Genomic DNA, 72089 nt, shown 5'->3' with positions numbered 1-72089 from the left:
ATAATTAAACCTTCTACTAAATTCATTGGCTACAACTAGTGGACAAGGTTGCTTGATTACTGTTGAACATGTCCCAAATTAAATTAAATTAGGGAGTACTAATCATGCTTAGTAGGCTTTAATAGCTATCAAATGCTGTCATTATGAAATGGACAAAGTAATAATTGGTTTAATTAATTTTTTTTTTTTTGAGGGAACTGGTTTAATTAGTTTAATTAGTATTTGCTTAAGTAATTGAAGTTTTGTTTCTGGAATTGAGAGGAGGGACCACTATATATGAAAAGCAGTTGTGATATCATGCAATTATTCAACGTATTAGAAATTGATTTGGATGTGACGCCAAGAACCTTCAAAGGGGGATATGATGATGTATTATTGACAATCTATGCACAATTGCATATAAATGTACAATTTCTTTTATATTAACTGTGGCAAGGCTCGCACTGCTGGGGGATGCATAATACTCGTATTTATTATTTAATAAGGGCTTGTTTTGTATCATTTTTAATGTTGATTTTAGTAAAAATTATTGTGCGGATCAATATGGTCCTTTCTAATCTCCTTTGCCCCTAATTAGACAATTCTTGTAAGTTGTAACCCTTGTTGCTTGTAGTGTTTTTCAAGACTAAGAAAATGTGTATTAGTGGCTCATTATAGTGATTGGAACTCCAGCTTAGTACAATGCAAGAGAATAGTTGCTTGTTTTCTAAACAACTTCAATTAATTAAATGTGATTACTATCTTGTAAAAGATGTGTATGAAAGCAAAGATTTAAGCTTGGGCAAGATGATGATGTTAGGAATAAACCTTTGAATATTCTCAAATTGTTTAAAAAGTTATATTTATCTCGTTGAATTGAGCAAAAAAACACATTGACAAAACAAGAGACAAATAGGTAGAGCACTTAAGTGTACTGATTCAATATTTTGGTTGTTATCTCATCCATCTTATCGGCTTTTGAGCCTTTTTATACATCCAAAAAACTTGCGCAATGTAAAAAAGCAATTGAATCATTTGTATGTACAAAAAAAATATCTTGATCATATATGAAGTGGGGAAGGTGATGTACATGTTGATTTGAAGTATGTGGTTGACGAATATTTTGACAAATTTGGTATAATTGCTAATTATAGAGATTAAGATAGTCTTTAGTCACTAATAATGATTCTAAATCATACTATAAAGTCTATGATTCTTGAATATTGGAAATTTGGATTGACGAATGACTGACTCTTGCTTATGCATTTTGAATACGCAAGTCTTAAAGAACTAGTGCTTGTATGAATATACTAAACACCTTGTTCTCTAGCACCTACTCCCTCCGTCCCTTTATATTTGCTCCATTGTCATTTTTGGAGTCAAACTTTGAAAACTTTGACCATAAATTACCGTTAATCTATAAAAGATAATTTAGTCATGAGTGGTCCTGTTAGATTCGTTTCATTGTATATTTTATTAACATCACGCTTTTAATTTTTATGTGTATGAAAATAAAGATATAGACGTTTTAATACACGTCTTGGAGACCGTGCACAGTCAAATAGGACAAAAAAATAGGAACAAAGGGATGTATTATAAAAGGTATGTGTTCACTAGGAACAAGGGATTTAGGTGGATGTAGGTAACTATGCAGATGAAGGTTGTGAATTATGAGCCATAAGTTTAATTTAATTAGAATTTAATACTCGTAATAATTACTTTTTGTATAAGATTAGATTGTCGTAATTTAATTTGTAAGCTTAAGTAGATGGTACAATGTTTATACAAGTCTAACGATATTTCATCTATTACTAATTGATACTAACATAAAACACTTCTAGACTTTATTATATGTGATGAGACTTATATGAACGACTTACAATTTTCGTAAGATTTTGATTTCCTTAAAATGGTAATTGTTACTTCAAAATTGTTGTCAAATATTGCCACTAATTTACTGATGCTACGATATCCGCTTCCCATTTTCATTCAATAAAAAAAGGCTCATCAAAATGGTCTTTTCGAAACAGGAAAAGTTAAACAAGCATTACAAATGGTTAAATATGAAGCAATAATAGTGGTTAAAATAAAGTGACCACTTGAAATTGAGGAATTGATTATTTGAGTCATTCTCCAAAGTCTAGACTAGTGCCATCATGCGATTTAGGTTTACCTTATTTATTTTAAATTAATTGAGGTTACTTAAAAATTAGTGGGATTAGAATTTTTTACCTTTAGGAGCGTCATCTGTTATGTGAACCACAATTTAGATTTATGTTTTTTGACAGAGAACCACAATTTAGATTATTAATCATAGCAATCAATCTTTTAACCACTAATTTAAGGTGATGATATCAGATTTACATATATTTATATAAATAACCAGATTGTAATAATAATAATTATATAGTGATACTAACCTCGTCACCTTGATTACACATAATCAAGTAGCGATTAAAGACACATTAGGTTAATTAACTATGTGATTAATTGTAACTATAATGGTTGCCACACAATAATTTGCGACCAAAAAACTCCGAGTAGGAAAGAAAATTGTCATATACGAAGTAATAAAGTGTTAAATTACCTAAAATTATTATACAAAGAAATTAAGTGTTAAAATTACCTAAAAAGAAAAATTCTTGTAAGAAGAGATGACTAGACTACAAGTAGCCCTATAGGTTTAAGACTGATTATTAAAAATTTCTTGTGAGAAGGAAAAATATCTCATAATCAAGACATTTGTTTCTTTAAGTTTACTTTTTTTTTAAATAAAATCTCATTTTTTTTTCTTACCGATTATGTTTTGGAATTTTTTGAGATATCTCAAGATACAGGTCTTCAATACATTTAAACGGCCGTAGACACCTGCAAAAGAACGAATATTCCACTATCGAAATATTCGCCTCCGAAGGTCAAGTTAGTAACCGGAAAACGAAGGAGTTTAGAGAGAGAAAATAGAGAGAAGTTAGAGCACTTGGTATGTGTAGGGAATTTTTAAAACTCAACCTTTTGAGCCCCACTGTGTTTATACTTTTAGGCATGGCAGTGCTCCAAGGGAAGGAAGCTAAAGATAGAAGAGTCGCCAACAAGTTTTAGGAACTTGCAAATCGTTCACGGGTGCGAAGGTTACACCCCATTCACAATCACGAAGATTGCTAACTCCATAGTGGTCCAGAACCATGATTGGATGTTCCGGGATGATGGTACGAATCCAACCTAAAAGAGATTGAACCCGCCCTAAATCGGCCTCTACTTAATTCTTATGATATTCATGTGCGCTTTCCGATCAACATACATACATCAAATTAACCCTAAGCATATTTAACCTACGTTGGTTGATTATTAATGCACAATCAAATGTATTATTGGTGATCACTTGAAATAAAGCCATATTAAGCCTAAATCAAATTAGTAATTATCTTATTAAGCGTGATTTTAAGTACAAATTCCCTTTAAACGCGCAAAAAGGGGCGTGATCAAGCAATACAATAAATCATGAATAATCCAGCAACATATGATTAATTTACACAACAATCATCATCATAATAATATCATCAAAATATCGTTAATAGTAATGTACGGAATTTTTCAAACTCAACTTTGAGCCCCACTGTAATCATGCCTTTAAGCATGGTGTTAGGTTTACAGTGATTTCAATAAGAAAACACTTAAAATATTTGTGGGAACAAAATCTAAATTATATGATTACAATATAAATTGTAAAATCAAATACAATACAAAGTATTACAATCAAGTATTAGGAATGTCAAAGAAATTACTGAAAATTTACAAAGACCACACTAGTGTGAAAATCAAACTTGCCTTTCCTCCAAGCCGACACCAACAAGTATGAACATGAGAATAATGATGTCCCGTAAGACTCAAACCTTGATACACTGTCAAAGGCGTGTATACACTTTCCTAAAAAGGTTTATTTCCCCCACACGGTGCTTGGGTTAAACCGGAAATCCTCTTTGAGATACAATTGGCAGCAAAATTCGTTCTTAGCACTAGAATCGAAATACGATGAACAATTCACAAAATTGGCTAAATATCAAGTGTTTTTCTCACAAAAGTTTGCAAGAAGATTGAGAGAAAAATTTGGAGAATACTTGGGAGAAAGAAAAACTGATAATCGTTTTCTTCTAAGTCCCCATCTTTCGTTCCTCTTAACAATATAAGACCGAAAGAAACCGCAACTGCCGAAGTGCCGCGGGCGCGGGTGCCTGGGTCGCGGGAGCGGCATCCCAACCCGCGGACGCGGACAGAGTGAATTACTATTTACTCAAAGATTCTGGAGATTGCTGGCCGCGGGCTTGGAGAGGGCGCGGCCCACCAAGTCGCGGGGGCGACCCCTGTTCTCCACATACACTCTAAATATCTAACACATGGTGGCGTCCAAAAAAAAGGAAGCTAGAGATAAAAGAGTTGCCAATAAGTTTTAGGAATTTGTAAACCGTTTATGGGTGTGAAGGTTACACCCCATTCACGATCACGGAGATCGCTAACTCCATAGTGGTCCGAAACCATGACTGGATATTCGGGAATGATGGTACGAATCCAACCTAAAAGTGATTAAACCCGCCCTAAATCGGTCTCTACTTAATTCTTATGATATTCATGTGCGCTTTCTGATCAACATACATAAAACAAATTATCCCTAAACCTGTTTAATCTACGTTGGTTGATTATTAATGCACAAATAAATCTATTAGCGGTCACTTGAATTAAAATCATATTAACCTAAATCAAATTATTAATTAACTTATTAGGCGTGATTTCAAGTACAAATTCCCTTTATACCTGCAAGAAGGGGCGTGATCAAGCAATAGCAATAAATCATGAATAATCAAGCAACATATGATTAACACAACAATTATCATCATAATAATATCATCATCAATACATGATTAATAGCAAGATCCTAGGCATGATACTAAACGGATTGATAATAAACCCTAGCATGTCACTAATAATAAAGATCAAAGATTTAGCCTAAACATGATACTAGAAAGCATGATATTAGAAATATTAATTAACACCCTAAACATGATACTAGGAATTTAAATCAACATCCTAACATGATACTAGGAATTAATATCAATATCCTAACATGATTTCTATCAAAAGAATAAATATTAGGGAGATCAAATTACTCACTTTGATGCCTCGTACTTATTTCTATCAAAACAATACACATGTTAGTAACTTCAACAAAGATTAAATCAAATAAGAATTGAAATAACTATTTGGGACCAAACCTTCAGAACTATTAACTTTTCACAACGAGGTTGAAGGCAACTTCGAGATTGGCTTGGAGTATTCAAAGCGCGTGAAGGAGGTATGGTGTTTGATTAGGGAAAAGTATCAAAGATGTGTGTTTAGGAGATGTTTAGGCTAAGGCTAGAAACATGAAGAAAGAAGAGAGAGAGAAAAGCTTTTAGCTTAGAGAGAGTATTAGATGATGATTGTTGGTGACTAAAAAGGGGGTGATACGACCTCTATTTATAGGGAAAAAAGAGGGTCGAAGGGTAAGAAAAAGAATCAGAATTCAAACCAAAGTAAAACAGATTCCATTGCGGCTCGACAGCCTTGTCGCGGCGCGATGGTGCTGTCGCTCAGTGATGGTTTTTGGAAAACTAAATCCGTACAAAATTCTATTCCCAATCTTGGGTTAACCAAATATCCGTACGTATTTTATTTTGACTGGGATTAGGATTATTGAAAAACAGATGTTTTATCCGATGTAAAACTCTTAAATCTTTATCTATTCAAAACAGGATAAATTAGAACCCTAGAAGCTAATAACAAATCCTAAGGGATTTAGGATCGAAAACAACCTTCTGGAGGATTCTAGAAGCTTGTAACAAATCCTAATTGATTAAGGAATGAATTTAAGGTTAATGGACCCTCCACATGGTCATCGGGTCGCAGGTAAGGCTCGATTCGGGCTCGGTTTAGTATTTTGGCCATAACTTCTTCGTTGTAAGCCGGATTAGGGATTATAATATATCGTTGGAAAGCTCTTTTCAAACCCTATCTAACTAAACAATAATTGGACCAGGATTATTAAACAAAACAAACTTTTTTGGACGTTTTAATAAAGAGGACACAAAATGAATAATTTTGGCTTTAAGGGCACGAAAAACATAAATGGTTAAGGCTAAAGGGAACTTCACGAGACTCTTCAACTCTTCACCTAGCTCGATAATCAAAGACGTGAAAGGTACTCGTCACCGGGTTTGGTTTTTGGGGAGACACAATCTGGTGTCTACAAGTAAGATCCTAGGCACGATAGTAAACAGATTAATAACAAATCCTAGCATGTCACTAATAATCAAGATCAAAGCTTTAACCTAAACATGATACTAGAAATCATAAAAAATTCCTAACGTGATACTAGAAATCATAAAAACATCCTAACATGATACTAAGAATTAAAATAATATTGTAAACATGATTTCTACTCCAAAATCAAGGATTAAGTAATTGACTTACTTTCATTGATGTTCCTCCCTTCTTGCTATTAAAACAGTACACACGTTAGTAACTTCAAGAAAGATTATATCAATAAAGTAAATAAATCAAATATGAATTGAAATATAGATTTGGGACCAAACCCTCAGAACTATCAACCTTTCACGTCAAGGTCGAAGGCAACGTCGAGTAGGGTAAGGAGTATTCGAATCTCGCAAAGGAGGTATGGTGTTTGATTGGGGAAAGTATCAAGGATGTGTTTAGGCTAGGCTAAGAATATGAAATCGAGAGAGAAAGAGAGAGAATATTAGAAAGGGTATTGATGATGATCGTTGGTGATTGAAAATGGGGTGATACGACCTCTATTTATAGGGGAAAAAAAAAGAGAATTGAAGGATCAGAAGAGAGTCAGAATTTGGAACGGAATAAAAAAGTTCCATCGCATGGCGAAAGGAGGATCGCGGAGCAATGGGGTCCATCGCGGCGCAATGGGACTATCACAGCGCGATGGTCCTGTCGTTCTGCGATGGTTTTCTAAAGATTAGAATCCGTACAGAGTTTAATTTCCAATCAGAGTAGGTTAATCAAATATCCGTACGTATTCTATTTTGACCGGGATTAGGATTATCAAAAAAGAGATGTTTTATTCAATATCAAATTCTTTAATATTTATCTTTTAGGGAAAAGGATAAATTAGAACCTTCTAGAGGATTCTAGAAGCTTGTAATAAATCCTATTCGACTTAGGATTGGGAATAAGGTATTGGACCCTCCACATGATCATTGGGTCGTAGGTAAGGTGGACCTATATCCGGTTTGGGCTTGGTTTAGTATTTTGGCCATAACTTACTCGTTTTAAATCGGATTTAGGCTTATAATATATCGTTGGAAGACTCTTTTCAAGCCCCATCCATCCAAACAATAATTGGACCAGGATTATGGACTAAAATAATCTTTTTTGGACGTTTTTATGAATTGGACATGAAATGAATGATTTTAAGGACACGAAATGAATGATTTTGGATTTAAGGGCGCAAAATGAATGATTTTGGTTTAAAATCATTTTAAGTAAGGTTAGGGACACGGTCAAGGCATATGGGAATTTCACGAGACTCTTCAACTCTTCACCGAACTCGTTAATCAAAGACGTGAAAGATACTCATCACTGGGTTTGGTTTTTGGGGAGACACAATCAGATGTCTAAAGTATGTCTTTTTATGATATTCTCAATCTATCTTTCCCATCATTAATTATTTGGGTACTTATAGGGGTGGGAAAGTATCCATTCTAGGGTTTGGTGCCCTGAAATAGGGAGCACTGATTGGCGGCATAATCAGGTGAGGACATGTGTCCTTTGGGGGCGTCGTTTTGGCGCTTTTCGCTGGAATTGGGCCTCCTGATGTAATGGAGGCCTTCTTTCTATTCAGGTGCTCTTGTGTTGCCACGTGTCATCTTCCTATGGCGGCCTACAGAGCAGAAGACGAAGAGGGAGGTCTGAGATGAGGGAGGAGAGAGGAGGGAGGTTTGAGATGAGAGAGGATGGAGGAGGGATATCTGAGATGAGAGAGGAGGGAGGAGGGAGGATTAGGGACTTAGGTCTTAGGGTTATCCGGATTTTTTTAAAAAGGTAAAAAAAAAGTATTTTTTTCGGAATCCGACTTTTTTTCGGAATTCCGAAATCGAAATTTTCGATATACGCCGATCCGATATCCGATATCCGAAATTTTCGGATCGGATGCGGATCGGATTTTCGGATTATCGGATAGTTTTGCTCAACCCTAGTCATAATATAAGCGACTATGTTGAAAAAAAAAAGATTAAAAATAAATACGGAGTAGTTTTGAAAGTAAAGTTAAACAAAATAATTATTGTTTTTTTCTTAAAATAAAATACTTATTGTTTTTGGACTTACTATACGTGTTTTGGGCCTCTAATTTAGAATCAAAGGGTTAATGTTAATATTGGACTTCAAATTTGTTGTAATAAATCCTATAGGTAGGAGTATTTCTACTACGTATTTTTTTTTTTTTTTTGAAACCAAGAGTATTTCTATTTAATAATTCTGTATTTCCCTTTTTTACCTTAAAAAAGAAAAAAAAAAAAGTTTTAAAATGCTTTTCTGTGTTAGAAACTTGGAGTAGGGCGCAAGGCAATTAGAGTTATATATACTCCGTAAGAGATTGTACAATCCAAACAGACGAATACTGATTAATTTCTATTGAATACATAACCCCTTTCCTCGTCTTGCTTTCGCGCTTCGAAATCCTCTGATCCAGGGATTTATCTTTAACTATAATCCGTTGCATTGTGAAAACCAGACATGGAAGACAAAGTAGTGTTGAAGTACAATGACACATTACGAGGACCGTGTTTCCTCAAATGACCAAATCATTGCATTATACTTCAGTTATCTTTGCTCTTTCCGCAAAACTGACGATATCCTGTTCGTCAAACCGGAGTGTATCTATCTGTCTAGCAGACTGCGAGGATGATAAATTCGTTGAAGATTTCACGAATTCCTCTAATCTGTCAAGCAAGAAGACTGGTTCTTTTCGCTGTTAATGACAACGATGAATCTGGTGGGAGTCATTGGAGCACCCTGGTGTATGACAGGATGAAGAATTTGTTTATGCATTATGACAGCATGCAGGAATTGAATAGCTTTCATGCCATGAAGCTGTATGATGCCGTCAAGGAATACATGGGACCGGATGGAAGTGAAGTTTCAAGGGCGCAAATCTCATCAACTTCATTAAAGAAACAGGAGAACAAGAAGAAGAAACGTGTGCAGTCTGAATTATCCAAACCTGTTGAAGAGGCGAAATCTGAATCAGTTGCTGCTACCGGACCTGCAGTTTTACCCAAGTACGTGGAATGCAAGACCCATCAGCAATCAAACGGATATGATTGCGGTCTATATGTGTTAGCTCTGTAGGTGGTGCTCAAATCAAAAGGGTGACATGATTTCAGCAATACAGAAGCAAGTTGACGATTCTGTGGAGGTGAATATGCAAAGCGAGGTGCTGCCTATCATACAGAAGTTGGCCGAGTACTGACTAACATCAGTTACAACTTTTGATTTTTTTTCAAGGGAAACATCAGTTTCAACTTGATGAAATAGTAATTTTGTAGACAAACTTAAGGCTAGAAATTTGAACATTTATTGATTTCTACAGAGTGTAATTCTATTAATAAAAAGTTAATTATAACTTCTGTGCAATATCTTTTAGAGTATATTTTTTTATTGTGCCCTATTTCCCTTGTAAGTAGGGTTTCCCAAGATTGTAGGCTAACACTACAATGAGAATCCAGCTAAACTTGGGTTGGACCGAAGAAATTGTTTCTGAAGATCCAGAAACTCCATGAACAGAAGAGTGACATAGTGAAGTGATTACACAGCGAAAAAGAGGCTGATTGCCTAATATCTACAGGTATATAGGATTCACCATCCAAACATACAATGTACATTCAAAAAAAAATCCAATAATACAATGTATATCTCGATCATAAGCAAAAGCCAATCAGCCATAGCATATTCGAGGCAACACTGGTCAGATCCTATATAATGCAGGATGACATATGAGGTTTTCATGCATTAAATTTACCAAAGCAATCCATAATCAGCTTTCTAGTGATAGTTCCAAATTTTTTGTTGGACAGTTGAGAAAAGAGGTCGAAATGAAATCCTAAGATACTACAGGTTAAGAGCAAAAGGAATCTGCATACACTAATCACAAATTTGCAACGCATTATGACAACTCAACTTCCGATGTGAGGAAAAGAACTAGTCATGCACAGTTGTTTCAGACCAAACAGATACACAACACCAAAGTAAAAGCAAGACAGGCAAAAAAGGCAGTCGTGAAACTAATCACTGCTTAAGAAGGGGTGGGTTTCATTAAAAGCCTCAAGCAACTCCAAAGGTAGCTGGAATAGCTCGCAAGGTAAAGATCAAGTATAGGAAAGTTCTAGGCCCTCTCCCTGCTTAATCTGTTTGATAGAAATTTATGATTCAGTAGTAGTTAGAATGCACTATAAAGCTTCCAATAACTCATCCCAATGATTCACAATAAACTTGCTTGTACATTCAACTAGCACCGGATAGACAGCATACATGTTAATCTTCTTTTAATTAGTACTCCGAAAGATTTAAATTCAAGTCTTAAACCCTGATACCTCATATAGTTTGTCAGGCTCAGAGTCAGCACTCAGCAGGACATGTTCATGGGTGGGCAAGCCCTAGTTGTATACATCATCCAAACCATGGATTAAGCCTATCTCAACCATAAGCAAAAGCCAATTAGGCATAACTTATGTCATGCAGACTTGTCAAAGCAGTTCATAGCCGAGTTTCTTCAACTAAGGCAATTTAAGGATCAAAAAAGAGTTCTGATCAATCAATCCTACAATGACAAGACAGTATACCTAGCAAGCAGATTCTAAGGATAGTAACAAAGAAGGCATCTACAATTTCTGCACCACTCTGCCACTCATTATTGGCATCATAACATGACCTACAAGAAGCCAATAAAGTATACAAAATTCAAAGGCAAAAACACAGGATTTGTAGTCATGTAGCCCCAACAACCTTAAGAACAAGTTTCAGAAGTAAAATTTAATACTCATTGGGATGAAGTTATGGCCTTCAAAGCCTTTTGCAACTTCAAGGAAGATACAGTTTCTTATGAGAGTGAAGAAGGCTGGTAGAAAAGAGAGAAGGGAGTTCAAGCTGCTGAATCTTACTGATAGATTTCTATCTAATAACAAATCAAGTTTCACAATATGATCCACCATCCAAGCTTCCGCTATAAGTCATTCTAATGATTCACAAGAAACTTAAGAATACATCCCACATTCCCACAATTTGCCCTTAATATGCAGTGCATACTGCACTCTAAAACCAAATACCAAAGTGCATTCTAAAACCAGAAATGCTGATTGGTATTACGCTGATGGTTGCATCTAAATGCACCCTACATTGCCTAACAACAGCAGCAAAATAAGAAAGTTTCATTGTTCCTATTTCAATTGCACATCATCTTTGATCAGTACTGTACAAGGAAAGGAAACCAGGTGGAAAATTTGAAACATCCTTTCAGACAATATACAATGACTTCGAGACGATACAAAAAAAAATCAGACAGTATGTATGATTAAACACAAACTATAGCCTCAGGCTTACGCCAGCCCAAGTTCTATGAAAAAAAATGAAAAATATCAAATCCCTAGAATATCAACTTCGCAATTCTATGAAATTGGTGTACAATCACATACAATATCATAATTCATTCAATACACCATCAACAATTTCATCATTAAAAGAAACCTTTAAATTCAAAAACTTGTCAAGAACAAAACTTTCTTCAACTTTATCAGTAACAAAATTTACATACTCGAATAATAGTTAATATTTGACACTTCCCACAAAAATCCAAGTATAACCCACCTCAAAAATTCAGCTAAATCGCCCAGTTTTGCATATACTATACTACAACTACCCACAAAAATCATATTAAACCCTAATAAGAAATTTTAAAACCTGTTAGAATTGAATGATTCCAGAAAAATTGATTAATCTTCGTCAGATTTCTTGGGCTTACGATAATTTTGCTCGATGAGACGACCCATGAACAAGGCGGTTGAAGCGAGCTTTTGAACATCAGGAACTTTATAATTCTGGGCGATATAAACGCCGCAAACAGTGCCCACCACGAATGAGAAGCAGCTCTTCACTATTCCCATTATTTCACCTTCGTTCTTCTTCTTCCCTCGAAAGATGATTTTCTGGGTGGACTCTTCCTCAAGTTTCTCCCTGATTTCTCTAGAAAGGTCTATTATTCATATTTGTTCAAGTTTCGAATTTTTTTTTTTTTTTTAATGAATAAAAAGGTTTTCATAGAGTTTCATACCTTATTCTGAGTTTATTCGATCGATCGGGAGTTATCGGTCGATTAAGGTCTTAAGGGTTACTCGGTTAAGAGTTATCTGGTCAGGGTTATTCTGTCGGTCAGGGGTTACTCAGTCAATAAGAATTACTCGGTTAGTGTTTTGGTGGGTGTCAACCGACTACATGGTGAAGCCAACCACACAAAAAACACATTGCTTTTTATTTACTTCGTATTTGTTTTTGGTAAAATTTTAGGTTAGAAATCCCTAAAAAAAAATTAAACAAAAGTGTAATACTAAATGTAGTGATTGAGAATTTACTACAAGAGTAAAAGGTAATACTCCGTAACTAGGAACAACAATATTGGGCTTAAAGTTTGATACGGAGTAAGTGAGGTTGAGATATAGAGTGTGAATGTAGCCGTTAACTAGTCTATGGATCAAAAACATAGTTTTATGATGAATGCCCTACCAAAAGGATACCGAACCACTAAATATGTGATTCAAATTGTTGAAATGAGCCAAAAATCTCGAGTAAAAAAAATCTAACTGTAGGTCATTTAGATAATTCATCATATAAGATTCTTAATTTAGCCATAATTTTTCGCCATTGCCTGTTTTAACAAGTTTCGTTGTTGTCATTTAAGATTTCATCCAACAATTAGGTCCTCCGATGAGAGCAAATTACCAGCTATACTGTTTGTTTTAATTTGGTTTGCAAAAGCTAGTGTTCCAAGTTCTGCTGGTCCACTTTGTTTTTAACTAATGCAAATAAAGCCGTTGTCAAAGAAAAAATTTAAAATACTAATAGAGAATTTCTAGAGCAATGTTAAGATGCAACAAAAAATCCATCTCAGCTTTTGAAAAGAAAAAATCATCAATTTGAAACCTGCTGATGACGAGCAATGGATAGAATCTTGACTTACAAAGTTGCAATTAGTTTGACCCTATAATCTATGTTCCTGTCTCAGTAATTCTAGGATCCTATAATCTACGTTCCTGTCTCAGTTTCTGTAAGGTTTGAGTTCCTCTTAATTTCGGGCACTTGGCAAAACAGAATACACTACAGTACAAGAACAGCTTTGAACCTCAAATTGTTTACGTACATTCAAACAACAACCCAAAATGGTTTCTGGCAATATTCATTAACCAGAGAGAACCAAAGCATCAAGAGAGAAATCAGGACTGAAGACAGGCACAGCAGCTTCTGGCAGAGTACAACTTAAAGGCGACCGATGACAGCCTCCACTTCAGATGGAGAATACAAGTGGTAGGTTGGGGAGACCTTTGCAATGTCGACATTGTTTGGAGTCACCTAACAAGGGGAAAAAATAAGATTGGAACACTAAATACATGCACTTGCCACAACTAAACAAAATATTGATCAGGAAAATAGCACTACCTTTTCCTCCATAACCTGCTTCAAGATGGAAAGCGCTATAGTCTCAGCTTCTTCAAAAGTTAAATCCTGCAATGGGAAGCAGAGGCATGTTTATGCTATGTAAGATTGAGACATAAAGAATAATCAAAATCATTAACACTAATGTGAACAGAGTTATTTAAAAACAAGACATCGTTTTCTCATTCTCTGGGTATCAGGGCGTTAAGAGTGGAAGTCCTCAGCTTACTGTGTATATCTTTCTATATAATTTACAAAAATCTGCCCATACTTTTCCATTTCCTTTAGCCTATTTTACCTTGAAAGCCAAGGCACGGAAGAAGGTTAAGGCCTTAGGCCAGCCAGTATGGGTAGGCTCAACACTGATGACAATCATCAGGGAATGTGGCCTAAATAATGTTCGGTTATGAACAACCATCTCTATTCTCTAGCTGCATTCTGAGACAGCACCTTTTCCATGGATCAATTGTTTTTATAATAACAATGGTTCAGTCTGCTTATTAATTTTCTATTATGGCGCATTTGCAGTTACCTAATTATGTTGTGGAAAGGTAAAAGGGAGGAAGTTCCTTCGAGAAATGCTTGCCTAGCTTTTATAAGGGTTTTGTGGCCACAGAAGATTAATTATTCCAAACTAGATGTACTGAATATGGAATAGCGTAGAAAGGGGTGGTTTGCCTTGCTCCTTTTGATGCCACTCAAGACCTAGTAAGCCAACCCAGGAAGGAGTAATCATTAGTTCTTAAAAAAGGACTTCTGATCACACATTAAAGGAGGAGAAGTAACTTAGTAGATCCCTAAAGAATCACATACCCTTTGACATAAGAGTGATTCAAAGCCCCTTATTTTTTTTCCTGTAGTTAAGTAAGTAGAAGCTCAATAGTGAGAAGAAGCATTTAGGCAAGAAGAGATTTTTCTACACTCTACAAGTCTTCTACTCTTTGCTGCTTTAATTCCCTTCCTTGCTATACAGCTTCCCAATCAACCAACCTTCGGTGGCGTAAAGTTCCCAAAAGTCAATGGAAACAAAGTGACTCCCAGCTCAAGCCTTGGCATTTCTCATAAGTCAATCCTGACAGGGAAAAAGATTGGAAGGTTTTACAGTGGCATGGCTTTTCTGGTGGATCCGTGAACTGAAAGAAAGGAGAGAATTTCAAACAAGAATTCTTCTGATCATACTTACAAGATTCTCTCGTTTTCTATACTTTTGTTCAGGCTTTTTTAGTGATCTTACAGATTTACAGGATGATGCCTTCTTGTAACTTCAAAATTCTTCATAATTATAGTCACATTTTTCTCTTCAACGAATTTGGAAATGTATATCATGTTCTGTGAATATTCAATACTGGCAGACAAAGGATCAAAATAATCAAATCTGGCGTACATATAAACAGTAAAATATACCTTACGATATTGCTCCTGCAAGGAACTATCTGCACCTTCAGAACCAGAACCAATAGCCTTTGCACTGCATTGCCAGAATGTACCAGAAGGATCTGTGTGATACCTACAAACAGAGATGAGCAGTATGTTTAAGATCCAGATAGACAACCCCCTAAAGCCACCAGAACTATAGGCAAAGTGAAGTTCTATAAAACTGGCATTTAGAAAAAGGTTGGAGCTCATAATATTTCAACAAATTTTGACTTACAAGCTTGGTCCATTTTCATCATGACCTGCAATGAGGAGAGATACACCAAAAGGACGAGACTGCACAAACACACAATCCATTAGAAACAGATGAGTGACCATTAAATATTTAGGTAGTTGAAAACTCAACTCTTGATATGAGAACTTAAAAAATCAAACCACTACGAGAGGGTGGGAGCTATCTGCACTATACAGCAAGGAAAACATAGGTTTCATGTAAACATAGAGTTTTGCATGTTTTGAACTAGATCCTCCTGCTGATTTTACTTACAGAAAATAGAGTCTCCTTTAAAAAGAATAAACAAGAGGAATGAACAGCAATTGGGAATTCCAACCAAATGACTTACCATGGACTCTTCGTCTCCTTCCCCAAAACGAAGAGCTAAATCACATAAAGCCTGTGTAGTTGACTCAACAGTCATTGGTTCACCGTAAGAGAACCTATGATTCTGTTGCATATTGAGTTGACACAAGAACAACCAGAAATAAAGAAATCAGTCACCCCATGCAACACTAATATGCAAACCCAAATTATAGTAACAACATGATGCTTCAAAAGTACCTGGGTCTCCACTCGTGCATGCTCAACAAGTGTGCGAGCATCAGCAATCAATCCACTCATGGCACATCCTATATGGTCGTCAATTTCCATGATTTTTTCTACACTACTAGGCTCCTAAGAGAAAGAAGAAACAAACATTTGAGGTAATCGTTTGAGTACCATGCAAAAATACTGAATAGATTATAAAATATAGCATGTGTGAAGTTTACAACTACACTAGGTGATTCTGCCTCAAACGGTTGATGAAATTTAGCATCAGCATACACTTAGCTTTTTCATGAGCCAAGAAAAGTTTTCAAAAGAGTCAAGTTGAGATTCTTTACTCCACATGTGATGCAGAAATCATAAGAACAAATGCAGTTTCCTTGCAAAATTTGAAACAGGACAAAAATTAATGGGACCATAAGATAAGGTTGCTCGACTAGCTACCAGAATCAGAAGGCTAAAGGCCAGCCTTAAAATGTTTTTAATAATGAAACTCACATATTAAAATATCAGTTGACCAAATGTCTAAATTATTAAGAAATTAAAGCAGTGCAAGGGACTAGCTATCAAATGAAAAAAGAACAAGTTGACCATTTTTTGTATAAATTTAGACAGCTAGAAAAGGAAGAGGTGCTAATTTCAGAAGGAATAGATACCAGCAATGGAGATGTGATACGTTTTTCCACAACAAGCACAACACCTTCCTTGGTCTTTATCCCAATCGCAGTAGAACCCAGCTGGATTTTGGCAAGACAATGGAGTTTCCAAGTTAGCTCTTAAAATCCTCTATAACCACCTCCCCCCCCCCAACCCACCCACACACACACACACCAAAAAAAAAAAAAAAAAAAAAAAAAAAAAAAAAAAAAAAAAAAAAAAAAAACAGTAAAATAAAATATCTATCACACATAGCACGTAAGCTGTAAAAATGAACAGTATACCTTGATAGCCTCAATAGCATACTCAACCTGAAACAACCGACCTTCTGGTGAGAATGTATTGACTCCTCTGTCATACTCAGTCCTTAATTCAAAGCATGCAACAGAAAAGTGTCAGCATAATAGAAATTGTTCAAGGCATATAGTTGGTAATTTTTAACCATCCAAAAATAGATTTGTAGACAGAGATTGTTACCTGGTGAGAAACATCTTGATTAGGTGAAATCAACTATCTGAACCCAAGACGAAAGGGGGGATCAGTGCAAACGTTCAAAAGTTTTACAAATATAACAACCTTAATCTAAAATTCCATTCAATGTCAATAGTTAGCTATTAATCCATATTCCATTCAATGTCAATATTTGTATTCAAAGTTGCGAAATGTTTTGACTTTAATCTAATTTAACGTCTAATATGATCAAACAATAAGTACAGTTAGGGAATAGAAGTTGTATTCAATTATGCAATACGTATAATTAACACCCAATTCCAATTAAGTTTGGTACAATGCCATATATATTGACAAGCTCTGCTACTCCCAAACTCGTCCTCATAAAATCCTTCATTCATCCTTTTTTCAACTCCAAGCACCAACCATCAAAGACCAATTTACAACAACTCAAATCAATCAGAACATGCTATCAACTAAACAAACAAATCTGATGCAAAATAATCCCCAATTAACTTCTTCATCACCCCCTCTTGACGAAGAATACTCTCCACAAATAGCCCACCACAGCGTAAAGTTATCATGAATTCAATATAAAGCTATACCATCCATAAAAAATGCCAAATCACGACAATAATAACATTCTTCCATCCAATAAAGAATCTACAAAATAGTAAATGATCTTGGTAGCTCATATATAAGATATAACGTTAAACAAATACCAAAAATCTAACCCCTCCTTCCTCAAGTCCTCAACCATCTGTATCACAATATAAGCTAATCGAACCCTACATTCGAAAGGCTTAAGCTCGGGGTATTTTTCTTTTTCCCTTTCCAACTTCAGCTGTTATAAAAACTCAGGAGGCTATATTTTATATAATAGTCACTTCAAAACCAGATTTTGCACACACATTAAACCCTAATTTTTAATTAAAAATAGTTTAAATTTGTGCTCAAATTCAAACAACCCCAGACAAAAATTTAAAGTAATCAACAGAACACTAAGCAAAAGCCCTAATTTTGGGGATAGTTTCTGGATCAAAAACAGTGTATTGAAACCCCCTAACCTGCGAGAATCGAACTAAGCAAGCAAAATAAAAAACACAATTTCTAAGCAATTAAACCTTAAGAATTATTTAATCATCAAAGCATCGAATTGCGGGATTGAATACATGAAATATATGGAACAAAACAATCGACAGATTGGAAAATTACATTTTGATTTAGAAATTCGAAAATCTTAGGGAATTAAAAGTTGATATACAATCAAAAAAACAAACTTACCTTATTAGTAAGAGGGAAGCGATGAAATCGAGAGAGGTAGTGAGAGTGGAAAATTGATGAACACTGATTTACCGCTTTCTTGCGCTGCACTCTTAAATGAAAATCAAAATATAGAATAAAACATTTTCTTTTATTTTACTCGTATTTTACAACCTTAAAAAAAAAAATTATATTGTAGGTAGTAAAACACTAAAAACATTTTGACTAATTTTAGCGATTTATACTCCCTTCGTTTTATAATATTAGTCCATATATTATTTTGGCGTTTCAAAAAATCTATTGAATATGTTTTATTTTTTACTTAATTTTTTTAAAATTAATTGGTTGTGGATTGATGACATGGCTCTACGTAAGAAAATCTCTACCTTGAATAAGGTAAACTAATTATGAATAATTTTATACTTTAATGATAGATTCCAAATATTCCTTGCAATACCTCGTATTTTTGAGACGTATTTTCTAACTAATTAATATTTTCTAAAAACGGTATTTTAGTAATTTATTTTACTATTTGAATTTTGAATTTGAATATTGGCGCCAACAACATTTGAAATATCATTTTGGATTTTGGATAAGATTTATTATCCATTTATTATTTTAATAGAAACAAAATTGTATATATATTTCAGATACTTCATTAAACAAAATTGTACTTCCTAATTGTATTTTAAAAGGGCCGAAAATCCTATTTAATTAGCTAGTAATTTCGGATTTTCTAAGTGTAACAAATCTGATTTTTCTTGGTTAATTAAGTTAGTTTAAGTTGGTATTTTATAATTAATTATTTTCTACAAAATATATTATTTACACAATCATTTTTAATCCTTAAAATCTAGCAAGATATTTCCTAAAACCTATCTATGAGGTCCGAAAATATGAGCTTAGCAAGACTCAATATTTTCGGCCACTTCATGATAATTTTGGGTTAATTATTTTAGTAGTTTTCTATTTTAAGTATCTTCCTTAAATTCCTTTATTTCCTTAATTCCTTTTTCTCATCTCACAAAGATTTGATCATGGAATTTATTTGCCTTAAATCTTCTTTGATTATTCTCCAAGCAAGCTTACTTGCTATCTTCCATTTCATGATCAAGCTACTTACCTTAATTCTTTATTTCTTAATCACCATAAACTAAACCTTCCTTAATTCTTAAACTCTCTTTTCCAAGTAATTCCTTAAACCAAATTTACCATAATTCTTCCTACAAGATCTTACCTTAATTCTTTCATTCGTGAGCCTATAAATACCCCCTCATACCTCTCATATTCTTCTTCACACCAAAATCCAATTATCTTCTTCTCTCTTATTTTTCTTTTTTTCCCTAAACCTTTTCATTCTTTTCTTTCTACTCTTTTCATACATAATCGGCCCATATGCATTTGAAGCCAATTTTCAGGCACTTTTGATCAGTTTTGGGGTTTTTCTATTTCACGGAAAATTGTTCCTCCCAAAAAATCCTTGTAGTTAAGCTAAAAAATCACCCCATTCGTAGTTATATTGAAGGAGTTATGGCCTCTTCAAGTTCTGACTATTCTTGCCAATGCAAATCTAATTCTCTTTAATCCTATTCCTTTATTTTCTTCATGGTTAGTTTTCTAAAATATAAATTCCTATTTCAAAGCTATAATTTTATATTAAAGTATTATTTTAAAAGAGTTGTATAGTCCATACACATTAGATTTGGGTTTATGACTAAAGATGTTGTGATAACCTTATAATTATTGTAACACCTCCAAATCTCCCTCTACGGAAATACCAGTATAAATACGTATAATTATACCATATAGATAGATTTAGGCATATTACCACCACGTGATTACGCAAGGCTACTTAAACTACTAACCAAAACCAATACTTTGCAGCGTAAACTCAAACTCTTTCTTTATTAATAATAACTATAAATAAAAACCATTGTCATGAGTACTCATAATTAAACAAAAACCAACAACCTAATTCTAGGTGAAGAACATTCCCGGGACTCCCATATGCTCAATTATTGACTCCACCTGAAATTAGTCAACACTGCTTACCATTACGGTAAACAAGGCAAACCAAAACAAATAGGAAATACGGATTAACAAAATATGCTAAGTACGATAAGTGCAAAATAATTACATTCCATTTATTTGCAAACATGCTTTTAAAACCAATTCAAATAATATAATTCCAAAACTCATGATTCAAAACCAATTTCAATAATTCAATAATTCGATAAAACGATTTATAAAACCAATTCCTCTTTTGAAAACCAATTCCTCTTTTTGAAAACCAATTCTCAAAACAACTCCAATAACTCAATAACTCAATAATAATGATTAGTAAAATCAATTATTTTCGAAAACTCAATCTCCTCTCTAAGTGTGCACACCCCCCAAGCTAGTCTCCTACTATTTCAAGGCTATTCTTGAGAAAAGACTAGGTCATACAAAGTCCATAGACTTCAATGAATCCGCATGCATAGTGGGATTAATATAATAATTATGCTTGTAAAGTTTTTTTAATAAAATCCTCTTTAAATTCCTCTTTGAATAAAATCAAACTTTTCAAATACTCCTTTTGTATTTAATTCAACAAGCTTTTAAAAACAAACTTTTTTTTTTCAAAAACTCTTTTAAAATAATCCAACATACTTTTACAAAAACAAAAGTCCTTTAAACATAATGATTTCAAACCATTCAAAACATGATATAAAATCAATCCTCCAATTCATTTATCAAAACCAATTTTTTTTAAAACATGATTTATTTCATAAATCATAATTCAATTCAATTTAATTCAATCATCATAAAAATCATGTAAAACATGCTTATTCAATCCAATCAATTTCAAAGGTATCTAGCCACCTAAACGTACCCTTGATCCTTGCTAGCAATACAAAAAGAAACTTCAAGAACTTTGATTGAACACACCCTACAAATAAATATAACCTTAATTAATATAAGGTTAACAAGTAATCACACACAATTAAATTAAGAACCCCCAACTATATGTACATGAACCTTATAATTTATTTTTCATAAACATGAATAAAAATCTGATTTTATTTAATTAAAACTACTTAAAATAATTTTTATAAATCCCCCATAATAATAATAATTAATTAAATAAAAGAAGAGAAGAAGAAGAGGTAAAAAACCAAGGAAAAAGAGGAAGAAAGGTGGCGGCAAGGGCGGCAGCTTGCGGCTGTCGGTGGCTGTGGTCGACGGTGGTCGGCGGTGGTGGCCGGCGTTGGCGGCAGGTGGCAGCCGGTGGTGGGAGGTGGTGTTTGGTGGTGGTTGGCGCAAGAAAAGAAGAAGAATTAAAAGGAGAAGAGAATTAGAGAGAATTAATAGAATTTGGTGTGAGTGTTTAGCCATGAATCAATGGGTATTTATAGGCTAGCTCATGCATGAATTATGGTAGGAGAATGTAGGAAGAATTATGGTAAAAAGAATTAAGGAATTACTTGGGGAAGAGAGTTAAAGATTTATGGAAAGTTTAATATTAAGGTGACTAAGAATAATAAAATTAAGGAAAGTATGTTGTCATGAAAAATAATATGGCAAAAGGAGTTTGCTTGGGGAATAATCAAGGATGAAATAAGGTAGGGAAATAAGATGATCAAATATTTAGAAGGTGGGAAATAAAAATTAAGGAAAATAATAGATTTAAGGGAGATAATTAAAAATACAATTTACCAAAACAAATCACCCAAAATCCAACCATGGTGGCCGAAATTTTTGAGCTTCCATAGCTCAACATTAGTATAATTTAGGAAGTTATTTTGCTAGATTTAAGGGATTAAAAATAATTTTATAAATTAAATATTTTGTATAAAATAATTAATTAAGAGAATACCAATTATTCACTAAATAATTTAGCTAAGAAAATCAGATTTTCCACACTATGAAGATCCAAAAATCATAGCCAATCAATAGGAATTTCGGACCTCTCAATTAAATAATAAAATATAATTTTTGCTTAATTAAATTAGCCACAATATATATAAATAATTCAGTTTTTAAAAATAAAATAAAGCCAAAAATAATAATTAGGTTTTAAAATACTTTTGGCGCCAAAATTCAAATATATTTTGGCTCCAAAATTCAAACAGTAAAATAAATTACTAAAAATACCCTTTTTAGAAAATAATAATCAATAAATTAATTAGAAAATACGTTTCAAAAATACGGGGTATTACAGTTATGTTAATTGCAAGGTGTATCGTGATTGAATTTTGAAAGTGAGAAGTGTTGATTGAGATTCGAAATCAAGGTACGTTTAGGTGGCTAGATACCTTCGAAATTGTTGAATGAATAAGCATGTTTGTGTGATTTTAATTAAATTGTTTTGAATTATGACATATAAATTAACCTTGAGAATTCATGTTTTAATAAATATGTTTGAGAATGGATTTCTAACTTGTTTTGAATGGTTTGAAATTATTTATTATGTTTAAAGGAATTTGGTTTTTAAAAGTATGTTGGATTGATTTAAAGAGTTTTTTTTTTTAAAAAAAAAGGTTTGATTTTAAAAGCTTGTTGAATTAAATACAAAAGGAGTTTTTAAGTTATACTATTATAAAGTTTGATTTTATTCAAAAGAGTAATTTAAAGAGGATATATTGAATTATTTATCAAAAGATTTACAAGCATGATTATTATATTAATCCCACTATGCGGATTCATTGAAGACTATGAACTTTGTATGACCTAGTCTTTTCTCAAGAATAACCTTTCAATATAAAGATACTAGATTGGGGGTGTGCACACTTAGGAGAGGAATTGGGTTTATTAAAAGGAATTGGTTTTTATCACTTGAATTATTATTCAAATTATAATTGAGTTATTGGAATTGTTTTGAGAATTCAGAGAATTGGTTTTGAATTATGAGGTTTGAGTTATTGAATTAATTATTGGAATTTCATGATTGGTTTTAAAAGCATGTTTACTAATAAATTGAGTTTACTTATCTTGCACTTATCGTACTTAGCATATTTTGCTAATTCGTATTTCCTATTTGTTTTGGTTCGCCCTGTTTACCTTAATGGTAAGCAGTGTTGACTATTTTCAAGTGGAGTCATGGATGAGCATATGAGAGTCCCGGGATTTGCTTCACCTAGTTTAGGAGTGTTGGTCTTATCTTACTTTTGAGTGCTCATAACAATGTTAGTATTTTTATAAAGTATTAATAAAAGAAAGTTGAGTTTTCCGCTTCAACTTTTGTTTGAGTTAAGTATTTTAAGTAGCCTTGCGTAATCACACGGTGGTAATACACCTAAGTCTATATCTACGATATTATTATACTAATATTTCCGTAGAGGGATATTTGGGGGTGTTACATTCCTCTTTTCTTATTTTATGTGATTGATTCCATATGCAACTAACATTATGAAACGGAGGGAGTATCATTTATATACTTGAAATCGTATCAATTCATTTTCACTATTTTTTTTTTTATTTTGAAAGAAGTCCTAAAGGACACTATATAAATTAAAGTCATACGGCATCTACAATTGACAATTAACAATAAAAACAAGTCTAACAAAATCAAACAAGAATTGATCGGGGAGGGGCAAAGAATCCAAATACATAAATATAACAATTTAGCACATTCTCGATTTGTTGTCTTACACAACTTTTTAAGTGGATCCATCGCCGCTTCATAATTTTGTGAAAAATAAAATTCTTGGGCTGATTGTGTAACCCGAATCCGAGCAATAATCAATCGTAGCTCCGTACAACTGGAGACCAAATTAAACACAAATAACACCTTGGCTTTCGAAGGAGTTCGAAAAATCTTGTCTTTCAAAAGAGACCGAAAAAAACCTTGTCTTCGAAGGCGATAAACCCTTTCACTAATATTACTGATTTATTATACATGACAACTATTTGATAAATAAAGATACGTAGTATTACAATTGCTTACAATTTTAATACTCCAACTATTTCACTTAACTTTTTTTTTTATTTTTATTTTTTATATGTAAACCAATTAATTAAATTGCCTAAATTAAAACTAGGTGCAGATTAAAGTGTAACACTTAAAAAACACAGAGGGTGTATAAAGTATAGTTAATACAGATATACTTACAGAAAAGTTAGCAAGAACAACACAAACTATTATTTGTGTGCGCTCAATACTTCAACAACACGAACTTTAAGTAGAGCAATAAACAGCATGAACCTTAGGGGTTAGGTACGACAAATGAAATAAATTATTTTCGGTGCTAGAGATTCCACTAGATTTCGGCTATTTTATTAAAAAAAAAACACCCTTCCCTTCAAGTGACTACTATAGTCTTTGTAATTGGGATTTGTCCATAGTTAATCACACCAAACCCAAAATTTACTCATAAATCAATCAAAATTAATCATACAAAACGTGAAAACCCTAATATGTCTTCTTGTTTGTATTCTATAATTCATATTTTAGATCAAACAAGTACAAAAAACTTACTAAGTAAAGGAAACAATGGTTGAGTGTCGTTGTCTTCAACCTTCAATTTAGTTTTCAAGGAATATAGTGTTTGTCTTCTGTGGATGGTAATTTACAATCACCTATTTCATACCGTAAATAGAGTTGAACTAACCAATTATTATAGGTTAATGACTATAGAATTTACGTGAAGGAGAGGGTGGATTCACTACAAGAAAAAAGCTTATTTCCGACGGAATTTTTCCGTCGGAAAAACCGGAAAATCCGTCGAAAACTGCCTTTCCGACGGAATTCCGTCGGAAACATTCCGCCGGAAAATCCTTCGTCGGAAATTTGGGGTATTTCGAGGGAAATTCCGTCGGAAAAGTGTTTTCCGACGGAATTTCCAACGGAATAAATTCCGTCGTAGCAGAATTTGACTTTCAACGTAAGTCCGTCGGAATCTACTTCCTTCCGACGGAATTTTCCGTCGGAAATTTTATTAAAAAAAAAAAAAAACAGCCACCACCTACCGCACCTCAACCACTTGATTTCAACCCCCCTCCACCTAGTCCCCACCACCACAACCACCCCTTCCATTTTCGACCACCAGTACCCACCCCAACCCCACAACCCCACCACCACCAGCCACCACGAAACACCCCGAAACTACCACACAACCCTACCACCACCAGCCACCACGAAACACCCCGAAACCCACCCCTTATCCTTCCCAGACCCACCCCACCCTAACCAGACACACCCCACCCCACCCTAACCCCTAACCAAACAGAACCCACCCCACTACCAACCAAACCCACCCCACCCTAACCCACACCAAACAGAACCCATCCCACCACCAACCAAACCCACCCCACCCTAACCCACACCAAACAGAACCCATCCCACCACCAACCAAACCCACCCCACCCTAACCCACACCAAACAGAACCCACCCCACCACCAACCAAACCCACCCTACCCTAACCCACACCAAACCGAACCCACCCCACCACCAACCAAACCCACCCCACCCTAACCCACACCAAACCGAACCCACCCCACCACCAACCAAACCCACCCTACCCTAACCCACACCAAACCGAACCCACCCCACCAAACCCTAACCCTAACCAAACCGAACTCACCCCACCACCAACCAAACCCACCCCACCACCAACCAAACCCAACCACCACCAATCAAAACCAAATCGCAAAAAAAATCGTACAAAATCGTAAAAAAATCGCACAAAAATCGAAATCGAAACAAAATTGAAAAAATAATTAATAAAATTACATACAATCGTAAAATTAATAACTAATTAACATAACTAATCGTAAAATAATTATAAAATTACATACAAATTTACATTACATTACAAAATTGAAAAATAATTAATAAAACTGTTGTTGTTGTTCTTCACGTTGTTGTTGTTGTTGTTCACATTGTTGTCGTTGTTGTTGTTGAAGTTGTTGTTGTTGTTGATGAAAAGAGGAGGGAGAATGAAGGAGAAAGGAAGGAGAAAGGAAGGAACGAAGGAGGAAGGAGAAAGGGGCGAGGAAGGAGAAGGAAGAGAAGGAGGAGAGGAGGAAGGAACGAAGAAGAAGAAGAAGAAGAAGAAGAAGAAGGAGAAGGAAGGGAGAATGACGAAGAAGCAGAGAAGAGGAAAGAGGGGAGGAGAGAGAAAGAGAAAAGAGGCGGTGAAGGAGAGAGAGAAAAGTTAGGGTTTTTTTTTTATAATAATACATTCCGACGGAATATTCCGTCGGAAACCCCTAATATTCCAAAAAAATTTATTTTTTTTCTTTTATTTTCTCCGACGGAATTTTTTCCCTCGGAATTCACAGATCCGACGGAATATTCCGTCGGAAATTCCGTCAGAAGTTGTGAATTCCGATGGAAAAAAATCCGTCGGAATATTTCCGAGGGATTTTCCGACGGAATTTACCTTTTCCGACGAAAATTTCCGATAGACCAAAATTCCGTCGGAAATGTTGAAATTTCTGACGGAATTTATGTCCGTCGGAACGTTTCCGTCGAAAATTGGCCTATTTCTTGTAGTGATTAATTTTATATAAACAAAGGTAGTCGGAATCTGTGGGAATCTCCGGCATAGAAATCATTTATGTCATTTATCGCACTTAATCCCAAAGTTCGTGCTATTTATTGCTCTACTTAAATTTCGTGTTGTTGAGCGAGTCTAAGCAATAGTTATCAAAGAAAGAAATACATTAATAAAAAAAGTAGCGTAAGGGAGTTGATAGAAGAGAGAAATATTAAAATAGTACTCCATAGTGGGTCTTTACCAAAAAAAGAAGTGATTTTTATGAAACAGATGTAAAAGAAAATACTCCCTTTGTCCCTTATTTTTTGCCCTATTTGACTTTTCACGGTCTCTAAGACGTGTCTTCAAACGTATATAACTCCATTTCTATACACGTAAAAACTATAAATACTTGATATTAATAAAATATATAATAAGACGATTCTAACAAGATCCATTTGAATATATTATCACTTATAAATTAACGAGAATTCATGGTTAAAGTTTTAAAAGTTTGACCCATATATTTGCAATGGGGCAATAAATAAGGGACGGAGGGAGTATTGCAGAAACGGAGGAATACTGACAAGGAACATCTGCCACCTTATATATTAATAAAAGGGTATTTTCATTTTTACCACCTTCAAATAATGACTTTGTCGAATTTACCACCTCCAAAAAAAAAAACATTTACTTTACCACCTCATAAAAAAATTAAACATCAGTATTACCACCTCATCTGAGCTCAGGTGACGGAAAACGCATGTGGGGCCCAGTTAACTGTCACTTCCCTCCAATTTAATTCTTTTAAAATCGATTTCCCTCTGTCTCCTCCTTTTCTCACCTTCCACCTTCCATAATCAATGTCTCACCAAATTTCTCACTTCCTCATCAATTTTCGTCTCTCTCTCCTTTGATTTTTCTTGATTCTCACTGTAACTGCTTCTCTCTCCTTTGATTTTTCTCTTTCTCTCTGTAAAAACTGAAACCCTAGATCAATTTGGGTGGTTGAAATCGAGCTGGAACCACAAAATTGCAACACATCAGCTTCTCTTGTCATCTTCCACAGGGTGAGGGGACCAAAAGCTTGGTAATTTGCTGACAGAAATCGAGATTCCTGACTACAAGAGGTACTTTAAACCCTTTATTAGTACATTTCGTTGGATTTATGGTTGTCAATTGGGGTAAAGTATGCCTTTTTTGGGAATCTGTGAATTAAAGTATTATAAACCCTAATTATGCGAATATTTGACTGAATTAGAGTGTGCATTTGTTAAATAATTAGTTAATTAGATTTACTTGTTTACTGTTAATTTAGTGCATAGTCAATGTGAATTGCTTTTACTTGCTGTAATTGGTGAATTGGTTGTTGTTGTTTACTGTAATTACTGAAATTGGTTATTGTTGTGTGTGCTTTTGTTGGTGTTGTTACAGAATGGACACAGTGGACTTAAAAATTACAGTAGGGGGTGCCTTTATACCTTCTTTAGCTGGTAAAAATAGAAGGGTGTTAACTTGGGATGGTGGGTGGGTTTATTGGATGAGAAAAGTGGAAAAAAATAAGATAGATGTACACTTTTTGAGGCAAGCAGCTATACATGGGTTTGTGTATGTGAATGTGAAGGTTCCTAGGGGGTTTAGTTGCTGGTATAAACAAAAGGGCAAGTCTTGGGTGAATGGTAAAAGGGAGCTTGTTGATGGTGAGGTGAATGGTTTCCTAGAGTCTGTGAACAAAGAGGGGGCATGTGAGATGTATGTTACCAGTCATGAGCCAATTGAAGGGACTAACAAAACACCCTTCAAATGTATAGCTGGGAATGAGCTAACCCCTGCACAAAGGAAGGAACTGAAAAAGAGGTTTGGTGGGCCTAAAGTATATAAACCCAGCCCAGAACTTAGTAAGCCCACTGAAGAAGAGCCATTTAGGAGAAGCCCTAGGTTAAAAGGCATTGTTATACATGACAGAGAGGCTGAGGAGAGGCTTCCTAGGGCAGAGAAAGTGAATGCTAATACACATAAAGGGAAGGGTAAACTCACTGCTGCAGATAAGGGTAAGGCTAAGGTTGGGGATGAGACTGGAAATTTAGCTAATTTAGTGAGAAAAATAAAAGAAAGAGTGAGGAGCTTAAGGGATGACAGTGATGTGTTTAGTGATGAGGATGGTGATACAGAGTCTTCTGATTCTGAGTTGAGTGATTTTGAGTTAGAAGTTGATGAGGGAGAGGAGGACTTATACTCTGATGATGATGAACAGTGGTTGAAGAAAAATTTAGACCATATTAACAGTGAGGTGAAAGGCAGTTTGAGGGGAGTTAGTGAAGGAGGGGATCAAAGTGATGATGAGGACACAGGGTTTGACATAGAAAGAAATCTACAGAAAATTGAAGTGAGGGTTGAAGAGGAGGCAGCTTGTGATTCTGATGAGCTAAAGAGTGTGGAAGGTGATTCAGATGATGATCAGGGTAGTGTTACTTGGTTTAACCCTGAGACAGACTTTGAAAGGGCTATCAAATTTGTAGTTGGTCAAAGGTTCAGTGATGTGCAAACAATGAGAAAAGCTTTGAGACAACATGCAATTGAAAATAGGTATGAGTATTACCTTCTTCACAATGATTCAAAGAGGCTAACAGCATATTGCAAAAGGAAATGCAAGTGTGTGTATAACAAGAACAGTTGTAGGATAGTGAAGTGTACATGTAGTAAGGGTGTTAGGTGTAGGTTCAAGTTTTATGCAACAAGGCTTGTGAAATCAGAGGCTTGGCAAATTAAGACACTAAGGCTGAAGCATAGGTGTGTTAGGAGTAAAATGAACAACAAGGTGACAGCAGAGTTCCTTGCTGACAGGTACTTGGAGGAGTTCAGGGGCAACCCCAGATGGAAGATTAAACAGATTCAGGACAGGGCCTTGAATGACTTGGGGATCAAAATTACATACTCCAAGGCTTGGTTGGCTAGAAGCAGGGCAAAGCTTATAATATATGGCTCTTCATCAGAGCAATACTCAAAGGTTTGGGACTATGGGAAGGCACTGCTGAAATGGAACCCAGGGAGTGAGTGTAATGTGGTGGTGGATGATATTAATCAAATTGAAAGACCAATTTTTATGAGGATGTTTGTGTGCTTAGCTGCACTTAGGGATGGATTCATTTCTGGTTGCAGACCAGTAATTGGGGTGGATGGGTGCCATCTAAAAGGGGCATACCCTGGGCAGATCTTGGTTGCAGTTGGAAAAGATGGCAATAATTCCATCTTCCCAATTGCTTGGGCAACTGCAGAGATTGAGAACAAGGACAGCTGGTGCTGGTTTCTGGAGAGCTTGCTCAAGGCACTTTGTGTGTATGACCAAGGAGATGGCTTGACTTTTATGTCTGACAGACAGAAAGTAAGTGGGTTGTGTTTGTGTTTAAATTACTTTGCTTTTGAATTTTCTGTACACTAACTTGTTAGTTTTGCCTTGTGTGTAGGGTCTCATAGAAGCATTTGCAGATGTGGCCCCCAAAGCTGAGCTCAGATTTTGTGTGAGGCATATTTGGTCAAATTTCAAACTGAAATTTCATGGTGCAACTTTCAAGGAATTGTTCTGGGCTGCTGCTAGGGCAAGCACTCTGGTAAGCTTCTATTTAGGTTCTTTTATGTCAGTTTTATGGTGAACTATAATGTATGCTAGGAACATTTAGTTTTGCACATGGTTGTTGTTGTGTTGAATGGTTGTCATGTGTGTGGTTGTATCAGTTTGAGTTTGAAGTTGCTATGGAAAGTATCAATTTTTTGGATGAAGAAGCATACCAGTGGTTGTCAAACATTGACCCCCAGCACTGGTCAAGGCATGCTTTCTCTACAAACTGCAAGTCTAACATGTTGTTAAACAACATGTGTGAGACATTTAATGCAGTGATTAGAGATGCCAGAGACAAGCCTATTCTAACTCAAATGGAATGGCTTAGAAGATATATGATGAAGAGGAGTAATGACAAATGGGAGGCAGCAAAGTCTTGGGAAGGTTTACTAACCCCATTTGTCAACAAAGTCTTTGATGGGTTGGAGAAGTATGCCATGACATGTGAGGTTACAGCTTCAAGGGATGAAATTTATGAGGTGAAATACAAGGATGATCAGTGCATTGTGGATCTGCAAGAGAGAAAATGCACTTGTTATAGATGGGAGTTGACAGGAATACCTTGTGTCCATGCATTTGCTTGCATAATGGACAAAAGGGATGATCCTGAGTTGTATGTGCACCCACATTACTATAGGGTGACATACTTGGCTGCATATGAGAACCCAATACAGCCAATGCCTGGCCCTAAGAATTGGGAAAAGGTCAAGCTCAGACAGCCTTTGCCACCTATGCTGAAAGTGCAGCCAGGAAGACCTAAGGCAAATAAGAGAAAGCTTGAACCAGGGGAGGGCACTTCTGCAGCACCTGAGGGCAAGAAGCCAAAGGTGATGAAACAATGCAAGAATTGTGGTGGGTTTGGCCACTTTGCCAAAACATGCAAGGCTGAAGCAGCACCAGAACAGCCTAACCCACCTGCAACAAATCCAAAGGGTGGGAGGCCACAGATGCAGACTCCTTGGCTTAAGGAACAGAGAAAGAAAAGTGAAGAGAAAGCAGCAAGACAGGTATTTTGTGTATTTTGTGACTTGAGTGTATTTAGTGGCTTTGTTTCTGAGTCTTGTCATACTGTGATTGCAGGCTGCACTGAAGTTGCCACAATATCAGCCTCCAACAACAGCACAGGCTGGGTCAAGTAATGCTTCACCTGCAACTGCTGTGTCAAGCCAGCCTGCAACAAGAACAGAGCCTTTGCCAACTCAGCCTGTTACCAGGAGCAACAGGAGCCTGAGTCAGCCCACAAGAGTGCCAACAACTACTCCTCCCAAAGTCAAAATACAGACCAGGTCCAAGCTTCATGTAATGACAAGCAAGAAGGACAAGGATCTCAATCAACTGTGACCCTAGGTCTACTCATTAGTATTTTGTAATAGACAACCAAGTTTATTTGGTAGTTGAACAATGATAGTTGAACAATGATTTTGCACAAAGGTGCCTTAACTTTTGTCTCAGCCAATGTAAAACAATTTCAAACATTGTGTTGCAAGTACTAATACGAATTGTGATATGTTTCTACCAAAAAGTTCCATTTCTCATTGATGTTGTTAAAAGTAGTACAAGAAATGTCATCCCAACATCCACACATAATAATTCAACAAAACACAACATAAGTTGGGGATTTTTTTTGTTTCTAAGCATTCCTAAATGAACCTAAGATCTAAAATACATAGCCAGTACCAAACCAAAACAACAAAACACAACAATAGCATGTACTGTGAGCATTTTCTTTGTTGTTGCATTGCTGCCATGCACTTCCTTGATCATCTTCTTCCTGTCTGAGCTAAGAGCTTTGCATTTCATCTTCAAGCTGTCAATCTCATTGAGCAAGCACCTCCTTTGTCCACTAACATCATCAACTTCCCTCTTCATGTCATTCAGCTCTCCCTTCATTAGTTTCTTGTCCAGCAGCAAGTTGTTAATCACCTCTGTTTGCCAAGGTGTTCCATCTGGTTGATCCACCCACTCAAAAGCTTTACACCCCCTTGACTCAGTCACAGGATCATAGAATTTGCAGGTCCTAAACTTGCGTCCTGGGTTCTCCCTAGTCCAAGCACTCAGCCTAGACATTGGAACTCCACATTGGCATTTTTTCTCCTTTGAGGGTGACATGCTAACTGAAGACATTCCCTTCTGAAATTCAGTAAGAACAAGAATGAAATTAATTGTATTTGAACACAATCACCATAATATAACCCTAATTTCAGTAGCCAATTCACATAACAAAAACCCCCAATCTAATTTAATCTTACATGAACCCTAAGTATTTTAATTCAAATTGGGGTTTAATTGACCTCACAAAACGCCCAATTTCAATTACTCTTACCAAATGCAACATAATCACGCAACGAATTGCCAAAAAATTACAACAGAAATCACGAAAATTGCTAGAGAATTAACGACAATGGCTTACCTATTTGATGCTTGTTGTCGAGGAGTTCAATTGATTGTTTGATAATTAGAGGGTTTGGGATTGTTAAGGTTGCCCAAAAATACTGATTTGTGAAGAAAATCGCAAAAATTAATCTCCAATCTGCAAGAATTTGGTGTACAAATGAAGAACTAGGTTTAAATAAAAGGGAAATCGAGAGAAATTTGGGAAAAAATAAAAAACTAGCCGTTATGCTGGGCCCCACATGCGTTTTCCGTCACCTGAGCTCAGATGAGGTGGTAATACTGATGTTTAATTTTTTTATGAGGTGGTAAAGTAAATGTTTTTTTTTTTGGAGGTGGTAAATTCGACAAAGTCATTATTTGAAGGTGGTAAAAATGAAAATACCCTTAATAAAATGACAAAATTGCCCATCATTTATTAGGAAATGACAAAATGATCCATTTATCAGCTTAAATGGCCATACTACCCTTAATTTACAATTTTTTTTGTACATCAAACTCACAAATTTTTTAACACATCCTAGCCGTCCATCTCCCTCCTTCAATCTACCCACATACCCTAAAAGTTAAAACACACATAACCCTGTGACTGGGTTTAAGCAGCGTGCAATTAATTTACCCCTCTATCTCTCCTCCATTTAACCGTACTCTGAATTCTCCATTGAAGCACCTTCTGAGTTTGTTTCCATTGGAACAAATTTTCGATTTCCATGTATGATTTGATTGTTTTTCTACTTTATACTGACAAATTCATTAAATTACATACATAATTTATATGATTATAAATTTCTGTTCAGGGTTGATTAGAAGGTTGTAACTATGGTGCAGTATAATCTAAAGAAAATAACTGTGGTTCCGAATGCATAAGAGTTCTTGAAGCCAAGGCCAAGGAAGCAGCTGCGGAGAAAGAACAAAGAATAACTGAAAGGCAGTTTACAACCAAGAGAATGGGTAGGCAATCAACAAAACTGGACAGAGCTCGTAGCAAGTCACGGGGTCGGAAGAGGCAGAGGTCATCAGATACTGAGCAATCCAACAAGAAACTGCGCAAGGACTCCCTCCAGAAGCGCAAAGCTATTAAACTTCCCAGGAAATCTATCAACAAAAAGAACAAAGATGCTCGTAAGGGAGAAGGAGATAGAGTCATTCCTAATCTCAAACCTAAACATCTTTTCTCTGGGAAGCGCTCCATTGGTAAAACTGATCGGCGTTTGGTCTTTTCTAGTCCTTTACCAAGTCATTCCAAATTTTGTTTGTTAATAATTGGATTTCTGTTATTTGTGCTTCATTATTTATTCAATTTCATTATGTATGACAATTTGTTTAATTATACCCTTTTTGTTTAATCAACTCCTCTTCATTTGAATCATTCCCACACAAATTCTATAGTAGATGCACATTATAGTATACTACAGGTACAAACGGATGTATAATTATCTTCTCCGAATATATAATATGAAGTATGTGCTCAATTTCAAATACTTGTATATTATTAAAATATACTTAAATCGGGCTAAGATCGAGGTAAGAGTGATCTCATCAATCAACATCCATTTGAATCATGTTGTGGTCTTTATATTTGCTAGATCCAAGGATTGTTATGAATCCTCCATTTTGAAATCAAACATTGCAGCCAATTTGATCACAAGTACTGCCAAAAAGTGTTGGATTATATATCCGCTCTTGTGCAAGTGTGCAACCTTGCAAACCTATAGAGTAACGCGAGTTTTGTTGGATAGAAGAATTTAAGCTACTCTAATACAAGTGAGATTGAAATGTTTACTCGTAAATGAGTAAATAAAAACATTTAAATTGAGAGCATATGCTTGTTTTAAAATATTTTTAGAGGTCTTAGTTTGTTGACCGTAAGGTAAGGTCTATTTAGCCTGGGTTAGCGCCAAGTTGTCAACTGTTGGCATTTCTTGATTCAAGGCAATCTTTTCGAGTTTGCTACGGGTTGTTTTAAGCTGATTTAAAATGAAAACTAAGTATCGTATCACTATTTTTGGTTGAATCTTGCCATAATTAGTTCTTATTACCGAATAAAACATATTTTATCGTCATCATTACTGAATTAAGTGGCTAAAAAAAAAAAAATATATGCAAGGTTAGTTGGATAGTACTTCAAATCATATCAAATCCATCAAATTATAAAGACGTATTTAAGATTATAAGCGAAATAAAGTCAACTTTAACCAGATTCTAGATCAAATAAGCAAGGCAGGTATCAAACGACGATGTTTTAATCAGTCAACGGATTCATAGACTCCCATTATTTCAAAATATTAAATTAATAAAAATTAAAATTAAAAATAATTAAAATATCCTTTCACTTCGAACAACAAAATTTCACTTTTGCCTTTTTCCCCGAAAAGCTGTCCCCAATCTCTCTCATCTTTCTCTCTCATATCAATCCTTATTTTCTCTCTCCTAAATCAAGATTTTGGGCTTGACCTAGCCATTGGATCGAAGGTTTGTTCAATTTTTAGATCGATTGTTTCAATTTTATTGAACTGATTTTTTGTCGAATTTGGTTGATTGGATTGTAGATTGATTTGTATTGAATTGTGATATTGTTGACTCGATTTTCAGTTTTCTGTAGTTCTGACGAAAATTTGGGTAATGATTTTGTTTAATTTCATGCGAATTTGAACATCTGATTGCAATTTTTTTTTTTTTTTTTTTCAGAAAAGTGAAATTATGTTTTGTAGAAGTTACAGTTGCTTAAATTCTGTTGATGTGCATTTGTGCATGTTTGAATTCTTTAGCTGTTTATTTACATTTAGTGGTGAATTTGTGATTTTGAGCTGGATGAAAGAGAATGAATAAGCATACGGTAGAATTTAAAATGTCAGTGAAATTTAAAAGGATTATTAGCAGATTATACCCTAATCTCTTGTGTATTTGGCTCTCATTATGTGTTGCAGGATAATAGGATAGTCCTTTGCTGATTAAAATCGTCGAAATTGGAATCAACAAGTGTTATTGCTTGTTAGTATCAGTTTCTGTTAACAAAGACTTGGTGGATAATTAAGCAGAGTAAAGAGTTATGTTGATGTTGTTCTGATGAAATTGGGGGAGTTCTGTTATATTCAAGATAATAAAGTAATTGCTAGCAATGGGTGCTCGCTATCTAGCAATTTCGGCGGCATGTACTGTGGTCAGCATGATAGGTCTGCAGTGCTGGACAGAAATATCGCTCGAAAAATTCAAGGTGGATGGACTTATTGGCAGCGATACCCTTTACTCAGAGAATGCTAGTCATATAATCGAGCTCCTGTTGCGTTCTCATGCCACCATTACGTTGCTGGCACTATGTTTGATCAATGCATTTGTGCTATTTATTTTGAGTATTAAGGTAAACTAATCTCATTGCACTATATTTCTTTAGTTTTGTTTTGTGGGATTGACTGATTTATGGCATTTTGCATAATGTTGTCACATTTTGAAATGTGCACTTGTGATATCTCCTGATCTTGGAAGATTAAGGAACTGATTTGTGTTTTCTGCTGAAATTTTCTTAGTCAACCATAGCTTTTATAGTACAGTATATCTTTATGATTCATATTTTCGAAAGACACAATATGTATTACACCAATATTCTTAGATGTTGTCTAATGGAGTAACATATTGTATGGTTTAATGGTTCTATAATATACCAGTTAACTTATCAGAGAAGTTCGATTTGTATGGAGATGGGTTTGGGGGGATTATTTTTGCTCATTTAAGCATAGAAACTTGAATATTCATGGTTTTTGCTAAGTTAAGGGGGCGTTTGGCCTTTAACAAAGGGTAAGGGAATCAAATTGGCTCATCCCCTTACTTGTTGTTTGGTAGGACATTTCAATCATTCCCTTTACCCTCTTCATTCCCCTAATGTCTTCTACTTTGATCCCCCCTCTCCCCCACACACAAAAAAAAAAAAAGGTTTTTCTATTCCTTTTCCTCAAGCTTCCTACAGTACTATCAACACCACCATTACCAGTTTACCACCACCATCCTATACCGGACCCACCACAACTCTGACCACCACTTTCCATCCTAGATCGGATCCAACACCACCACCACCACCACCACCACCTAGGCCGAACCCACCACAGTCCAACATTCCTAGACTGAACTCACCACCACCACCACTACGTCCTAACTCTAACTATTCGAAATTCAACCCCTCACCCAGCGCAAAGCCACCCTAACCACCGCACACACCCGAAATTAGCCCCACCACCATGAAAAATGACTTCATCCACCCCGAAAAGTACCTATTCATCCTAAAAAACAACCCTAATTGTAAGAAGATTACCCAACCATCCAAAAACAACCACCAAGCAACTAGATCTAGAAGATTTTTCAAAAAGAAATAGAGAGAGAATAAAGGAGTAGCGGTGACGGCACTAGGGGGGTGCGCCGTCTGAGGCGGAAACTTCGGGAGGGAAGGGGCGCTGGCATTAGGATGTGGTTGAAAGGAAGGGAAATGGTTGTTAGTGACTTGTAGGATTTCCTTTTGTTATTTAAAACAAACAACTATGACAATGTAGGGATTTTTTTTTGTTTCTATTCACCTTGTTTCGCTTTCTTAAGCTCATTCCCTCTCCCTTTAATCCTTTATTGAACCAAAACCCCCCTAAATCTATCTTCTTTGTGAAATGGCATATCACAGATTCACAGCATCCACCACATGAAATAATTTGATTGGTTTTTTGATACTTGTAAACTGATGTACTGACTTGACCTTTGGAGGGGTATAATGTATAAGTACACATCTAGTTTGGTCTAAGATAGAGAATTATATTTTCCCTTTTATGACTAATTTCCCTTAACAAGACATGTAGATCAAAGGTGTGTGGTCAAATTTTTGGTGGCATACAAACTAAGGTTGTGACATGGTAATATTAAAATTTTGATTGACATGCTACAAATCTACACCACACTTAAAGGTTTACAAGCTATACAAATGTATTAACTATGTATGGTGAGAGTTGAGACATGGTGACATTAAATAGGATATGATGAAAATGAGGCAGCTTTTAAAGGAATATGGGGTGACTAAAGCCATTTTAATTTACTACCTGTCTCACTTGAAAATTTGCCAAGATATACGAAACACCTATTGTGATTATGAGAGAACTAGGACTCCAAGAGTCATTATTACCAATTTTATTTTCTGTATCGGAATGATCACTTTTGGTACATGTAGCCAACTCCAATTATGGAATTAAGGCTTTGATTGATTGATTTTGATTGAAGAATTACTTAAGAGCCTAGTATTTCTGAGCAAAAGCCATGATTTCTAAATTCATCTCTTATGGTGTCACATCTCTCGTGTCATCTTGTTTTTTTTGTCAAATCAATTTTCTAGATCTTATATTTAGCGAAACCTCTAGACCAAACAAATGACTAAATGAGACACATGTATTCATGCTGATAAACCCACCATTACTTGTGAAAATCACTTTGAGCAGAAGGTATCAAGCTATTTAAGTGACTAGATTAGATAGAGTGAATACATTGAGCATGTGCTTTTCTTACGACTAATGTAAAAACATACATTTGGATGTGCCTAGGGGGGTAAAAGATTGAAAGTGGCTCACCCAATGTAATATCCTTATATAGCATATTTGAGGCCATGCCACTATGCTGTCTGGTTAGATCTGGCTGATTATATAATGCTTTCATCATCCGTTGGATCTGGCTGATTATATAATGCTTTTTTCCATCTCTCTCTCTGCAGACTATATTTTTTGGAGAACTATATGCCCCTGAAACACGAAAGTTAGTGGAAAGGCTGGTCAATTATGTTATCTACAAGGTAATACTACAGTTGAGCTATTAGTTGAACTGTTCACTGTCACTATCAGCGATTTTAATTGCTATTTTAGCCTTTTGTGACAAAGGTTTGGGGGGTTGTTTAATGGAGGGAGACGAGTCAAAGAGTGTTCGTATATAATTCTGCTAAAAGAAAAATCTAAACAGCTAAAGTTTAGAGGAAAAGGCAAGTACAGATAATTTTGGAGTCATGGTCACTTTGCCACCAAGTCTAGTAATTTGTCAAGGGTCTTTAAGACTTGCCATGACCTTAAGGATGGCCTTGCATTTAATTTGACTTGGCGGCATTGTAATATATAGCTGCTGCTATGCTAAAGGCTTTAATATACTTAATAAAATTTATCTGGAAAGCTGAAATCCACTGAATCTGTAAAAACAAGTAGGGCACAAACAAGTCGTACTTGATTGGCTAATTGCTTTTCTGTAAGACTTTAAGTGTCTATGTCATATTTGTTATTTGTTCCTTTAGCTAAAAAAAATGTATCTCTTCTTGAAGAGTTGGTTACTTTGATTATCAGAGGTTTACATCCTTGTCATTGGTCAAAATTTTGTGTAGCATGAAAACATGGTTGGTGAAAGACCTTTTTCCAAACATCATTAATCCCACTGCTTCTTTTGAAGTACATTAATGGAATTTTTTTGTAGTAAAAAGAGCTATTGATCCTTGAATCTTTGCTGCCAATTCCCATTATTCCCTTGTGATTTATTTTTTTAATGATTCCAGGGAACATTTCTTCCATTAATCATTCCTCCAGCAATAATTCAAGCCACCCTGTGGATGACATGGTTGACCGTCCTTTGTTTCCTGAAGGTTTGTCAAATACTTTCATCAATCTATCTACTTTATCTGGGTGTTAATTGTTTCTTCTGATTGTATTTGACTTTCTTTGGCTCTTATGTAGATGTTTCAAGCTTTGGCAAGAGATCGTCTTGAACGTTTGAATGCATCTCCTTCTGCTACACTTTGGACATATTTCCGTGTATATTCAGCACTATTGCTAGTTTTGGCCTTTGACTGTCTATGGTACTTCTTGACTTTCTATCTCTAGCGTTGTGGATTCTGATATGCCCTATATCTTATTTTGTTGTTACTGAACTTTTGATATGGCGTTCTTTGCTTGACAAACTATTGAGAAAATAAGCGTACCTGGTGGTTCTCTCCCCACATGTTAAAACAAATATTTTCTTCATAAATAACTATTGCTTTGAGATGGAGCCACAATTATTGTCATTTATGTAGTCAATGTCAAGGTTATTTTACTTATATTTATAATTTTTTTTCTTTTTTTGGGGGTGGGGAGGGGGAGTTTATTTTATTTTATTTTTTTTTTGCCAATTTCATATGTCTTGTTATAGTTCATTTATATGTTATCTTCCTACGTTTGATGTTACTAATTATAAACGATAGCAATCCAAATCGTATCATGGAACTACTTACAGCTTTAAAAACTTGTTTAAAGTTTGCCTCATGAGCAGCCCTGAGATAAATAGGTTCATCTATTTGCCAAAGAAATTCCAGACCTTTTTAAGAGGTCATTCAGTTTGCAGCTTTTAAATGCATAGAGTTGTTACAGAACCATTTATAGTATTCAGTCATTGTTCTAAGTATTATTATACACTATTGAATTTTTTGGGATGAGAGGATGAAGTGGGGGGTAGTTTTATCCTGGGTCCAATGTGCAACCAACCTTCACCTTTCTTCTCTGTATAGGTTATCGAATAGCTTTTTTCTTTGTTGCAATGATTCTCTTTGACTAGAATTGTATTTTCCGAATCCTCTTAAGGTATACTATCCCCTGCACGCCTAAATTCATTTTTATATGGTGATGCTTTTGCTCATTCAAAAGCCGTCATTTTTCATAATAACGAGAAATCCCCTTTCTATGTTGATGCTTTCAGGGTCAATTAACGAGATTTGTCTAGTAGTTCTGTATGCATCTGGTGTGCATCTATTCAAGATAACATGATTCAGTGTCCTGAAAATTATATTATGGAGCTGATGACCACATGTCATCTGTAGTGTAGGCATAACTGCTGAATCCATGGGGTGTATTGTTTCAAAGACTATCATTATACTGTAATGTATATTAGTTTGCCATGTGATCTTTTCTGTAGAAATGATTATATCTTTAAATTTAGGAAAATCTTGTCTCTAAGTGTCATGTATGTTTTATAGGATATGGTTTTGTGCGGCTGTATCTGGACCTCTGGTTTCGTCCACTTATTGGTTGTTATTCTTTGAGCCCCTCAGCATAGCTTTTGAGACACTGCAGGTATGATGTTTCTGTAATTCAAATTTATCTATTTATTCAACTTTCATAAAGCATGACACTTATTCACAAGTTTGTGTTGCATGATATACATTTCTTCAGGCTATTGTGGTACATGGATTTCAGCTAATGGATATTTGGCTCCACCATTCTGCTGCAGAGACTTCTGATTCCCAAAGATCAAAGTTTTTTGATACAACTGCAGGTATTATTACTTCTTCCATAGAAGCCTCTACTGACAATATTTTTCATGTATGGTGTTGATCTGGGTGGTGAAAGGGTTAGTTTTTATATGTGTGGTTTGAAATATCTGATTTGATGAGAGAGTGGAAGAGCTAGTAGTAACGACAAATTGAAGAGAGACCATAAATAGAACAAGGAACTATTTTGTAGTATAGTGTGCACCACCTAAATCTACTATGTAATTGCAATTTGATATAAAGTAAATGGATAAATTAACTGTTGGAACTTGGAACGTTAAAATAGATTTAAAAAGATTAGGATCAATTTGCAACTAGAGTTTGTGTCTAAAAAATAGCCTTTTATATGCATGTGATTACATATTTTCAGTTTTTTATTTCTATATTATTTGTTTATATTTCTAATGTAAATTGAACAATACCTACTTTCTGATATATGCCTTAATGAATCAGATCCATTGGGTAAAATATTCTAAGGATTAAATTGTATATAAAAGATAAGGAAAATTGTAGAGTTCTTTACATAAAATAAAATTGAAATAATCAACATTATAAAGACTGATCATTAGGTTGTTATTTGTTTTAAAAGTAGGTGGACAAGTATTCACAAGACTTAATTACGTAGTATCAATCAATCATAATATTGAATTTGTCAAATTGTGCTTGGGCATGGCACAAATCTATTAGCTAGTCTATTTTTTGGAGGGTACCATATGTAAAGAGGTGTGGGTTTGCATGAATTATGTAAAGTGGAAGGAGTTTCGATTTTAGGGTCAACTTCTATCTCGGGACATCACTTAGCCAGACATAGATCTGGTCTTTTACTGGAAGTTGGATTAATCTCTGTTGTAAGATTTTGGAAATTGACTAAGCAGTGCTCTCACTACAAATACAAGTTGGTAAACTTTGGAAATATAGGTTTCTTTTTATTTTTTATTTATTTATTTAATATTATCTAGTTAAATCTTGGCTTTTAAGCAAGGTTTCTCTGTGGTATGTTGTATTCCATGATTTTTTGCGAAGTCATCATTGTATATTTGTAGCTTTGTTTTTATTTAAATGAGAGAACTCCTGCAGGTTCTTTGTGGGAATGGAAAAGCAATGTTGTTCGAAATATGGGGTTTTTCCTCGATATGATGACACTTTTAATGGCCCTTGGTCATTATGTGCTAATTTGGTGGCTCCATGGCATGACATTCCATCTTGTAGATGCAATCCTTTTCCTGAACATTCGTGTATGTGCTTGATCAGTCCTTGATGGCTCACTTTAAATTTTAGTGCATGACTCGTCATAATTTTTTTCTATGCTGCTTGCAGGCTTTACTAAGTGCAGTTGTAAAGCGTATTAAAGGATTTGTCAAATTAAAGATAGCTTTAGGTGCACTTCACGAGGCACTTCCTGATGCGACAACAAAGGAAATACAAGCATATGATGATGAATGTGCCATCTGTAGGGCAAGTGCCTCTTTCACTATATTTTCCCCCTTTTGCCTATTGAGTATCTCTCTCATTCATACTACATCTTCTTGTTTCACTTGTTTGTGACTTTATAGTTGTTTGAACTTCTTTATCGCTAGTGTTTAATGATATTATGGTCTTCGTTGGATATCAACAGGAACCAATGGCAAAGGCTAAAAGGCTTCCTTGCAATCACCTTTTCCATCTTGCTTGTTTGAGATCTTGGTATGTTTATTGCCAGGCTTGTAGACTCATTTTACTCTCCTTTTTAACGCCTAGTAAAGTTTGATGTTGGAGCTGAAAGTGATTCTTTTATACTAGGTTGGATCAAGGACTTAATGAGGTCTATTCATGTCCTACCTGTCGGAAACCCCTTTTTGTTGGAAGATCTGAAAGTGAGGCAAGCTCTCATACTAGAGTAGTTTCAAGTGATGAGCAGCTTGCTCGTCAACTAAGCTCAGGAGTTGATCTGGTGAATGCTGGAGGTGGAGGAGTTTTCCCTAACCAAAACCAAAATTCTCCGGAAGTTAATACTTGGAGGTTTGATTTTCACAGCTCTTTGTTTTGTTCTTTAATTTCTTTGCAATATGCATGACCTTTTAAGATTAACTTTAAGATTCTGTTAACATATTGTTGGATTCTATATCTCCATTTTTGGGAGCCATGTTTTTCTACGTAGTGGGTCTAATGTGCAATATACCTTGTTTTGTCGGCTAGAAGCTCCATGGTCGTAAGGCCGCCACATTTGCTCTGTAGCATGGATATGCATGAATGCAGCAAAAAATTGCATTGCAAGTAGTGCACATTTCTTTTCTTATTCTTGCTTTTTCATAATGTAACAATCTCTAACCTCTGGCCTCCTTACCTAAAAGAAAAATATAGATATAGAAGAAAATAGAAGAAGACTTTACCACTAGCATTGAAATCTTAAATCTCATCTAACAACTTTTATTACCACCATTTTTCTAAAAATATGTCTTCTTTTTGGTGTAGAGGAGCAGGAGCAGATTCAAGTTGGTTACAGCCTTGGCCAAGTCAGGGTCTTGATGGAGCTGGCCCATCAACTGCCATTAGGTCTGCTGGGTTGGGGAGGGTCCAGATGATGATGCGACACCTTGCTTCTGTTGGAGAAAACTATGCCCAGACTGCTCTTGAAGATACTTCGTGGAGCCTTTGGCCAACAAACTCTTCTCAAGCAACAACATCCAGTACAGCATTTCCCCCTGCTGCACACAGATACCCTGCAACAACTGTTACTGCACATAGGAGGACTGCCTCCCGTCCTGCTAACGACAGCATTGCAAACTTACTTGCCATGGCAGAAACTGTAAGGGAGGTGCTTCCTCACATCCCTGATGAAATGATTTTCCAGGTATAAACTCACTTAATGTATGTATGTACTATCATTATCTTTGCTAATACTTGTAAATCGAGACCTGGCAAAGCTGAAAGCTGATACAACCTGAGCCCACCCAAAATTTATGTTGTGTTGAACACTTTTTGACATGTAATACAGAAAACTGTTGTAGAAGTTGGACAACTGAAAAATGGTTTTGACCAAAAATTAAGCTGAAACTGACTTGCCTGAACATGAAATCATTGACCTAACCAATCCTTTTGACAATTCTGGTTGTAAATGCGGATCCTTTTATGGGTTACGCTTTGGGTAAGATTTCTTCAGTCATATCTGGCAGTTCAGTTTGCCTCTGTATATAATTTTTATCCCCTGTAGATAATAATACATGAATGCCCCAAGGATGCCATATCCATAAACAATTTTGAACAAGATAAATCCCTAGCTTTTTAATTAAATTTGAAAGCCTGCCACCTTACTAGTGCCCTACTATCATAATGAGATTGAATTCGCATTCTGTTTAAGATATTTTTTCAAAGAGAGGGGGGGGGGGGTTATAGAACCTAGGCAGCAGTGTGAACAGGACATGATCCTAGGTTTGGAAACTTTGGGTATAGTTGAAAGTTGATAATTGCTGATAAAATGTTAATCCCTTGCACAGTTGCACCAAGCTGGAGATTTCTTGTGTTTCTTACATTTTTGTTTAGTTATGACATTATGACTTTTGTGAGGTCAAAACACTGGCTTGTGGGCATCTAGTATATCTGTCAAATAATTATTTAAGCCAATGAACAGTATCACTCTGAAGGGCCAGAACCTTATTTCAGAATACGACCACCTATCTTCCTGTGTATTAAACAAACAAGGTGGGATTATGCTAGTAGCAAGACTCCTAGTGGAGATTTGCCTTGTGTGAATACACTGTCCTTAAAATAAGCTTAGCTGATAGGTGTTTCCTATCGCTATTTTAGTTAGCAGCTCTTGGATGTGAAATAATGTGTATGTAGGGGTAGATCACCTGAAAGCAGAAAGGATGTTTTTTGTTCTCAAGGGTAAGAGAAATTCAACCTAGTATAAATTTTCCAGTTGGTATAAACTACTAATTTTGTTGATAAAATAGTAATTATACAAATTACAAGGACCTCTTAAAATATGATTACTCATTTCCTTGAGTAATGTTTATTGTTGTAAAAAATTTATATAATGAATAGGAGAATTAGAATTTTTCATTTTTGTAAAGCCCTGCACAGTTAAGGAATCTTGGTTGTAATTACCCAAGTTGTGCCATTCTCATTCTCCCTCCATTGTAGGTGGGGTTATTTTGGGGAGCTCCAAATTCAATGATATTTGGCTACTATGTCAGGAAAGGATGAACTTTTTCTACCTTGCTGAAATCCAGTGATGGCAATTTAGGATACAGATGGAATTTGTTACTGGTTAGAAATTCCCTAGGGAGTAAATAAGGGACCTCTATCAATAGGGTTAATATAAATAATGATCTGGATTACTTCACAAGATTTGATTGTTTTTGTCTGTATACTTTTCCATGTGCTCATATCTGTCTCTCAGAGTCCTTTTCTTCATGAGTCCATGAAAATTTGGAAGATAAAGGGTACTTCCACCAAGACATTCTTGTAGTTTGGAAGCTGAAAAGGTCTTTTTGAAAATTTGTTTGTAATTTATAGGAATCTAATGTCTATATTTATAACAGGTTTAAGAAAATTATGTTACTATATCTGTGGTAAATTGTTTTAGGAGGGTAAAAATGATTCCAAATAGTAGACACGTTGATTAGGATACCAATCTGAAACACCAATGTTGGCTACAATCTGATCCACCCCTTTCCTAGCTCCCCATTAAAAGCCAGCTATAGGGTGGGGATCCAAGCTTGCACTGCTTCTATGTCATCACTTGACCGAAGTAGCCATGGACAGAAATTATAGGTCAATATTGCACACTTACTCTTTTGACAGTTGCCTAACCCTTTTGTAAATATGCCAGGACCTGCAACAAACAAACTCTGTCGCTGTGACTGTTAATAACCTTCTTCAGATGTGATATTGGATATTATTCTGCACAATAAGCCTTCCTGGTCCACAAATGTTTTGGGGACTGTGTGATGACACAAGGCAATGGAAACTCGAGACTTTTCTGAGTATGTTGAAACTGCTGTCTGTCCTGCCGGATTCTGTACATAGTGGCACATATTACCAATGACAATGTCACCTAGGAGTATTGGTAATGAGAACATTGTAAAAGCATCCTGTATATTCCCTTATAACAGTCTTTATTATCGCACATAAACCAAATAGAAAGTGATTTTGATTTTGGTCTCGCAACAAAGAGATTCCAGATGCATCTGTGGAACTGTGGCAGTTTTGTAATGAGTATGTATATTCTCATTGTAGTTGTACATGCAGAATTTCTCTTGAAGATGTAACAGGCTAGTTTTTTTATTCTTAATATATACTTCAAATATGTTGTATCTTGTATTTGATCACTTCATAGTTGCTGCATGTATGGTGCACCTGGTGGCTGTCGGTCCACAATCTTCTTGCAATACAGTGGTATTTTTTTTATAATGTACCATCACCTTACATCTTTTTGCTGCTGATGGGAGGATTTATGAAGCTTAGATATATGTTTTACTACGAGTACCTTTTTTTGGTATTTATTGGTTTTGGTGTATTGTCTGAGTATTTTTTAACTGGAAACATCAACACTAATTATTCCCTATGACTTGAGGTCTTCTATTTGTAGTTTTTTAACCTATTGATTCAGTTATGGCGATATGCGTATACTATTTCGGGCTGTTTGATATGATGGATGGGGTTATAACTTATATTGGATAAAAACGTGGGATAAGGTGGAATTAATAGGTGGGATAAGGATATAAATGATATATTATCTCTATTTTACATTTTTTGCAACTTTGAAGGTTGTACGGACCCTTAGGCAAAATTTGTTTGTGAGTGTAAGATAGAGAGAGAAAAATAGGAATGCATGTGATGAGGAGAGAGATAAAGAGAAATGACAACCTAAAAGGGAAAGAAAACTTTACTTGCAAATAATGTGTAGCATCCATTTTTGGCAAAAGTTGCAAAAAATATGAAACGGAGATAGTATTTCATTGTTTGGTATGCGTTGAGATTAAATTGAAATAACTAATAAAAATATATAACTACCCCTTACTATCTTTTCTTCACTCACCTCTCCTTTCTCTTTCAGCAAGGGTAGAAATGTCTTTTACCCATTTAAATTAATCCACATCCCTATATATCACCCCCTTAGTTATTACTTCCTCCGCTTTTTTTACTTGACCCGCTTTGATTTTTACACTACTCGCCAACTTTCCTTGACCGTCTTTTGTGAATAATATGTAAGGAAAAACATATGCATGTGAGATCATTTTGAATTCGTCTCAATAAGTACTATCATAATATATATAACTTTTATAATTTTTACTTATAGAAAATTAAAGTTATTAATCGTTAAAGTTTTGCATTGACAAACGTGATAAAAGAAATAAGCCAAATAAAAAAAAACGGAGGAAGTATTTGAGAGTGATAACTCCCTTTTCTATCCCACTAACCCCCTCCGTAACCCCATTTCTTTAAACAAATAAAAGACTAGTCAAATTTCTCATCTTTTATCCTTATTCCTCCTCTCCTATGATCCTATCCCTTGTTAAATGTCGCTCCCAAATTACAAGGGGTCGATCGCATTTTTTTTTCACCCCTCATATATAAATATTCACGACACTCACTCACGACACGTACAATACATTTCACGCTCGTACTTCCCTCTCTAAGATTTTCTCTCTCTAAAATTTCAAATTCTCTCCAAAAATTAAAAAATCAGAAATTTTGGGAAAAAAAAAATCTGAAAATCCAAATAAAAAAAAACAGAAAATTAAAAAGAAAAACACCAACAACCACCACCAATCCAAGGAGGGTAGCAATGACGGACCGGCGGCGAATCAGGTTGACTTACGGCGGTCGTGGCGGCGGCGAGCAAGTACGTGGCGGAATTTGTTCGTTAATCCGAAAAAAAAAGTTTCGAAAATTTTGGGACATCCGCCTGAAATTTCCGGATGTTCCTTGGGACATCCGGAAATTTCAGGCGGATGTCCCAAAATTTCCCAATTTTCTCTTCAAATTTTTTGTTTTTTGCTTTTTGTGCTTAATATTATTTTTTTTGTTGGTGATTAATATTTCTTAAATAACCGATTAAAATTATTCCCTTTTTTTTTTCTCGTGATTAATTTTATGTTTTTTTTCGTGCTTAATATTTTTTTTTCATGATTAATATTTTTTAAATAACCGATTAAAATTATTATTATTAGTAATGTTATTAGTATTAGGATTGTTATTATTAGTAGCAATATTACTATTATTATAATTATTGTTGTTATTATTATTATCGTTGTTGGGAATATATTATTATTGTTGTTGTTATTAGTATTATTACCATTATTGTTGTTGTTGTTTTGTAATGTTGTTAGTAGTGTGTTGCGAAATTTAATTTGTGGTTTATAATAATAATAATAATAATAATAATAATTATTATTATTATTATTATTATTGTTGTTGTTGTTGTTATTGTTATTAATATTGTTACTATTGTAAATATGTTATTAGTATTAATATTGTTATTATTGTTATGATTAAAATTATTATTATTAGTAATGTTATTAGTATTAGGATTGTTATTATTAGTAGCAATATTACTATTATTATAATTATTGTTGTTATTATTATTATCGTTTTTGGGAATATTATTATTATTGTTGTTGTTATTAGTATTATTACCATTATTGTTGTTGTTGTTGTTGTTGTTGTTGTTGTTGTTGTTGTTGTTGTTGTTGTTGTTGTTTTGTAATGTTGTTAGTAGTGTGTTGTTTTGTATTATTATTTGGTTTTTTTTTTTTTTTGAAATTATTTTTTCGAATTTGAATATTAGTTGATCAACTTTAATATTATAGTTATATTTGTAATTATTACTGATATTTGATTTTGTACTTATTTAATGTAGATTGAGGGTTCGGGTGCTCGTCATGCAATATCAAGACGTTTGAATGCGTCTGTTAGGAGGGAGTCGGGTCGTTCTGTAAATACGGGGGCATCGTTTCATCATGAGAAGCAATATGGGTCTCCTGGTAATTGGTCAGGGGAGCATCAGTCATAACGGAGCCTCCCCATGTACTCGTCGGGTGGAGTGCCTACATTTGACAATGAGAACGAAGAGCGGGCAAGTCAGGCTGATCGAGATGAAGAGTATGACCCTCAGGATTATCATACGGTGTATAGGGGTTAGCATGGAAGATTTGTTAGTAGTAGTCAAGCGAGTCAGCCTTCCACCAGCTCAGCAGAGACGTGGGTAGTGCAGCAGCCGATGCCAGGTGGTCCTGAGGATGGTACTGTTATCCCTAGTTTTGGTGGTCACGTGGCTGCATATATATGGGGCGGGCAGGAGCGTAATGTTTTGCGCTGTTTGAGCAGGACACAATTGTGTACTGAATTGGTTACCTGGCGAGGTCGTCTTGCACAGGAGCACCTGGAATTGATTGATGGTAGTGGTCTGTCTCACTTACCCGGGATCATGTTTAGGCGTTTTGACTGACCGTTGATTTCTGCTTTTGTTGAGAGATGGCAACCATATACGAAGACGTTTCATATGCCATTTGGGGAGATCACGATCATGATGCACGATGTGTACCATATTCTTGGGCTTCGTGTTTATGGTTCCATGGACATGACTGCGAAAGAGCTGAATGAGAAGTGCGGTACGAAAATCATTTGGCAGGGTAGTGGGGTGCTGACCGAGAGGATTATGGGCTCGACTTTGGAAGTGTCCATTACAGTGCCTACATGTGGTTAGTACTAGGCGGATGTCTGTTTTTGGACAAGAGTGGTAACTGTATTCATCTGTCCTTCCTCAACGATCTTGTTGTTGATGATCTTCCGATCAATGAGTTCTCTTGGGGTTCAGTTGCTCTAGCATATCTATATCGCCAGCTGGGTACGGCATCAAGAAAAGATGTCGATTCAATCGCAGGTTGTCTCACGCTTTTGCAGGCGTGGATCCACGAGTACTTTCCGTGCTTTTGGCCTCAACAGGGTGCCTTGACGAGGGAGCTTAGTATTCCTCGTGCGTCTGCCTGGGATGTGGAATCGGGATGCCCCAACAAGAGCATGGAGCGCTTCCTCGCTTTTCGTGCTAGATTGGATCAGCTGACTGATAATGAGGTTAACTGGCTATCGTACGGAGTTGATCTTGCACGACGCGTGCCAGCCACTCTATTTATTGGCTGCATCCAGTACCGTAGCATCATTGAGCCATACATGCCTGATCGAGTGGTCTGACAACTTGGATTTGTGCAGGACATTCTAAGGACCATTGTCAGGCCTGAGAAGGCCAAGAGACCGACGAACTTGAAGATGTATCGGGTAGACTTTTCGACCGAGATGACATCTTTGATGTGGACTCGGTTTGTCCCTGGTTCGTCTTTCAGTGTTGTTTTAGGTGCCCTCGCCAGACTTGGTGGTGGAGCTCCTCTGGTCGCTCTTGGTTACATGCAGTGGCTGTACCGATTTTTTCATGCTCGTCTTTCTCCTGGTGGGTCATCAGATGGGAGTACCAGACTACCTGAGAGGACTAACACGGACTATGTAAGTATTTTTGTTTTATTATACTATAAATACCACTTAAACAAATTGTAATTCTATAATTAATATGTTGTTCTCTTATTTGCAGTTGATGGGTCAGTCCATGGAGATTCACCAAAGAGCACTGGATGAGTATCCCAGCATGTCATGTGAAACAAGGGCAATGACTGAGCAGCTGATAGTTGACTGGAAGGCGATGATGGGGTTGTGAATTACTTGTCTTTTAGTTTTATATTAGGTGATAGTCATTGTTTTACACTACTTTGTATTCGGGATGTAATTTAAGAACTGGAGACTTATTTAATATTTGGTTTTGTTGAAACTTTGTTTAATTACTTTTATTGATTTATATTACATAGCTACAACTGTTCAACCTAAGTGAAAGTACATAAATGAGTTCACTGCCCAATTAATGCATCCCACATGTTCTTTCTAACTTCATATTGTTGATCCCATCCGTCAACACTTGGCTCATGGTGCTTGGTCCACCATCCTGCAATCAATGGAAGAGGTGAATTTTCTGCAAGGTTAATACGGATGAAATGTGACCCCCCAACTGTATTGATCACAAACTCTCGGGCGGGTGCCCTGATCGTGTTTCGTGCTTGTAACGGTAAGATCGTGAGGCATGGGTAGTAGCAGGTTGGTACAGTGCCTACACCAAGAATAATAATCCTTGCGTTGAACCAAGTAGCAATAGGAAATAAATCTTGAATTGCAACCATCCAATGCCGTGAATCAACAGCCCCACCATCCGATCGAATACGTTCCACATTCATCCGAACCCTTCCAATCCCGTAAATCCTTTCGTACAGGAATGGATGAGCGGCGACCTCGTTTGCTATTATTTCCCGAGCGTCAAACCATTGCGCTTGATCATCGAAGAAGAAGTCGGCCACACAACGAAAGCTACAACTACCATCACCAATGACATCCTTCCATGCCGTGATGTAAGGCAACATCGGTCCTTGAAGCAAGTGCAAACACCTACGCTTGTAGAGACAAGCAAGCTCCAGACGCTTTGAGGTCAAGGTGGCGGATGTCACATGGATCTTCTGCTTTTGCACAAAATTAATGTTCAGTTATTAACACGCTACAAGATGAAATACGTTTAAATCACAATAGCCAATCGTACCTGTTTGCTATGCACTACGTTGAGTGTTTCGACGGTTGACATGTTCGAAATAACAAGGATCTCGTCTTGTATCATTGTTCCTTGGTCGACCTCAAACGTTGTGGTTTACATGTGGATCTTCAAGGTTTGAATGATCCGGATGCAGCTCCTCCTCAATGATGCGAGATACATTTCGAAGTACAGCAGGATTACTACCAATGACCTCATCAACCAGGGAATGAAAATGTGCAGTTTCCTCGGTCGATCGTTAACAACTTACCGATAACCGGTACATCAACACCATCACCGATAACCAAGGTCTTCCAGAACGGATGAATTTGCCTTATGTACAAGCCTGTTTGTGCAACTAGCGAATCATGTATCTGGCTAACACATGTCAAACCGTGGGTCACACGCATTGCACATCCACAACGCTCATATACCTGATAACTCAGCTCCCTCATCCTTCTCGTCTTGTCATCGAGAACTTTCAAACAATGCTGAGACACCTTGCCGTTAATACGTGACAGTGGCAATTGTCTATATTTCTCACCAATCTTCGACCTAGACGCCTCCAAACCATTACGAATTGCAATGATCTAATTGCCAATATGATAATGTACTCGGGCCCATACGGTATCCAAAGAACCTGCCGTTGATTAAAATTATAAAAAACCGTTACGATTTATAATTAAAATAACTAAAACGAAGTAAATACATCAACTACAACATAATAACAACTTACCTGTCGAAGATTCAAACCACATCTTCACGACCGAATGTTGGCTCTCAACTCTGCAAGTACTCATGTTACCTAAGTGAAGAACTTGGTTCGTCCAAAATGTCACAAATTTCGTTTTATGACAAAGCCATGTTCTCTCAACATAACTAATCACTGCCGGATAACTTGCCCACCGAGCTTTCATTGTATCTACAGCAGCATTATAATCCGCCTCGGTTGCAGCATCCATGATATGTTTCCATTTCCCGTTTTTGAAACTCGCACCGATCCTCTTGTTTTTGAACATATTAGTGACCCGATCCTCCACATCTTTGTTAATGTGCCATCAACAAAGTAAATGCGACGTCCCTGGAAACACTGCTCTCAATGCCGCACAGAGGCCAAGCTCACGGTATGTCAAAAATACCGACGATTCCTTATCATACCCAATCAACTCTCTTAATCTCTGCAAAACCCACCGATATCTTGCCGTGCACTCGTTGCACATGAACACATAACCGACGAGGAAATTCTGATTTGTCGGGGTCACACCAACTATCTCAAAGAACGGCATCCCGTATGGTTGGTCTTGTAAGTCAAATCCATACCGATCACATGTGGGTACGTGCGTAGTATGTTTACCGTGATTGGGTGCACCATAAACGCATGCTGTAGAACGCCGAGATCATCAGACATGACCCATTAAATATACTGACTCTGTCTCGCCAAATGAAGAAATTGCTGAACAACTCCTCTCCCATCAGACATCTACGTTCTTAAGTCATTCCGCCAATTGTAAATATGTCTGATGTTTGGATGATCATCTGGAAATTGCTATGTAATAGTTGCCATGATGTTACGCGGTGCAACCTTGGACTTTGTCATGTTATGCACAACCTTCTTCGCATCCGGGCTCAAGCCACTGATTTTACGATGACTCCTGATACACAATCATTGGATGGTTATGGGTCCCAGTTGCATCATTTTTTGCCCGGATCTTCCAACTATCGGTGATGAACTCATAATATATCTTGATATAGAAAGGACAACCATTAGCTTTGGTTTTTGTGTCCTTCCGAATTGCGTTCTCACGATCTCTCGGCTTGCTCTTTTGTCCCCGATCACATCTCAAATATCGATACGGTCGACCATCTCTGGTTTTGTTGTAAGACGATTCAACCAAAATAAATCCCAGATTTATGGCAACAACATCCGCCCATCTAACTACATCATCAAACGTGTCTGTGAAAAAATTCGCATTATAATTCACACCGTCACCGCCGTCTTCAAACTCCGAATCCTATAAAAATAAAAGAAAACACACAAAACACTCCAATATTATTATTTTAATTATAATATTGATAACAATATTTATAAAACAATAATAATAATAATAATAATAATAATAATATTTATACAACTACAACAACAACAACAACAACAACAACAATAATAATAATAATAATAATATCACAATATTATCACAACAATTAACCAATATCATAACATTTCTTAATATTAAATAATATTAACTGACATCAACTAACACTAATATTAACTAACATTAACATAAACTAATATTAACAAAAATGACTAATAATAACAATAACAATAACAATAACAATATTAATAACAATTACAAACCACATTTTTTGCGCAACTCAATTTATGTTCACCAATAATAATACAAAACAACAACAACAATAATAATAATAATAATCGTAATCATAATAATCATAATAATAACACTAGTAAAAAGAATAATAATATTACTAATAATCAATGACATAAAAAAAAAAATTCTGAAAAGGGGACTTCCGCCCAGAACATTTGGATCCTCCATGGAGGATCCACCTAAGATTTCCGGATCTTCCATGGTGGATCTGGAAATCTTAGGCGGATCCCCCATGGAGGATCTGGATTTTCTGGGCGGAAGTCCCCTTTACATAAAAAAAAAAAAAAAAAAAAATTTACGACTTACAGATTCTTCCGACGATGCCTCTAATGTATGATCGTTGTCGTCGTTCATCGTCCAAAACCCGTCGATAAAGCTTCATAATTTTTTTTTAAAAAAAGAAAATAAGATTTTTGGTGGTGGGCTCGGGAATTTTTTAAAGCAAGTGGTGGGTCAAAGTACTCGAGAATAATATTAAAATGCTCGGGAATCTTTCTCACAAAGTGGTGGAGCCTTATATAGCCCAAATTAAGAAAAGGGCAAAATGGTCACTTTATATTAAAATGAAAGCGACGTATGGTAAATTGGAAGCGACGAATAGCAGTTCACCTAAACAAACAAGTTGTTTGGGAATGATTACACAGGACAATCTTTAAGAGATGGGGAGTACGTGGTTACTCTGTGAAGCGTTTTCCCAGAAATTGTTTTAGTGATAACCCCACTAGACTCGTGAAACAACCAGGAAAGGAAAAATCAAATTTGTGGAGCCACTGAATTATTACTTTAGATGAAATTATAGCACTACCTGGCATAAGTATAATTATTGGTCCGTGAAAATTTGATCTTGCATTATTTCGTTTGAGTGGATTATAGCAGAGCTTGCAAGTTGCAACCGTTATTTTATTCAGTCATCTTTTGTCCAGCATGTCAAATTGATCTACCTTATCTCCTTTTGCTACAAGAATTCAACCGTATGATAGGACTATAGCAGACCTTGTTTATCACTACCTTATTCTTTACATCTTATTTCACAAAAAAAAAATAAAAAATAAAAAATGGATATTGTTGGCACAGTTCTATCAGCTGCTCAAACTCTGCTTGCAGCTTTGCAGTGTTCAGAGCTCCAAGAGATCCTTTCAATCTTTGGCTACAAATCCCAGCTCGATGATCTCCGTCGCACTGTCTCTGCCGTCAATGCTGTGCTTCTTGATGCAGAGGCCAAGCAGGAGCTCTCCCACGAAGCACAGTACAAACTCGAGGAGCTCAGGGACGCCGTCTTTGAAGCAGATGATCTGCTGGACGAGTTTGTTACTCTTGCTCAGCAGAAGCAACTCTTGGAGGCTGGTGGTAGTCTCTCTAAAAAGGTGTGTCACTTCTTTTCTGATAACCCGCTAGGTGTTGCTTACAGGATGTCTTGAGGGGTTAAGAAAATCAGGAAGAAACTGGATGCTATTGCTTATAACACTCAGTTTAGCTTTAAGCATGATCCCGAGCCTATTCGGAGGAGAAGGCCCGAGACCTGTTCCTATGTGGATGCAGGTGATATCATTGGAAGACGGGATGACTTGGAGAAGATTGTTCCTATGATGCTCGATTCTAATGTGCAACACGATGTATCTTTTCTCACTATTGTGGGAATAGGGGGGTTGGGCAAAACAGCCCTTGCTCAGCTTGTGTATAACGATCCAAGGGTTACAAGTGCATTTCCGTTGAGGATGTGGACTTGTGTCTCTGATCAAGATCAGAAGCAATTTGATGTAAAAGAAATTCTTTGTAAGATTTTGGCTTCAGCTACTGGCCAATCACATGAGCACACCACCATGGATCAGGTGCAAAAACAGTTACGCGATCAACTAGCAGACCAAAAAAACTTGCTTGTTTTAGACGATGTATGGTCTGAGAAATGTGATCAGTGGCGTGACCTGGAAAGATTCTTGATTGGAGGTCAAAAGGGAAGCTGGATTTTGGTAACAACACGTTCACTAGCAACAGCAAATTTTATAGGAGATGGCAGCACACACCAGCTCCAAGGCTTGTCAGAGGAGAATTCTTGGTGTTTGTTTCAAAGGATGGCTTTTGGATTACAATCGTCTAACCCTCCTGACGACTTAGTCAAGATCGGGCAAGAGATTGTAAAAGGATGTGCTCGAGTCCCTCTTGCTATAAGAGTGGTAGGAAGTCTCTTATATGGTCAAGACAAGAGTAAGTGGCTATCACTTGCGCAAATCGGATTCGCCAACCTCAGAGATAGCCAGAATGGCATCATGCCTATATTGAAGCTGAGTTATCATAATCTCGAGTCTCCACTGAAAAGTTGTTTCAGCTATTGTGCGTTGTTTCCTAAGGATTATAGGATAGAAAAGGAGATGCTAATAAGCCTTTGGATGGCACAAGGCTATATCGTCCCTTTAGATGAAGGTCAAAGTATAGAAGATGCTGCTGAGGAATATTTTTCAATTTTGTTGCTAAGATGTTTCTTTCAAGACGTAGAAAGAAATGAAAGCGGTGATATTGTGAATTTTAAGATACATGATCTCATGCACGATGTTGCTCAAACACTGACCAAGCAGGAAATTTTGGCAACAGATAACTTAGAGGGCAACTTGGATGATAAAGTTCGCCATCTGTCTGTTACCAAAAACAAAATTGCAAAATGTTTGTTATTATACAACCTCAAAGGTAGTCTTTTTATCAACTTAAAGTGGCCTAAATATGCCGTTAAAGTAGACAGCAGCAGAACCGAAGGACATTGTCTAAGACGCAAGGAAAATCTCAAGCACCTCCGGTTTCATTTTTATCATCAGGAGGTAGATATTGAGGAAGCAAGAAAGTTGATGGAAGCGCTGCAACCACATTCGAATCTCGAGCGGTTAGAAGTACGGGGGTACCAAGGTGTGAGAATGGCTGGTTGGGCAACACTTCTCCCAAATCTTGTACATACTTGTCTTGAGAATTGCGAGAAGTTGGAGTGGGAAATTTGCGGCATCTCAAATCCCTCACTCTTCGTAGTTTACCTAAGTTGGAGTACATAGAAATTTGTCAAGCAGCTTTCAGTTGGACTCCTGGATCAGAATGTGCTCAAGGAGTATCAATCTTTCCCTCGTTGGAACGCCTTGAGTTGTTTCGTTTGCCGAAGTTGAAAGGATGGAGAGAGGATCTTCTCCTTGATGATAACGTAAACATGCAATTGAGAATAGTGGATTGCCCAGAGTTGACATGTATTCCGCTGTGTCTCAAGGTGGAAGATCTAAAGTTAGAAAACTTCAATAGAAGACTAAAAATATTACAAACGAAAAGGGGTGAAAAAATAGGAGAGGTTCCTACATTAAGGTTTGTGATAATAGACAACCTGGTGTGGTTAAATTCTCTTCCCATGGTGGCTTTTCAAAGTACTAAATTCATAATGAAACTTAACGATGGGGGGACATGGAGAGCTTGGAAGAAGTAGAGGAGGTGTTTCGCAACTGCTCATCTTCTCTGCAAAGCTTGAAATTGTATGATTGTGACAAACTAAGGAGTTTTTGTGGAGGATTAGAGCATCTCACTGCCTTAAAGACGTTAGTGATATGGAACTGTCCAAATGTGAGGCTATCAGAAGAGACAGAGGATGGCAGGCCTGATTGGATGCAATCCTTGGCTGTCCTCGAATGCCTTCGTATTTGGGATTGCAAAAGACTAGAATCAATAAACTCACCTCTCTGAAACAACTTGAGCTCTGGAGATGTTCAGAGAGCCTGGAGAGTAGATGTCCAAAAGACCCCCCCGGGGAGGATTGGCCCTACATTAAACACATCCCCATCATTAAGCATTGTTAATTTATAAACAGGTAGCAAACAAGTAAATACTACTGTTCCCTGCAATACACTTGATATATATCATACTTCTTCCATTCCATAATAATATTTTCTAGCATTATCCTTTTATATAACTCATAGCATTGCTGCTCTTTCTAGATGGGTCTTGTGCTGATTTGTTACAAGTTTTTTCAGTTTGGAGTTATATGATCATTAGTCAATTGGAAATTGTTCTGGATTTAAGTTTGCTTTAGGTTCTTTGCTAACAGTAATTCTGCATTAAAAGGTGCTATTTTTGTTACAATTTTCAAGAAAAATCAAGGATGAAAACTGAAATTCCATTATAACAAACATGGTTTGCAAATGAGGTTCTGCTCTTGGAACGCTGTATTAGAATCAAATTGTCAATGTTCAGTTTCACTGATACATTTTTAGTTATTAGGTTATTACATCTTTGTCCAGATTAAATGCCACAATACTATTTCAAATTACACTAATAATGAGAATGATAAATTCAGGTGCAGGCAGTACTTTTTACAATGCACGTATATTGTAGTATACGATATACATTGTAGTTGACTGTATGTAGGATGTTCACTAGTACTGTACACTGTGCAGGTACTAGAGGGTTTTAGAAATAAGCTAGCAATTGTTGAAGTGTTGTTGATAAACAAGTGCTGCTACAAGGGCATCAAGGCTAGTTTGATGGAGAATATCAGAATACACATTGTGTTCTCTTTGTAAGTTTAAGATATACTTCATGTTCTGTTAAAGAATTTTTTACAACTTGTTAGTTTCCTAATATACGCCGTAATTAGAACTCTTGTTGTAATATATATTGATTAATGGAAATTACTCGAATCACAAGGTTTTCCATTATTAAACTCTTTGAAAATCTCCACCAAGAGAAGTATACAAGCTAATGTTCAAACTATTACTAATAATATAATACGGAGTACTACTTACGAAGTATATTCTAATATTCTATTGCTTTTTTGACCTTGTGTCTTGTAGCACAATCTGCGGCTTGTTTCACATTTCCTTGTTACAGTGGACAAGGCAATGTCTTGTTGATGGTTAAAACTTAAAACCTCATAGAATGTTTAACCATTTAAAGTCAAAATCCTAAGTAACTCATCCGGATCCCAATGTGCTTCTGTTAAATGTGAAATCATCAAAGGAATTTACAGCAAATATGCAAATGTATGCAATGGGAAGAGGACTCTTGAAACCGGATATGTACAAATTTTACGAGGTATAAAATGCAAATGATGTAAAATAAATCTGATTCATGTATTGGTATCAACATATCCAAAACTTTAAACAACTAGTCTAGTTGATAGTTGTCATCCACCGTCAAATAATAGCTAGCATCATTCGAAGATCTTTAGCTTTTCTTGCTTTTCTTAAATCTAAATCATTTAAAATAAATAAAATAGATGTCAAATTTTCTAATTTCAAAACTCATTCAAGGGCACAAGGAGGGTTGCTCACTCCAATGTACCAAACTTTTTCAAGGCATACTTTTTAACCTTGTTCCCTAATTAAACCGTATTAGAACACAAACACTAAAATAATTTCCAATTTATTTGTCCATACTTTAGTGTTGTCAACGTAACCTATTGGAAAGCACATCATATATTGCTAAAATGAATGAACATAAAAGCTTGAATCTCATTAATGGCGCCATGACAAATATATAATAAAAGTTTACCCTAATTAATGAGATAGAATTAGGAAACTAACAAAAGATAACCAAAAGATATTCTAGTCATAAAATATGGTCACAAAATATATTCTATAATTTCCCAAAATATATTCTCAATAACCCCCCTCAAGTTGGAGCATGGGGATAAAAAATGCCCAATTTGAAAAGAAGGTAATCAAACTGAGTCTTCCCAAGTGATTTCGTAAAAACATTCGCCAACTGCGCCTTAGTGGAAACATAGGATGGAGCAATTAAGCCCTCTGTAATAGCATCAAGAACAATATGACAGTCAATCTCAATGTGCTTCGTACGTTCACGAAAAACTAGATTTCTGGCTATATGTAGGGCAGATTGACTATCACAGAACAACTTGATCGCCTTAGGGTGTTGAACCCCCAAACTCAATAGTAAGGCTTTTAACCATTTCAACTCACATGTGATCGACGCCATGGATCGATACTCGGCCTCAGCAGAAGATGTTGATACTATAGGTTGTTTCTTGGTCTTCCAAGAAATAGAAGAATGACCAAGAAACACAAGTCAACCTGTCGACGAACGACGAGTAAGAGGACACGCCGCCCAATCTGAATCACACCAACCCTGCAAAGTCAGGTCACTATCTGCACTTAACAAAATACCCTGGCCGGGGTGCCCTTTAAATATTGAACCACCCTCAAAGTTGCCTCCCAGTGCTCACTACGAGGCTCTTGCATATATTGCGAGAGAATATGAACAGAATACGCCAAATCCGGTCTAGTAACCGAGAGATAAATCAACCGCCCAACCAGTCTGCGATAAGACTCATGATTTGCAAGTAACTCACCACTAGCAAGGCTAAGCTTGTGATTTTGCTCAATCGAAAAACCACTTGGCTTTGCCCCTAATAACCTTGCTTCTGAAATAATATCCAAGGTGTATTTTCGTTGACACAAAAACAAACCAGATTTACTACGAGCAACCTCGATGCCCAAAAAATACTTCAAAGGACCAAGATCCTTCATCTTGAAACAATCACAAAGGTAAGCCTTGAATACAGTCAATGTAGCGGAATCATTATCAGAAATAAGAAGATCATCGACATAGATTAAGACATTAATCTGAACATTGCCATTAGTGTATGTGAAAAGAGAATAATCAGAGTAAGATTGTAGAAAACCGTACCCTTTCAGAGTCGTAGTCAATTTTGCAAACCAACACCTTGGAGCTCGTTTCAACCCATACAAAGACTTTCTCAAACGACACACCAAACTCGGATTCGAGCTCTCAAAATAGGGAGGTAGTTTCATGTACACCTCCTCATCCAGATCACCATGTAGAAAGACATTATGAACATCCATCTGCTAAAGCTCCCAATTTTAGAAGTGGCTATAGCAAGAAAAGCGCGCACAATAGTCAATTTTGCAACCGGAGCAATAGTCTCACCATAATCAATACCTTCTTGCTGATGATTACCAAAGATAACTAACCGAGACTTGAGACGTTCAATATCACCATTAGACAAAAATTTTGTCTTGTACACCCATTAACTGCCTAGAGCTGAGCCTTCTTGCTGGGAGGAAGATGCTCTAATGTCCAAGTCCCATTGTCTTCTAATGTCCTTATTTCCTCTTTCATAGAACGCGCCAACCTTCAGATTTCACGGCTTCTTTAAAGGATCTTGGATCCTTTCCCTGAACAACTGCTGCAAGAAACTTACGATAATTCACAGAAAAAATGTCACAATTTATATAGTGCGCTAAAGGATAAGGCGTACCCGAAGGAGAATTGGAAGACGGAGTGGAGGGAGATGGATTTTAGCAAATATAGAATGAGTCACGTAATCCCAAATCTTGACGGATAGAAACTTACGACGGTGGCCACGACCCATGGGAGAGTGGGGGTTGAATTGGACTACTGCTGTACCGAGCAGCTGTCTTCGGTAGTTGTTGTGTGCTGCTCCAGAGCTTCAGTAGAAGTGGGAGACGCACCATCCGTGAGATGCTGCGGGCCAGAGGGAGCTGGGCTAATTGGTCTGCTGACCTCGGTTGTACCCATATCAGCAGGGCTGTGAGGCTGGGATGCAGCAGACCCAACGCCCGAGGGATTTCCAGCGCCCTGGATAGAAATCGGGGATGGTTGTTGCTCTCTTATGCCAGCGCCTGTTGGATTAGTGCGTGGGGAAGTAACAACCACCTCCTCGTCTGTACCCCACCATTACCCTCAAAAAATGCACCAGTTTCATCCCACAACTCATATACAATAAAATCATCATGCACATCACAATTAGGCTCATAAACCTGAGACTTAATGTTTACATCTTTCGGACAACTGAACGGAAACACATCTTCAATGAATTTAACATCACGAGAAACAAAGATCACCTTAGACTCCAAATCGTACAATCTTCACCCTTCCTTCCCAAACGGATAACCCACAAACACACACTTCCGACACCGACTAGCAAATTTATCACCATTCGTTTTCTGGTTGTGAGCGAAACAAAGACACCCAAACGTGCGAATAGCATCAAAATGAGGTGGTTTACTAAAAAGAATTTCGAATGGAGTTTTGTTTTGAAGTAAAGGAGTAGGAGTCCGATTAATTAAGTGAATGAGCGGCAGCAAGAACACACTCACCCCAAAAATAAATGGGCAATTTGGCTTGAAATCTCAAGGCTCTCCCTACTTCCAAAATGTGTTTATGTTTTCTCTCTACCCTCCTGTTTTGTTGCGGTGTACCCACACAAGAGGTTTGAAAGATAATCCCAGTTGCAGCAAAAAAAATCAAGCAAACAATTAAACTCGGTACCATTGTCACTTTGCACAACTTTAATTGTCTGAGAAAATTGTCTGTCTACCATAGGAACAAACGACAAAAATATACGAAACACCTCAGTTTTATCAATTAACAAATATATCCACACTACTCTAGAATAATCATCAACAATTGTCAAAAAAATAACGAGCTCCGCACGACGAAACATGACGATATGGACCCCATAAATCACAATGAACTTTCTCAAATATTCTAGACGCTTCATTATCACTCAAAGGAAATCTATCTCTGGGATGTTTCGCACGCATAGAAACTTCACACCCCTTATTAAGACTATATTTGCACACTACTAGAAAACAGTCGAATTCCGACGGACACAAAAATCCGTCGGAAACCCAAAATTTCCGATCCGACGGATTAATTTCTGACGAATTCAAATATTCCGTCGGAAGTCTGTCGGAACTTACCGACGGAATTTTAATCCATCAGAAAATACTTAGTTTCCGACGGATTTTCCGTCGAAAAATAATTAGTTTTCGAGGGATTTGAAATCCGTTGGATTTTATGGCTTTTTAAAAAAAATAACTAAAAAACCCCAAACCCTAAATAAACCGGAATATCCCCTCCCCCTTCATTTCTCTTTTCTCTCCTCTCCTCTTCTCTCTCTCCGCCTCTCTTCACTTTCTCTCTCCTCTCCTCTTTCCGCTTCTCTCTGAACTCCTCTCCTCTTTCCTTCTCTCTCCTCCCTCCTTCTCTCTCCTCTGCCATTCTCGTCATTTCTCTTCTCCTTCTCACTTCGCCTCTCTTCTTCTTCTCACTTCTCCTTCTCCTTCTCACACCAACAACAAAACCCACAACCGCTACGCAACCACCACCACCACTACGCAACCTACTCTCCTTGGAGGTGTTGTCTGTCTTCCTTCTCGCCGGCGTCGCATGGTTATTCAGGTCAAATTCGATCATAAAACCTCTAGATCTAGAGGTTTCATGATCGAATTTGGTCGTATTAAACCAAATTCAATGAGAAATTAACATCCAATTTCGGTGTTAAGGTATGTTTTCTTGATTTTAATTTTCTTTCTTTTTTTAATTTTGGGTTGTAAGTTTTTCGGCAGAAGTGGTGGTTTTGATTGTTTTTTTTTTATTATTATTTTTGTTAATTTTTGGGTGGTTGTTTGGTTAGGTTTGTAGATCTGGGTTTAGTTTGGGTGTGTTTGGGTGGTAGATCCGGGTACTGGGTTCGGTTAAGGTGGGGGTACTAGGTTCAGTTAGGGTGGGGGTACTGGGTTGTGGTGGTGGTGGTGGTCAAGGTAGACAGTTTTCTGTTTTTTGAATTTTCTGTTGTTTTTTTTTTTATTTTATAGTGTGGGTGGTGGAAGAGGGTTGTGGTCAAGGTAGACAGGGTGGGTGGGTTAAGGTAAGGCAGGTCTGGTGGGTGGGTTCAGGTTAGGGGGGCTAGTGTGGGCTGGTGGTGTAAGCTGGTGGGAGCTGTTTTTTTTATTTTTTTTTATTGACTTTTCCGACAGGAATTCCGTCGGAATTTTCCGACGGATTTGTATTTCGTCGAATTTTCGACGGACTTTTCCGGTGCCGGAATTCCGCTTCCGACGGAACAATTCCGTCGGAAAACCCGTTTTCGACGGAAATTCCATCGAAAAAGTCGTTTTTCCTACTAAAGGGTTTCCGACAACCATTTCTGATGGAATTCCGTCGGAAACAGGTTTTTCGACGGAATTTTTCGTCGAAATCGGCCTATTTTCTAGTAGTGGAAATTAACAGTAGGAAACAACTTAACTACTTTCTCGGAAGGATGACTCATACGACGATGCCATAGCTCCAAATTAGACCTTGCGTCAATAGCACCCACATGATGCACGGAATCCAATTTGCTAAAATAGTACAAACCGTCCCTCCGAGCTCCCGTTCCAATCAACTCCTTCGTTTGATCCTGTATAGCACACATATATGAGTTAAATTGGACAATACAATTAAGCTCATCATTAAGCTCTGAAACATAAAGTTAATTACAACTCAATTTAGGGACATAGAGCACCCCAGTTAGAGTGATTTAATTTTGTCCGACAAACGAACAGAACCAATAAGAGAAGTCAACACTGTTTCACCGTTCGATAACCCTACAGGACATTCAAAGCTCTTTGTATCAAAAAGCCAAGATTTTTCTCCTGTAACATGATGCGTGGCTCCTGTATCAATAATTCAAGAGATATCATCAAACTTATTATTCGAACAATTTTCGAAAATTTTGGTATTACCCGCCAAACTTGTAATTGTATGCCATTGTTCACTTGGAAATAATTGGCCGCTCGAACTCATAATCTGATTGTTGGCGGATGTAGCACTACTATTGCACTCATAATCTGGTGGCGGTGGATTGCTGCCGTCCACCATTGAACTTGATACCATGATTTAACCTGCTCTTGATACCATGCTAAATTGAATGAACATAATAGCTTGAATCTCATTGATGGCTGCCATGACATATATATAATAAAAGTTTACCCTCATGAGATAGAATTAAGAAACTAACAAAAGATAACCAAAAGATATTCTAACCATAAAATATGGTCACAAAATATATCCTATAATTTCCACAATACATCCTCAATATATATGTAAATTGAATACTAATATTCATGTTTCTTATTTTACAATTTACAAGCACAACACAACGACAACATCCGCACAAAAAGTGCTCTTCTTGTAGTCTTGTTCTTCATTGAAGCCTACAATTTTAGAAGACATAGATTATAAATACATTAATTAAAAGTAATTATTTTATAGTTATATGTTTGTTGATCTTAGCTAAGCCTACATATGTATAGATGTACTTTTAATCTCCTTTTAACAAAAAAAAAAAGTATGATTATATATATAGCTATATCCTAAGTCCAATTTCTACATTCGTGTTTTCATTTCTTGGTATAATTATATATATAGCTATTAGTTTTGATACTCGTTCGAGTTAGCTTAATCTCATCCTTAATCTCGGAGATTATCATGGCGATTAAACTCCTCATTAGCACATTGGTTTTCTTTCTTTTGGTTAATGCATGTATAGCTCGTCATTTTGGGTTTAATACTGAAGTTTCATCAATTCGCCAATCATTTAAGGTTAGTGTTTTTCACTTAATCCTTCTCCATTGGAGTAGTTATTTATTACTTGAATCAATAATTTTGAAAATAGTTGAACTAATATTTAAAAACTACACGAGTAGTACAAAATAAAAAATTTAGATTTGAAATAAGTTTAGTTGGTAAGTTCTCTAAGAAATGGCATCCAAATATGAAGTATTTAAAAACATAATTTTGGGTGGTTTTTTTTTTTTTTTTTTTAAATGTTTATCAGATAAGAATCGAATTCTCAACACATAACGAAAATGGGTGAATCTTTGAAATTTAGTAAAGTGTCAAACTTAAGGTTGAATTGCATCCCATTTAAATTTTTAATGTTCGAGAGTACGTAGTTTTTGTAAATAAATGTAACTAATCATAGTATGTTCATTAAAAAAAATTGCAGGTAATAGAGAGATGTATTAGAGAGAAGTTGGCTACTATTGACAAACAAGAGGAAATGCTAACTCATGAAGTTACAAATTTTCAACAAAGGCCACGAAAATATAGAGGATTATTAATGAACCAAATGATGAATAGAAGACAAGCAAATTCAGTTGTTTTGAAGAAATCAGTTGTTTCTTGGCATGTTTCTAACAAACACCATGCTCATTATCCAGGGATCTACTCAGATTACCCTAAGCCGAGGTCTAGACCGCCTTCTCATAATTAAGATCATCAATCTCTTCTTCCTAATCTCAACCCCTTCCCCTTAATTTTGTTCCATATATTCCTGACATGATTATTTTCTGTGTTTGATGTATAAATATGAAGTACAATTAGAATTTTTGTCAAATTTAGTTCAAAAGATGTTTTGTACAATGTCACATTGATGATGAATTAATGATATACTCCTTACAATATTTAAAGTAGTACTTGTTTGTTCTATGAGTTTATCTAATTTGAATTCTCAATCAATATGGAGCAAATATTAGGCATTGTATTTATTGTACACCCGTGTATACGTATACATCTTAGTCTTTTTTTAAATGTTACATACCGCTTCTAAGTATGTGACGCAATATAGGAGTGTAGGATACTCGTCACCTTGTGTATGTCGACAACGACGACACCTGTATCTAGCTTATGACTCAACTAGTTATTGGCTCGGATTACTGTAAGGACAATTATTTTTTGAAAAAAAAAAATTGATTAGAGGTTTGGACTAGGCTATACTCTAATGGGCTAACCCTTCTCACCTTAAACGGGCCACAACTAAATTCTGGCCCAAAAAACAAAATGTTACTAGATAATGATATTGACAGTTACCAAGTTTGGCGCCACGAATTCTAAAATCTCGACCGTCACTTTAACCGCCTATCAATTCCAATATAACCACCTTCAGGGAAAAAAAGAAAAAGAAAAACAGAGCAACAAGATCAAGTGAAGGTTTTCCTCAACAAAAAAGATCAAGTGAAGGTTAAAGCCAGAGAAGAGATGGAGAAGAAATACTCGTTGTGGCATAAGAAACTTGATAACTTGGAGTCCCAAATCACTCCTTTAGTCTCTGAATCGCACGATAGCGACATAACAACACCCTACAATTTTGTTCCTGGTGAGATTGACTATAATTTATCATTCATCCACAATCTTGTTACTGCTGAAATTGCCTCAAATCAAAACTCGGGTTTAGGCCAGGAAGATGTAAATCACTTGGACCAGATTGTTCGTCGGGTTCAGACAATGCAGTCTGTCATTCGCAAATTGACCAAGCCCCGTCCAACCTCCTCATTCACGGTCTCTGCGGAGCCCCCTGTGTGTTCCAACTCTGATTCTTGTATTGATGAAGAAGATGATCATGAAGAAGTGCATAAATTTGATCATGAAGAAGTGCATAAATTTGATCATGAATCGGAAGAAAATTTTCCTCTGGTGGGGTTCAAGTTGTATCAGAATTCTGAGTTTGTTGCAGACGATGATCAAGACAGATTAATGGAATTTGAAGGGCTTTACGAGGAAGACGAGGGGAAACAAGAAGGTCAGGAATTGGTTAATATTGATGATTATGCTGAAAACAGGGCAGTGAATGCAGAGAAGTGCGTTTCTGATGAACAGGATGAAGTTGGAAAGTTCGAAATGATCAAGGACGAGGTGGAAATAATCAGGGTAATTGATCGGAAGGATGACAACAGAGAAAAGGCAGAAAAGGATTATGACGACGACGAAGATTATGTTACCAGTAATACTCACTGCTGTTTCAGGTTCTTTTTCTGGGGTGGTTTGATAGGAATAGGGATCATTTCTCTGATGGCAGGTTTTCCTGATTTTCCAGATTATCATTCACCTGCTGTATGTTTTACTCCTACTTAAAATACATTACCTATTTAGGAATTAGAAGAATTTTTATAGAAAAAATCTTGTTATGTAATGTTGATGTTATTCTTTAAGGTGTTTTTCTTTGCTGATGTTCTTTGTCTATATAACGAAAGTTTTAACACAAAATTTTGGTACTTATTTATGTTGAGAGGATCCCGATCACTTGGTAACAAAATTTTAAAAACATGGGCATATTCTTTACAATTGAGATAAAGTAAAAGCAGAAAGTAAGTAACAACCTTTCAGAGAACCTCGATCTTTGATCATTAATCAGAAGTCAAAAAGGATAACAGTAAAATGCTGATTAGCTACATCAAGATAAATAAGTGACAAGTTGTCGCTTGTATACACAGTGGTGATGGCAAGATTTCCTACGGGATTGCAGAAGGCTACTTAATCACATACCCGACAAGAAAGCCAAGGAAGCAGGCTAACAGCATGAGTGGAATTATATTACGACCATTGCTAGTGCTCCTGAAGATTTGCTTCCTAATCATTTCCTGTTCAAAAAATAAAATCATGTTGGCCAAAGATGTAACATGTTTTTTCTGCAAGGAAATTTTCAGTCTAAATTTCTCAAGAGGCTGGTGACTTTATTTATTTCAACATAGGTTAAATTTCAGAAGAATCAGTTGATAATATGGAATATCTAGCATAGGTAGTACTACAGAAGAAAGGGACAGAATATGCAAATCTCAGCGCAAACAAGCCGCAACAAATGCTTGTTTTTAAACTGTTAGAAATAACAGAAACTCATAATGCATTGGAACTTGGTTTATATGGTATTGAATAATAGATATTGCATCTTTTAGAGAAATTGTAAGCCCCAGCTACTAAATTAGATCATATAGCAACAACGCAACAAAGGTAAAACAAGTTGCTGATGACACAGACCGAAACAGAAAAAATAAAGGAGTGATTTCAAGACAAACCACTTCGTACTGCAGCTCCTGATTTTCTTGCATCAAGAAAGTCCTTTCGCCGATAAGCTGACAAACCCTATCCCAGTCCTGAAACATTTTACCATCCAATATTTTTACATCAACTGTAGACATTATTTAGGTCATTAATTATTTATGCATGATATAAGAAGCATAAGCTTGTGCGAATCGTATGCATGATACACTATACATCTATTAGTACACATAAAAGAAAGTTTTTCATATACTTTGTTCACAGCAAATTCTGAATTTCTGATAGCTTAACCACATTTATTTGGTTGCCTTCTATAGCATATTAGCATACCGTCAATTTTTGCCAATTATAAAACAGGAAATGAAGGTCATCAAATTCCTCATAATTGGAAGAAATCAGGAACATGAACGAAAGAGATTGCTAGATGAGCTTTTACAAAGTAATTATACTTTCTTCTGGAATTGTGTCACAACTCACAATAGTAAGAAGGTATATGCATTTACGAGATGATATCAAGTTCAGCTGGGAATAGACGTATATAGATTAACTTACTAGACATGAACTATTTTTTTATATTGTTAAAATTTGACTTCACTTTAACTTAAGTTAACCTAAAATGTTAGTACAGACCTCATCCTCAGCACTCACTCTTTCTGGCCCATGATTATCAACAACACTAGTTTCATCCTTGTGCAATAATACCTCGGAATACACCTAAATACGGCATGTCAATCACATGACTAACACTCTCTCTAAGTACCCTGATTGTGGAATGTGGATAGTCCATTACCTGCAGAGGCTGTGAACTGCAGAGAAGGAAATACTTTCGAATTATCTTATAAATTATGAGCAAAAGGCCCTACACCAACCTAAATACGGCATGTCAATCACATGACTAACACTCTCTCTAACTACCCTGATTGTGGAATGTGGATAGTCCATTACCTGCAGCGGCTGTGAACTGCAGAGAATAAAATACTTTCGAATTATCTTTTAAATTATGAGCAAAAGACCCTACACCACTAGTCCACTACCATTTAACACGAATCTAAAAGTGTATCTGCAAATATATTAAGAATTTTTATTTTTATGTAATGGTTTAAAGTTCAAATCTTATGAGTTATGACTAGCTTAAATAGATCTTAGCAATCATTAGAGAGTTAGAACTTGCATTCAGGTATTATCAGCTTACAATGGATTGATAAGCGGAAGCTTATAAAAATTAAGTCACCCATTAAGATTTTAGCGTTTCCATTTGGCTTTGTGGATTAATTAATTTAAAGATCAACCAACTTGAGAGATTACCTGTTGATCAACACTTCTTTTCCATTAAACATCCAGTAATATGCGAAGGTTGGTAATCTCCCAAATAATAAAGTAAACTAAATGATGCTAAGGTCACAGATATCAACTCTAAATACCATACACAGCTCACCCAGAAGAAGTGATGGAATTCTACAGGAATCATGATAAGCAATAACTTAATGATGACTTTTATGATCATTTGCAATTTAGGTATGCCATAAAAGAAGTGGTAGTAAGAGAAAAGGCTACTTCCATATGCAGAGTTAAGATCAAGAATATTCAAATAATTGTACCTGAGAAAGCTTCTCCTCAGGTTCAAATGTAGAATTTGAATCCTGAATTTAAAAACCAGAGAGTTAATTCTGCAGTGACATCCATGATGCAATAAAATATTTTAAACATTTGGCTGAAACTATATTCAACCACATGACCCAAGCATTTAAAATGTAAAGGCAATAAAGTGGGGAAGCATCAAAAACAAAGAACTATAAGTCTGAAAGGCATGACCGACTTTGGAGTCATAGTACACCGCCAAATCGCCAATGGAGTTTTACATCATGAGCATTAACTAACAATTGCAAGACAGAAAGACTAATTACCTTGAAATATTGATCTTCGTCCTCTGTGTCAGTGTTTGATTCCTGATTAGATACAGCAATACAATTAATCATGCATTGCTTCATTGATTTAAATGACATGTTAAGGAGAAACTAATCCAGCAAGGAAAATAGAGCTAATGAGAATTGAGAAGGGGACCTATATTATGACTTTTATCACTAGTGTTAACATCAGAATGGCGTAAATAACATATGAGTTTAGGCGTTTAGCCTTGGTTTCCACCAGCATGCTTTCACAGCTACACCTGTTCTATTGGTCTACACTCAATTTCACAAGATGGAAGTGGAATTAATGGAAATGGCCTCCTAACGAATCCACAAGGAATGACATGCCCCCATTTACTCCTCCTAACAAGTGATTAATGACTGATGATTTAAGATAATAAAATACTAAGAAAATCACAAGATGATAATGTGTGACTTTTTAAAGCTTCAAACACGGAATTCCTTACAGCTTCAATCAAGCAATTTTGATGTAAAATTAAGAAAGTGGCAAGATTTTAAACCTTGGAGGATTGATCCTGGAGCTCACATCCACTTGTTGCCTGAAACACACAATTAAATTACCAAAGCTTGTAAGATAGCCTGAGGATACCAAAATGCACAAGAAGTAGCATTTTGAAATAAATTCTTACAGCAGAAAGTAGCACATACAGCATCAAATAATTCCATAATATGATTTTTGTGATCCGGGCTCTCAAGCTTGTTTGCTTCAGGAGAAAAATCTTCTTCTGAAACTTCGGGAATAGGGGATGGTGGATTTGCAGTAACAAAGGCAACCCTCAACTTTAACTCCTCAACATCATTGTCTTTATCTTTTCTGAACTACAACGACAGACATGACACATACACACTAAGTGAAAACTCACAACACCGTTTCTATCATTTTTGTTTCTTAATAATCCTCAATGAAAAATTTATCAACCTAAGAAAAATTTGATTTCATACCATATCAGAGGTAATAGCTTCAGCACTCAACCCAACTGGTGCTATCATACTTTGGACTAGAAACTTGTCCTTTGGCAAACCAACAGGAAACTCCTTTTGAGCTTGCATACTAACTAAATAACACCCAATGTCAACATCAAATAAGTAACCAAGAACAGACACATTGTTGAATTAAGCACTTGTATACTTGGAATTGTAATGTTTTGCGTAATTCATTATACACCCGAGTGTAGCTAGAGCCGAGCAAAAGCTTGCATATAGCCTTGGGTGTACCTAGAGCTAAGTACGCTCGGGCAAATAATGTACATAATAACACTCTAATTAATCAGCATATTTTACAAACAACCCAAAATTTGCATAAATTAACCACAATAGAAAATTTACCTTTAACAACACAGGTTGAGCCAGGAGAGATCAAACCCACATTGGGACGAACACAATATTTTTTGGGATGTGTTGTTTTAACCTTGAAATTTCACAAAACCAATAAATTAAACCACACCAACACAGAATTTAACAAAAAGTTCATAAATT

The 72089-nt window shown here is 36.1% G+C and overlaps 5 protein-coding genes and 2 pseudogenes across 5 annotated transcripts in view; 5 read left to right on the top strand and 2 right to left on the bottom strand.

Annotated features, from left to right (window-relative positions):
- Positions 1 to 8525: 8525 nt before the first annotated feature.
- On the top strand, positions 8526 to 9514 carry LOC110717590 (annotated as a pseudogene).
- Positions 9515 to 13173: 3659 nt separating this feature from the next.
- LOC110717734 (proteasome subunit alpha type-5) lies at positions 13174 to 18441 on the bottom strand. Its single transcript, XM_021896495.1, has 10 exons — positions 18332 to 18441; positions 17075 to 17111; positions 16882 to 16963; positions 16597 to 16677; positions 15956 to 16069; positions 15741 to 15842; positions 15395 to 15453; positions 15148 to 15250; positions 13747 to 13812; positions 13174 to 13659 (listed from the first exon to the last, which is right to left on the bottom strand). Exons 2-10 carry the CDS (start codon positions 17086 to 17088, stop codon positions 13567 to 13569), a joined length of 714 nt encoding a protein of 237 aa, XP_021752187.1. The 5' UTR covers positions 17089 to 17111; positions 18332 to 18441; the 3' UTR covers positions 13174 to 13566.
- Positions 18442 to 27332: 8891 nt separating this feature from the next.
- LOC110717494 lies at positions 27333 to 31924 on the top strand. The gene is made up of 5 exons (XM_021896207.1): positions 27333 to 27903; positions 28208 to 30155; positions 30238 to 30381; positions 30506 to 31396; positions 31470 to 31924. Exons 2-5 carry the CDS (start codon positions 28209 to 28211, stop codon positions 31728 to 31730), a joined length of 3243 nt encoding a protein of 1080 aa, XP_021751899.1. The 5' UTR covers positions 27333 to 27903; position 28208; the 3' UTR covers positions 31731 to 31924.
- Positions 31925 to 35101: 3177 nt separating this feature from the next.
- Positions 35102 to 46490, top strand: LOC110718310 (E3 ubiquitin protein ligase RIN2-like). The gene is made up of 13 exons (XM_021897154.1): positions 35102 to 35252; positions 35708 to 36138; positions 38512 to 38589; positions 39331 to 39417; positions 39509 to 39630; positions 40783 to 40879; positions 40979 to 41081; positions 42154 to 42311; positions 42394 to 42531; positions 42692 to 42759; positions 42856 to 43074; positions 43528 to 43906; positions 45890 to 46490. The coding sequence occupies exons 2-13, from the start codon at positions 35899 to 35901 to the stop codon at positions 45944 to 45946; spliced, it is 1746 nt and encodes a 581-aa protein (XP_021752846.1). The 5' UTR covers positions 35102 to 35252; positions 35708 to 35898; the 3' UTR covers positions 45947 to 46490.
- Positions 46491 to 49588: 3098 nt separating this feature from the next.
- Positions 49589 to 50767, top strand: LOC110717584. The gene is made up of 4 exons (XM_021896321.1): positions 49589 to 49673; positions 49769 to 50136; positions 50272 to 50559; positions 50645 to 50767. Exons 1-4 carry the CDS (start codon positions 49589 to 49591, stop codon positions 50765 to 50767), a joined length of 864 nt encoding a protein of 287 aa, XP_021752013.1.
- A 4059-nt stretch (positions 50768 to 54826) lies between these two features.
- LOC110717779 lies at positions 54827 to 58743 on the top strand (annotated as a pseudogene).
- A 9267-nt stretch (positions 58744 to 68010) lies between these two features.
- Positions 68011 to 72089, bottom strand: part of LOC110717657 (vesicle-associated protein 1-3-like) — a 4911-nt gene continuing 832 nt past the window's right edge. Inside the window, exons 3-10 of the mRNA XM_021896411.1 lie at positions 71940 to 72021; positions 71556 to 71668; positions 71262 to 71432; positions 71114 to 71152; positions 70590 to 70631; positions 70284 to 70325; positions 68703 to 68780; positions 68011 to 68270 (exon numbers count right to left, since the gene is read on the bottom strand). Coding sequence (XP_021752103.1) covers positions 68160 to 68270; positions 68703 to 68780; positions 70284 to 70325; positions 70590 to 70631; positions 71114 to 71152; positions 71262 to 71432; positions 71556 to 71668; positions 71940 to 72021 — 678 coding nt within the window. The 3' untranslated portion in view covers positions 68011 to 68159. The remainder of the gene's footprint in view (positions 68271 to 68702; positions 68781 to 70283; positions 70326 to 70589; positions 70632 to 71113; positions 71153 to 71261; positions 71433 to 71555; positions 71669 to 71939; positions 72022 to 72089) is intronic.

This window comes from Chenopodium quinoa, unplaced genomic scaffold (genome assembly GCF_001683475.1).
Source record: "Chenopodium quinoa cultivar QQ74 unplaced genomic scaffold, ASM168347v1, whole genome shotgun sequence".
NCBI classification, from domain to species: Eukaryota; Viridiplantae; Streptophyta; class Magnoliopsida; order Caryophyllales; family Amaranthaceae; genus Chenopodium; species Chenopodium quinoa.
The sequence above is the reverse complement of the archived record's forward strand: the minus strand, read 5'-3'. Positions and strand labels throughout refer to the sequence as shown.

Coding starts and splice junctions, on each gene's coding strand:
- LOC110717494 (XM_021896207.1), top strand. CDS start 28,209: ATGGACACAGTGGACTTAAAAATTACAGTAGGGGGTGCCTTTATACCT. Junction 30,156..30,237: donor TTATGTCTGACAGACAGAAA/GTAAGTGGGTTG, acceptor CCTTGTGTGTAG/GGTCTCATAGAAGCATTTGC. Junction 30,382..30,505: donor CTGCTAGGGCAAGCACTCTG/GTAAGCTTCTAT, acceptor TGGTTGTATCAG/TTTGAGTTTGAAGTTGCTAT.
- LOC110717584 (XM_021896321.1), top strand. CDS start 49,589: ATGATGCACGATGTGTACCATATTCTTGGGCTTCGTGTTTATGGTTCC. Junction 49,674..49,768: donor AGAGCTGAATGAGAAGTGCG/GTACGAAAATCA, acceptor ACATGTGGTTAG/TACTAGGCGGATGTCTGTTT. Junction 50,137..50,271: donor ATCAGCTGACTGATAATGAG/GTTAACTGGCTA, acceptor GGATTTGTGCAG/GACATTCTAAGGACCATTGT.
- LOC110717734 (XM_021896495.1), bottom strand. Junction 16,070..16,596: donor GTATCACATCTCCATTGCTG/GTATCTATTCCT, acceptor TCTTTCTCTTAG/GAGCCTAGTAGTGTAGAAAA. Junction 15,251..15,394: donor GATGAAAATGGACCAAGCTT/GTAAGTCAAAAT, acceptor CTCTGTTTGTAG/GTATCACACAGATCCTTCTG.
- LOC110718310 (XM_021897154.1), top strand. CDS start 35,899: ATGGGTGCTCGCTATCTAGCAATTTCGGCGGCATGTACTGTGGTCAGC. Junction 39,418..39,508: donor CCGTCCTTTGTTTCCTGAAG/GTTTGTCAAATA, acceptor GCTCTTATGTAG/ATGTTTCAAGCTTTGGCAAG. Junction 42,760..42,855: donor CTTGCTTGTTTGAGATCTTG/GTATGTTTATTG, acceptor CTTTTATACTAG/GTTGGATCAAGGACTTAATG.